This window comes from Hibiscus syriacus, unplaced genomic scaffold (genome assembly GCF_006381635.1).
Source record: "Hibiscus syriacus cultivar Baekdansim isolate YM2019G1 unplaced genomic scaffold, ASM638163v2 tig00117034_pilon, whole genome shotgun sequence".
Lineage (NCBI taxonomy): Eukaryota > Viridiplantae > Streptophyta > Magnoliopsida > Malvales > Malvaceae > Hibiscus > Hibiscus syriacus.
This window is the reverse complement of record NW_024063533.1, coordinates 6,467,512-6,539,600: the sequence shown is the minus strand read 5'-3', so window position 1 is coordinate 6,539,600 and position 72,089 is coordinate 6,467,512. Positions and strand designations below refer to the sequence as shown.

Here is a 72,089-nt window from a genome sequence, read left to right as displayed (position 1 = left end):
TGAATTCTAAAAAAAGAATTCATAAATTTATGGTTTATTTATGTAAATTAGCGAAAGATGAAGGGTTAAGGATGAAAAATAAATATTCATAGATTTGGAAGAGTATTTTGAGAAGTTGGAAATTTTAATGGAATTGTGATTTAGTTTGATATTGATTTAATCTCGATTTTTATTTTATATATTTTCAAATGTTAAAACCAGCTTATATTAATATGATATTAATATGTAGTTCGAACATTTTGTGTTATAATTTGGTATTGTCAGACTACGATAAATCTAACATTCCGAATGATCTGAAAGGAAGGGACGAAGCTCGTGAATAGGACTATTGTATACAAGTTCTGTAGTGAGGCAAAGGTGATTGCAATTTATTTATTTAATTATTTTGATCGAGGACAACTTGCGATAAGTCAACCTCACCTTGTTTATTTTAAAGATTTGAATTATGTTTTGATTATGGAATTATATCCGTAATATTTTAATAAGTTTTATGAATGATTTTGGGTATGAATTGCCTATGTCCTGTTTTACGAATGTGATTTAAATATATTTCTGATCCTTATATGATTTTTATCAAATGATTACAAAATGAACTGAAAGTCCACTGTATGTTATGTTGAGAGTCAAAGGTACAATTGGCGTGTCATGAGGTGGAGTGATTATATTATGATTCTTATATATTGTGGTGTACCGGAGTGTACACTAGTATATATATTCTGATGTGATTGCACTTTGTGAGAATATTGTGATTTACGATGTGATAGCATTGTGTGTGCTTATATGTTCCGATTATGATGATAGCAACGAGATTTGTATTGCGCACACGCGTCTGACTCACGTACATTATATTCTCTTAAATATACTTTGGGCTATAAAAATGAAATATGAAAGTTCTAAAAATGTCTGACTATAAAGGAATGTTGATTGATTATTTTGTCAGATTTGATATATTATGATTTTATGAAAATCATCAGATGATTCTTTTCAGGTTTTTTTATAAATAATCAACATGAGATATCCGGTTTGAATGTTCTGAAAGTTTTTTTTTGTTTTATTTTAAATGATTTTATATATTTTGATACTTTATTTATTTATTCTCACCTTCAGTATTACTGCCTCACTAAGTTATACTTAGCACGTGATGATTTTCATACGTAGGGTCTGATTGAGATACGGATGTTTTGTGAGGAGCCACCCAATCATTGTGTGCAGATCATCTATAATACCAGTATCAGTAAAACATCATTGATGTTCCTTTTGACTAGTAGTGGCATGTATATTTATGTAATCAATCTTCTTTATCAGTTATGACTAAATGGTATGTAATAGTAAATTAGGATTGTTGAATTTGACTAGTTTAGTTTAGCATATCAGTATTTAATATGTCTAAAATATATAGTGGATAAAATATTATGTTTTTAAAATGGTACGGAAGTTCAAGTATATATAAATAGTTTTAAAAATTAAAAATATGAATGTTTTAAAAGAAACAAAATTTTGAGCAAATATGAACAGTGAACATTAGTTAGTTTGATGTTACATCTATAGCTCGTATTCTTTGATGTTTATGGGCTATGGGTGTTACAAACCAAGGATGTTTCTTGTTGAATTAGACACTATTATACCTATTGATATTCATCAGGCTGTGTAGTCTAGTCACTGGCAGCTGCTATTCAAGATGAATTAACTTATCTACAACGAAACAGTACATGGTCATTAGTACCGTTGCCAACTGGGAGAACAGCAGCTGGTTGCAAATGGCTATTCAAGCTGAAGCAAAATCCCGATGGCACGGTTTATCGTTATAAAGCATGCCTTGTTGCCAAGGGTTTTTTACAAGTACCTGGACAAGATTTCAAAGAAACTTTTAGCCAGGTGGTTAAGTTTCTAACCTTGCATGTTGTTTTATCTCTTTCTATAACAAACAAATGGCCTTTGCGACATGTGGATGTTAACAACGCCTTCCTACATGGTGATTTGAATGAGGAAGTGTTCATGCAACAACCACCTGGGTTTGAACAGTTTGCTGAGGATGGCACCAAGCTCGTATATAAGCTTCACAAAGCTCTTTATGGGATGAGTCAAGTGCCTAGGAATTGGCATACGAAACTGAAGGATAGCCTCGTGCAAATAGGGTTTCGTGCATCGAAGGCTGATGCATCACTCTTTATTTCTCATGTTCATGGGAATTTACATACGCCCTTATCTATGTATATGACATTGTTGTTATTGGGCAATCAATTGTTGCAATTGAACGAGTGGTTCATTCACTTCGTTATATTTTTTCGTTGAAGGATCTCGGTGATTTGCACTATGTTTTGGGAATTGAGGTTCAACGATATGATGATGCTTTAGTCTTATCGCAGAAGAAGTTTGTTTTAGAGTTGTTAGAAAAGACTGACATGTCGAAGGCTACACCGATCATCACTTTTATGGTTAAACTGCTGGAAAATGCTCGAGAATTTCCAAGCATGGTTAGAGCTTTGTTGTATGTCTGTCACACGAGACCAAATATTGTTTATAGTGTGAACAAGGTAGCTCAATTTATGCATGAGCCACTTGAGTGTCACTTGTTCGTTGCAAAACGTATATTGCAATATATGGCTGGAACAATGGGGTATGGGTTGGTTTTTAAACCGTCTAAGGCAGCACTTCGTGTGGTGGCATTTGCCGATGCTGATTGGGGTGGCTGTGTTGATGATCAAAGATCGATGTCAGGACATTGTGTGTTAGTTGGTGATAATAAGCTGTCATGGAGCGCAAAGAAGCATAAGGTTGTTTCAAAGTCTACCATGGAAGCAGAATATCATAGCTTAGATGATGTTGTTGTATAAGTTGCTTGGGTTGATGCTCTGCTGACCGATCTTGGAGTGGTTCGACATGAGAAGCCCATCATCTGGTGTGATAATAACAATTCTGTCGTAACCGATTTTCGGGCGAAACAATCGTTTAATTGTTTTAAAAAAACAATTACGACTTTTAATTTTGGAAAATGAGTGATTTTGAATTAAATTGGATAGATTCTCCATCAACCTTTGGGTTAGGTAGGTCGAATACCTAAAAATGTCTTTTAAAAAATAATTTTAAGCAAAAATCATTTTTAAGACAAAAAATGGTATGCGTTTACCAAAGATTCGATTAAAACAGGTTCGTGAGTCGGTTACACGTTGCCGAAATTGGTCTGCGTTTACCAAAGATTCGATTAAAAAAGGTCTACCAAGGATTAGCACGCCCACTGCGCCCAAAATTGGTACTGTGACGCTTACACGTTGTCGAAATAGTGGAAATATTGAATTAAATATAAAGTTAAAATATGATCACTTTATTGAAGCTTAATTTGTTTTGAATAATTAATTAAAAGATAAAATTCTTTAATATGAAAAGAAATCTAGACATTAGTAATCCTTTGTAGGGAAAGTTATATCATCTATTTCTTATTCATAAAGAAAATTTCACCTTCATTGATTTTTTTTAAATAAAATCAAATATAAATTACCTAATAATTTATATAATTCATAATATGAAAATAATACAATTTTAAACTCTAAAATATAATGAAACTATATAATTAAGACTAAGATATAAATTATCTAAAATTATAGAATAAACTTGAAATAATTAAAAATATACCAATTATGTTGAGAAAATACGTATAATATAGTATAATATAATATGGTCGAATTAAAACAAATAATATTTTAATGAAGATTTTATAAATAAATAAACCTGAAACCAATAAAAAATAGCATGACTAAAATAGGATATTTAAAAATTTAGTGGTTAAATTGAACCTAACCGAAAATATTATTACAATATAAATCAGTGACTAAGATATAATAATTACAAACATTATAGCTAAAGTCAAATAATAATATAACATATAATAGTGTGACTAAAATATAAATATTAGAAATGAAATACTTAAAACAAAATAAACATAACTTCATTTTATGACTTGAAAATAAGGATACAAATGCAGAAGGACTAAATTTGTTAATATCCCTAACCAAAAAATACGAGAAGGGTTCCTGCTGAAACTATGTCGTTTCACAAGGGATATTAAGTCCAAAACATGGGCATTTGTTTCTTTCATTCTCATTTTTTTTGTTTTAACAGAAATGAAAGAGAGAGAGAGAGAGTTAAAACTCTCTCAACTCTCCCCTCGTCGGGAAAGGAACCGCAGCGAAGCTCGCGGTGGCACACGGCGGCGCTGGAGTCCAGAGGTAACAAAAGCCACTGATATGTTCCTCTCCTTACCCCTAACACGAATCTAGCCTCCCTTTAGTCTAAAACTCAACCCAAAGCCTTATATCTAAGTGATTACCTTCGAGAAAAAAATGAAGAACACATTGACGTTCAAGCTTCCACGACCGACTTTAAGGTTTCCTGATCTCCACTGTAAGTTTTCCCCTTTCGAAATGCTTCCTGTTTTTTTGTTTAATTTTCTCTTTGTTCAAATCTTTCCTCTGAAATTTCTCCCCCCTCTAAATAGTTGCATTCATCCATTTATAATGGATTTTGAGTTCGTTTTCTATTGATTTTTCCGAGTAGTGGTAGGGTAACACTGATTTTTTTTAGATTTGCTTGAGTTTAAAAATATTTAGTGGATGTTTGGTTTAGTGGATTTCATTTAATCTTGTCAAGACTTATTTTTTGTTGTTGATGTATGTAGTGATGATATTCAGTGGATCGGTGGAAGCTTGGAAGCTCGACAACCGGCTGGAGCATTTGGAAGTGGCTGGAACGTGCTCGGTGGTGTCTTGGATGTTGGCTGCGGTAGTAGATGGATGATAGTTTAGTTTAGGGTTTTGAAACCCTAATCTAAATTGTGCTAGTCATTAGACCAGTTTGGGTTTGGGTCTGTATCGGGTCGGATCCAGCTGGGTTAACAGTTTGGTGTTGGTCTTGTAAATATTGCATCTGGACTGCTTGTATTGGCTCTAAGTCTGGGCCTGCAAACACATGTAATATTTTTATTAATAATAATAAAATAATAATAATAATAATAATATAATATATATAATATATATTTTTAAAGTCCAAACAAAAAATGGGTGTCTACAGCTGCCTCTCTTTGCACATTCTTGTGTTAACAAGAATAGGGCAAAGATGAAAAAGACAACCAGTTTTTGTCCGGTTTTTTCGTTTGATTTGGATATCCTTGGATTGAAAATGTTCTTCTCATTATGAACTTCTCCTCCCTTATTGAAGGAGTTCTTCTCATTATGAACTCTTCACTAGAAATATTGATGCAAGGTTGAACAAGTTCTTCTCATTATGAACTTCTTCTCCCTCTTTGGATGAGTTCTTCCCATTATGAACTCTCCATTGAAAATGTTGATCCACCTCCTTCTGTGATGGACTTGAAAGGAACATGTTCTACTCATTATGAACTTTCTCCCTTAAGACGAGTTCTTCTCATTATGAACTCTTCTGAAAATGTTGGTTCACCTCCTTCTGTGGTGAATTTGAAAGGAACAAGTTCTTCTCATTATGAACTTTCTCCTTTAGGACGAGTTCTTCTCATTATGAACTCTCCATTAGAAATATCAATCCCTCAAGCGAGGCGTCAATGATTTGAAATTTCATGAATCGAGTGATAGGTCGAACAAGATCTTCTCATTATGAACTTCTTCTCCCTCTGTCGGATGAGTTCTTCTTATTATGAACTCTCCATTGGAAACAATGATGTGAGATTGAACAAGTTCTTCTCATTATGAACTTCTTCTCCCTTTTTGGATGAGTTCTCCTCATTACGAACTCTCCACTGGAAATGTTGATCCACCTTCTTTTGCGATGGACTCGAAAGGAACAAGTTCTTCTCATTATGAACTTTCTCCTTTAGGACGAGTTCTTCTCATTATGAACTCTTCTGGAAATATTGGTTCACCTCCTTCTATGGTGGATCATAATTTTTATTGACTCTCTCTGAATTTATGTCAAAACATTCAAAGCATTTCAATGAATATGAATGAATGAGCATGCTCCTATTTATAGATGCCTACTGATGTATGCATGATGTCATTTTAATATTATGAGCTATGTGGTTCTGCAAATCTTCATTTCAAATGTGTCATTTGTCCTTTCGTTTGCACTCCACACTTTGCTTGGGCTATTTTATGCAAATTCTCATTTCTCTTGTTCCCATAAAAATCCTCTTCTACTTTCTTTTGAACTGCTCATCTTTGTCAGCATATCAAAATATCAGTGTTTTCAATATGCTTTTTCATCTCACATACATTTTCTTTGGTCATGTCTTACCCTAATCTCTTCGAGTATTATGCTTATAATCTCTCCTATGGAATTATTAGTTTAGAGTAATACCAAAAATCTTTTATTTTTTAATGTCATGTCAATCTACTTATAAAAAATGAATAGAATTGGGATTTGAAATAAAACTTTGAATTCATTGACAATGAATTAAATTTATAAAGTTATGGAAATCACATAAATAGTGGAAATTTAAAAACACATGTCAGATGTCCCTATGGATCACTAACACGAGTGTTCCTGAATCAATCCACTTGATATAACTATTGAGTTGAGCTTCTGTCTGGAGAACTTCAATGGTTGCCAAAATGTTTTAAACGTGAAGTTTCTCTCAAAATATCAGACTCTCAAGAGGATTTAGTTGTCTGATGCCTAATCTCAAAATGCCTTTGAGTCACCTTTTCAGGTTTTCAACTCAAAGTCTTCATTTGGTTTCAAGATGTCCTTTGTGGATTTTCATCTCGAACCCACCTTTCTCTCTCTTCATTTTTCCTTTCTTTCTTTTTCCATCTTTTCATCTTTTATTTTTTTTTTTTCAAGAATAGTACTTCATGACAGAGTCTGAGTTTACTAAATTTCTCAGTTTTTCTCCATCCATCTCTGCCAAGATCAACGCTCCACCAGAGAAGGCCTTATTGATAACATATGGACCTTCCCAAATAAGCATCCATTTCCCTCGGAAATCTTTATGAATTGTCAGAATCTTTTTTAGCACTAGATCACCCTCTCGAAATTCTCTTGGATGAACCTTCTTATCATGAGCTCTCATCATCCGTTTCTGATACATCTGACCATGGAAAATAGCTTTTAATCTCTTTTCTTCAATGAGATTCAACTGGTCAAACCAAGCCTGAACCCATTCAGCTTCATCCAACTTCACCTCTTTTAAAATTCAAAGTGATGGGATTTCTACTTCCACTGGAAAGACTGCCTCTATCCCGTAGACCAAAGAGAAAGGCGTTGCCCCTGTCAAAGTTCGCATTGTAGTTCGATATGCGTACAAAGAAAAATGTAATTTGTTGTGCCAATCTCTGTAAGTATCAGTGGTCTTTGTGATTATGCTTTTAATATTTTTATTTGCTACTTCCACTGCTCCATTCATCTTTGGATGGTAGGTCACTGAATTAGAATGTTTTATCTTGAATTGAGTACAAAGTTCTACCATCATTTTGTTATTCAAATTGGTGGCATTATCTGTGATGATTCTTTCTGGCAGCCCATACCGGTAAATTATCTCTTTCTTTATGAATTTGCAAACTGTAGATCTTGTGATATTTACATATGAGGCAGCCTCAACCTATTTAGTGAAGTAATCAATTGCCACAAGTATAAAGCGATGTCCATTCGAAGACTTTAGTGTAATTACCCCCAATGACATCCATGCCCCACATAGAAAATGGCCATGGTGCAGTCATCACGTGCAAATGTGACGGATATATATGGATCTTATCTCTATAGATTTGACATTTGTGACATTTTTTTGCATAATCAACGCAGTCTGAATGCAAAGTGGTCCAATAGTATCCATATATCATGATCTTCCTAGCCATGGAAAGCCCATTTGCATGTGTTCCACATATCCCTTCATGCACCTCTTCAAGTATACTTCTTGCTTTTTGGGAATTGACTCATCTCATCAAAACTTGATCGCTACCCTTCTTGTATAGAACTTCCCCATCTAATACATATCCGATAGTCATTCTCCTTATTTTCTTTTTATCGATCTCAGACGCATATAGTGGGTAAGTTTGATCCTTGATGTATTGTAAAATGTCATAATACCATGGATGACCATATACATCTTCTTCGAAATTATAACAATGTGTCGGGGTATTATATATTTACATTTTAATTGGCATCATGTCAGCTCTTCTATTTGCTTGGAACATTGCAGCAAGTGTGGTCAAAGCATCTGCCATTTGATTATCTTCTCGAGGGAGATAATTGAAAGTGACATCTTCAAATTATTTTACCAATTTAAGCATCAATCTTCGGTATTCCACTAACTTTGGATCATTTGTCCCCTATTCTCCTCGCAATTGATACACCACTAGTGAGGAGTCTCCATATACTTGGAGCACTTTGATTTTTCTTTCTATAGCTGCTCTTAACCCCATAGCACAAGCCTCATACTCTGTCATATTATTGGTGCAAAAGAACTCCAATATACTTGTAAAAGGATAATAGACATTTTCTGGGGAAATCAATATTGCTCCAATTCCCTGTCCTAAAGCATTAGATGCCCCATTAAAATACAACCTCTAAGATTTATCATCTGAAATTGTTTCCTCCTTGGTTGTGATACACATCAAATCCTTGTCTAGAAAAATAAAGTTTAAGGACTCATAATCATCTGAAGCATGACTTGCAAGGAAATATGTTATGACACTCCCTTTGATTGCTTTTTGATTCACATATACATTGTCAAATTCTGATAACAACATCTGCCATATGGCTAATCTACCAGTTAAAGTCGATGATTCCATTAAATATTCCAAAGGATCAAGCTTAGACATCAACCAAGTAGTGTGGTATAGCATGTATTGCCTAAACCTTCGAGTAGTCCATACCAAAGCATAACATAGCTTTTGAATTGGTAGGTATCGGATCTCGCAATCGGTGAACTTTTTACTTAGATAATAGATGACTCTTTCTTTCTTTCTAGATTCGTCATGCTACCCAAATACATATCCCATCAAATTCTCAAAGACCGTTAGATAAAGGATCAATGGTCTACCAGGAACTGGTGACACCAGAATTGGAGTATTAGACAAGTATCCCTTGATTATCTCCAAAGCCTTTTGGCAATCGTCGTTCCAAACTTTGGGGTTATTTTTCCTTTGAAAACTGGGTCACATTTTTCAGTTAATTGTGAAATGAATCGATATATATAATTTAATCTTCCTAGGAAACCTCAAACTTCTTTCTAAGTACGAGGTGGTGGAAGATCTTGAATGACCTTTACTTTATCTGGATCGATCTCAATTCTTCGTTGACTAACCATGAAACCCAAGAGTTTCAATGACGTTGCCCCAAAGGTGTATTTAGTTGGATTGAGTTTTAATTAATATTTCCTCAATCTTTGGAAAAGCTTCCTCAAGTTTTGAATGTGTTCACCTTCAGTCCTGGACTTGGAAATCATGTCATCCATATATACTTCAATCTCTTTGTGCATCGTGTCATGGAAAAGAGTCACCATAGCTCATTGGAAAGTTGCCCCAGCATTTTTCAAACCAAATGGCATCACTTTATAGCAAAATATGCCCCACATAGTCACAAATATGGTTTTTTTCCATTTTTCAATGTTCATTTTTATTTGATTATACCCCGAGAAGCCATCCACAAAAGAAAACCACGAATGACCAGCAGTGTTATCCACTAAAGTATCTATATGAGGCAAAGGAAATTTATCTTTTGGTCTTGCTTTATTAAGATCCCTGTAATCCACACACATGCGAACTTTCCCATTTTTCTTTGGCACAAGGACTATATTGGCGACCCATTCTAGATACTTTGTCGCTTGAAGAAACCCTGTATCAATCTATTTCATCACTTCCTCTTTAATTTTTAACAGTATTTTTGGATTCGTTCTTCTGAGCTTTTGTTGAACTGGCTTACACTCAGGCTTTATCGGAAGCTTGTGCACTACTATGTATGTACTCAGCCCTGGGATATCTTGGTAAGACCATGCAAAGATGTCCTTGAATTCTCGGAGCAAATCTATCAAGTCTTGCCTTATCTCAACAGAAAGCATGCTGCCGATTTTCACTTCTCTCTTGTCATCATCAGTTCCCAAGTTTATAACCTCAGTTTCTTCCTAGTGAGGTAAGATCTGTTTGTCCTCATTTTCCACCAGTCTTAATAGTTCGTTAGGAACATCACATTCTACCTCATCCTGACACTCATCGATTTCTTCCATACATATGGGTTGCTTAAAGTTTATCTCAGTATTAAATTCAGAAACATTCATGCTATTGATATTGTGACACCTGCAAAGGGAAAAATTGAATCGAATATATATTTGGAAGGATACCAAAATTTATGAAATGAATGTAAAGAATAAAGAATGAAAATGTAAATAATGATGGCCATTTAAGAAACAAAAGATTGTCTTTATTAAAAGCAAGTAGAGTTAACATAGTTGCCCTTATGAAAATTCCTTAATACTTGCGGGCACAAGTATAAGATTAGTACTATATATTACTCTGAATTAATCTTAAAAATTACAGGGAGATCCTCTGCAATCCAATTTTTTAGCGTTTCCCCTGGGAAACAAGGACGTATTCCAGCCAAATATCCTCCTGCTTTGTCGTCCCCAGTTATCATGTTAATGACCAAACCCTTCATGGCTTCATTGAACAAGTCTCTATCTTTCATCTGATCTCCTTCATCAATTGCTCTGGCTAACTGTTGCTCTATATCATACACTCCTCCAAATTTGAAAGAGCTCTCCAGGGGAGGGAAAGACATATGCTCCCACGGAATGTACTCTCCTTTCAGTCTTGCTCTTCTTATTTCACCTCTCTTTTTCAATTCTTTATTTCTTTGCTGAAAATTATGCTTGAACCCCATCCCGAAGCAATCTCTCTTCATCATGAAAAATTTAGGATATAAAGTCCCTTGTAAGCATCTACTAAGACCCTTTTCTATCTTGGCTCCTTTTCCTATAGTCTCTCGCACAGTCATCTTAGTACAATTAGATAAATGAGGGCGATGAATCTTGTTTCCTTCAGCAGTGAAAGTAGCGTTTACAAATTCTAAGGCTTTGAAGGAACACTCTAAAGATTTCTCATTAGTCTCAATAAATGGGGCGTCAATCATCACAAAAACAATAATCTCTTCCTCTGCCCCAATACTAATCAACTGACCATCTGTCATAAATTTCAATTTTTGGTGCAAGGACGAAGGGACTGCCCCTGCAGAATGAATCCATGGCCTCCCAGGCAAGCAATTATATGAGGGGTTGATGTCCATCACCATAAAATCAATATTACAGACAGTTGGTCCAATCAACAATGGTACCTCTATCTTTCCAAGCACATCCCGCTGGGTTCATCAAAACCTCTAACAACGTTTTGGTAAGCCTTCATATATGAGCTGTCCACCGGTAACCTTCGTAATGTAGTCGTAGGCATAACATTGAGTGCTAACCCATTGTCAATCAAAACACCTTGTAAGACATGACCATGGCAGTGAGTTATGATTGAAGGAAAATGGAGACAGTTTGCAAGGCAGCTATGTGTCAGAACTGGTTAGTTACGTTTCTATCAGCTTTAAGAAGAACGAAGTTCAAGAACTACGTAGCATTTAGGACAGCTGGAAAGGTAACCAAAAATAGAAATTATGTCAGCGATATAGTGATATAGCGCTTCTACTCTATGTCAAGATAGATAAACCCCTAATCCGAGCCTTAGTACCGGGGTACAATTGTTTCACGTTTAACCAAGAGGACATGGTACCACCATTGAAGAATATACTACTTTGTTGCATTAAGAAGGAATCAGAATAGACTGGGTCTACACCAAGTACATCAAAAGTCAGCCTTTCAAGAATGGGTTGACAAAGGTTGCAAGGGTAGATGAAAACTGGGTAATTGACCGGATTCAGCACAAAGGTACATAAGAAGGAATTGTTTGGACCCACATCAAGCAATTAATGAAGAATCGTCCTGATGAATGGAAGGTGATTGATCTCTTCGCATTAGGTATCTACGGCTTAGTTATTTTCCCAAAAACCTTGGGCTACATTGAGACGGATGTGGTGAAACCATTTGAACAACTTTCGAAGCGACTGAACCCGGCACCGGTAATATTAGCTGAAACTTTACGTTCACTCAACCATTGCAGAAAAACTGGTGGAGGAAGATTTATAGGATGCACACAGCTTCTCCAGGTCTGGATCCATTGTCACTTTTGGAAGAATGACATGATTTTTTACCACCGATTCAGCACCACTTACTCTCATTTGGGGAAATTCCTTACATTAAAATAGCAAGAAGGCATCCCAAAAGAGAAATGGTTGAAAGTTTTCACGCATCTTCTGGATAAGGACATTGTCTGGAGATCCCCTTGGTTGACCCATAGTGACATACTTTATCAGTATAGAGACTTAAAAACCATAATGTTACTTGGATTATGGAGAAAAGTCGGATATTATCCACTTTTGGCACTTCGGCAGTATGAGGCACGCCAATTTGTCCCAACTACACATAGGATATTTGGATCAGAATTTGCATACTATGAGGATAACTACAAGAAAATGGTAAAAGATGTAGTTAAGTCATGGAAGAAGATGTTTCGTATGGATTTCGTAGTGTTAAAAACATGCTTACTCCAAATTATTTGGAATGGCGGAAGTTAAGAAAGAACAACATCATTCCTATGCCAAAGCATTAAGATACTCGGACCATAACCAGTTCCCTCCGAACTAGAAATAGCAAAGAAAGAGTTTGAAGCTGAAAATGAGGAATTAAAATGAAGGCTAAGGGAACTCGAGGTTGAAAGATTCAATTGGTAGTTAGATGCTGATACTCAGAAGGATCAGAAGACATATTAGAAACAGAATAAAAGAAAGTCTGCTTTGAACTAGAAGATTTGAGAAAGGGTATCTAGAGCAAGTCCAGAATAATTCCAGCCTGAAAAGGTCTTCTGAATACTGGAAGAGTGAAGCCAACAACATGAAAAGGAAGTTTGAAGGACAAGATGAAAGAGATACTCTGAAAGAACAGCTAAAGACTTCCAAAAAAACGTTTGTTAGACAGCCAACAACAGAACAAACGTCTAAAGACCAAGGTGGTTTATCTGGAGAAGTCTCTTTAAAGACATCAAGAATAGGATGGCAAAATCATAGCTGAGTTAGAGTTCATTGTGGATGGGTTCAAGAAACAAGCAAGTGAGCTTCAGATAGTTCCCTTTGATGGAGGATTTCAATGGCGTTTTCGTTGGGAGCAGGCTAAGCAAAGAGTAAAAGGCATAGACATGGTCATTCGAGACTTCTTAGAACAAGTACAGAAAGTGGAACATTACTTGCACGATTTGGAGAGATAAGTCGGAGTGGTCTGATAAGGTATTCAACCGGTAATAGATGAAGAAAGAATATTTGTCAACCTATTAGAAGATGTTCGGGGTCTAGAAAACTTAGTCAGAATGTACCTTTAAGATGTTTTTCTCTTAAGACATAACATTTTTGTCCCAATAAAGATTATTTATAATAACAGACACGTTTTTGGATCAATTCCTCGAATATTTCATGCATAATGCATTTCTACATACTTTGCATTTGTTATTTTTTCTTCATTTCTTTACATTCACATTAACTAACAGAAAATGTCTCATCAAAAAAGGAACAAACACTGGACATACCACCCCAAGCATTGGACACACCTCACCCTCATAATTCTCATTCAAAGAAGAATAAAATGGAAGAAAATATAGCTCAAATCGAAGAGAACATACTAAAGTTACAAAGGGAGTTAGAAGAGAAAATAAGTCAGAATAATCAAAGTACTCTGGAATTGATCACTAAAAGCCAAGAGTCTTTGGTCGATCAAATTGTTGCCAAGTTATCTGGCTTGAATCAAGCAAGCACTCCTGAGGCTGGGGCACCTGAAGGAGTAACTGTGTAACATCCTAAGGATAGGGTTAGTGACTAAAATGGAAATTTTTGAAATTTGGGGATCAATTTAGGGAAATTAAAAAGTTCAAGGACTTAAATAAGAATATTTTAGTACTGGATTAAATTGTAATTATGGAAGGATTGAAAGGGTATTATAATCTTTTTATTTTAAAGGATATTTTTCTCCCCTTAATAAGAGTTAAACACGTGGGTATGGGAGAGTTATCTGGAAAGCTTTCTTCTTCACGTTGGCTCCCATTTTAAAAGGTAAGTTTGATTTTAGTTGTTGATTTCTTGAATTTTTAAGTTGGTTTTGAGTCTTTGGGGGTTATATAAGCTTAAGTAAAGTTTATATAAGCTTAAAACATCAAGAAGAGAGAATTAAAAAGGAAATTCTATTAAGGGTTTAGAAATGAACTTTTGATATAAATAAGTTTTTGAAGTTCTAATGATGAATTTGACTTTTCTAGGGTTTAATTAAGAAGTTAGAGGTAATAGAAATGAATTTAGAACACATGGAAAGTTTGATGAAATTCTTTGATTCAAGAGTTATAGTGAGATATTGAAGATAATGAAGTGTTATAGTGTTTAAAGAGGGTTTAAATATGTATAGATAAGTTTTAATGCATAAGGAGAGGTTAACAAGTAGAATTTGGGGGCAAAGTATTAAATTTTCGGGAGTAAAAATGAAAATATGTGCAAGGGGTATCGGTACCTGTTGAGTGGGTACCAATACTACAAGGCCATTTATGAGGAACTGATATATGGGGTATCGATACATATATGAACAATATCGATACCATATGGAATAGGTATCGATACCTATGTGTAGGGTATCGATACCTGGGAAACTTCAAAGCTAATTTTCATATCGGTACCCTAGCATAGAGGTATCGGTACCTTGAGGGTGGTACCTATACCACTTAAGTTGGAAAGTTGAAATTGGAGTTTTAATTAGTTCATATTGATATGAATTGTATTAAGTGGTTTAAATCTCGTCATTCATTAAACTACATATTTTTGTAGACATCGATCGAAAGCAAAGTTCAAATAGGCTGTCAGAGTAAGATTCACGAGAAAGAACAAGAATTTGGTATTGGCAAGTAACCAATGTGAGTACATGATATGAAGTGAAGGTATGTTAAGGAATTATGACTTGCGAGGAGTCTAATTCTGATATTAGATTATATGAGTACCTAGATGTAAGCATGTAGTGATATGATAATTAGAGATATATAGGTCCATTCATATGTCTAGATGTAAGTGCATCTTTATGTTTATGATATATGTGAATACATGTATGTGTGTTAAATTATGTGAATATGTGACATAAGTTATGAGCTAAAGAGATAAATGATATGAGATAGGACACATGTGGTTACATGAGACATGATAGGAAAAAGAGTATAAGTATATGTGATAAGATATGTGAAAGTGAATTATATGAAAATGTGCTATGTGTAAGTGAACCACGTGATTATATGAATATGTGAAATGACATAATTAAAATGCCCATGTTATGTGTTATGAGAGCTAGGGGTATAGTTGGCATGCCAAGAGTCGAGGGTTCTACGTAGTCCTTCGGGACATATATATAATTATATGGAACATATATGTTGTACTTCGGTACACTTATTTGGTCCATTGTATTATGTATATGGTTCTTAAGGAGTGGTCCTTCGGGACATAGTGGTCATTCGAGACAAATTTTCAGTGCCCTTAGTGGGAATTATACGAGTAGTAGTGAAAGCATATGTGCACAACCTCTATGTACTCACATACCTTATGTTCTCAGAAGTATACATGGGCTTTAAAGTGATGATATAAATAAACTTGGCTTGATACTATGTGTTCTTTATTATGAAATGAGCTATTTGTGTTATGATGTGTGTAAAAATGATAAGTACATGTTTACATGATAAAAAGGAATTAATGACAATAATATAATTAATGTTTAGTATGTTAATGATAATGTATGTGTATATGTAAGTATTGTGTTGTCTGATATGTACATGCATTTGCTAAGTAGTTATAGTTCTGTTTTCATGTCTCACTAAGTCTATAACTTAGCGTGTGAGTGTTTCACACGGAGGATCCAAGAAGTGTTAAGAGAAGATAGGCAATGGATAATTTTGTATAAGCTTTGAATAATTTTGTAAATGTTTTAAATTGATATATGTAAATTATTTAGTATGTTTGAAATTTCTTAAATTTCCATCTATTTTATATAAGAAAATTATTTGAAAGTTGATGGGACATCTCAGATTCGTATTCGGGTCAAATACGGGTTGGGGTTGTTACATTTAATAGTATCAGAGCTAAGGTTTAGTCGATTATAGGCTTAAACCAGTGTCAAAAGTATTTTAAAATGTATAAATGCCAACAAAAAGTGAAAGTTTCTGATCTGATAGAGTCAAGAGTATGTTGTATTCTAATAGAGTTATATGGTTATATCTTAAATGTCTGATCGTGAGAGTTCTCGGAATAAAAGGAGAAGTGATATACCTGGAGGTAGTAGTAATTCACTTGTGCTTTAGTCTGGGCTACACAAAGACTCAGACAATACATGTTGTACCACACCACCTGGTAGATTTCCATGATAAATCCGTTAAAATACATTATTGGTGTGCCCACTCTTTTTGGAAGGTTAGGCCGATGGAAAATCCTACTATCTGAATTTGACATTGAATATGTGGGCCAAAAAGCTATAAAGGGAAGTGTCATATCTGATTTCTTGGCAAGCAGAACTGCTAAAAATTACGAGCCACTGGACTTTGACTTCTCAGACGAAGACTTGATGGCTATATCTCTAGAAGAAGCAAGTACTTCCACATGTGATTCCTAGAAAATGCATTTTGATAGTGCATCAAATGCATTAGGACACGATATTGGTGCAATATTGGTCTCCCTGAAGGAAATCATTACCCGTTCACCAGTAGATTGAATTTTGATTGCACCAACAACATGACAGAGTATGAAGCCTGGGTTTTGGGAATTCGATCTGCTATTGGATATAATGTAAAGACTCTACGAATATACGGAGATTTGGCCTTAGTGATCTATCAGCTCCGAGGAGAACGGGAGACGAAAGATGTAAAGCTAGTGGAATACCGAAAGCTCATATTGGATCTACTTGCAGAGTTTGATGAAGTCACTTTCCATTACGTGCCTAGATAGGAAAATAAAATGGCTGACGCCTTAGCTACATTGGCAGCAGCCTTCAAGGCTGGCAGGGGTTTGACATGATGCCAATTAACATGCAGTCGTATGAATACCCAACTCATTGCTACCAAATTGAAGAGATAAAAGATATCAAAAATTGGTACTACAACATCCTGCAATACATTAAGAATCAAAGCTATCCAGAAGAGGCCACCGAAACTGACAAAAGAACAATTAGAAGGATGGCAGCCGGATATGTTCTGGACGGAGAAATCTTATACAAGAAAAGTCATGATCAAGTCTTGTTAAGATGTGTAGATGCAAAAGAGGCAAAGATGATCATGGAAGAAGTACATGAAGGAGTTTGCGGAACTCATGCGAATGATTATATGATGTCAAGAAAAATTATGAGATGTGGAACTTTTGATCCATATTAGAAAACGACTGCATCAATTACGCAAGAAGATGTCATAAGTGCCAAACATATAGGGATAAAATAAATGTCTTGCCTCAACCTCTTTACGTGATGATGACATTGTGACCATTTTCTATGTGGGGCATGGTTGCCATTGGAAAAATCCATCCGAAAGCTTCAAATGGTCATCGGTTCATTCTTGTAGCCATTGACTATTTTACCAAGTGGGTGGAAGGTGCATCATACGTCAGTGTCACTCAGTCCACTATTTGTAAGTTCTTGAAAAAAGAGATCATATGTCAGTATGGTTTACCCAAAAGATCATTACCGATAATGCAACGAACCTGAACAATAAAATGATGGATGCTGCTTGTAAACAATTTAACATAAAGCATCACAACTCTACTGCTTATAGACCAAAGATGAATGGAGCGGTAGAAGCAACAAACAAAAATATCAAGAAAATAGTGGAGAAAACGACTGAGACATACAAGGATTGACACAAGAAATTGCCTTTTGCTTTGTTTGCTTACCGAACTTCAGTATGAACTTCGATCGGGGCAACCCCATTTTCATTAGCATATGGGATGGAAGTAGTATTGCCCATTGATGTGGATATTCCGTCACTTCGGGTTTTGTCAGAAGTTAAGCTAGATTATGCAGAATGGGTTCAATCTCGATATGATCAATTGGACTTAATAGAAGAAAAGAGGTTGAAAGTCATTCTTCATGGTCAGCTCTACCAAAAACGAATGATCCGAGCACACAACATGAAAGTGTACCCAAGAGTATTCCAAGAAGGAGATCTTGTACTAAAAAGGTCTAGCCAATCCAAAAGGACTACATAGGAAAAATGGATACCAAATTGGGAAGTACCTTATGTCGTAAAGAAAGCTTTCTCCAGAGGAGCACTGATCCTCACTGAAATGGACAGGTCGAAGCTACCTAATCCTATTAATTCTGATGCAGTTAAGAAATATTTCGCCTAGAGTGAAAACCCGAAAGGGTGCCTTGAGCTGAAAGGAAAAAAAAAAGAAAAAACTTTTAGAGTGAAAACCCGGAAGGGCGCTCTAAATAAAAAAAAAGTGGGTCCAAGATGAAAACCCGCAAAGGGCGTCTTGAAACCAAGGATGAATCCAGGTTGAAAACCTGAAAAGGCGACTTGGATAATGATACGTGCAAGGAAAAAATCCCGAATCAAAGCAGTAAAGTACTGTGGCGTCTGAGTTTTCTGTAAAATTAATAATTCGGAGGAACCTTACACTCTTCCGAATATTGTCACATTCTCGAAAGTCCCTTGGAAAAAGCTGCACTCAAAAGTCATCTAACAGTGGTCAGTTCAAAGGCATCCGCATTATCGAGATCTAGGGCATCTATTTGTATTTCTTTTATATATTGATTTCTCATAATGTTTACCATGTACTTTTTTCCCTCATAAATAAATATGGTTGTTTCTCTAGAAAATCAATTCTTTTTAAGCATCTTAGATTGAATTTAAGTGAGAATGATTTATTTACTTTTGAAAAGATAATTGTATATTACTGTATAAAGATTTTTCGAAAGGTACATGTGTTCGGAAGCCGATAAAGGTCTTTCGCATCATACTTAGGATAATGGGTTCTAGTTCATTGAAATGCATTGTTTAAATCAAGACCAGAAATAAACCTTCTTTTTTGCAAGTTCACATAATGTATGTCGGATTTAAGCGTACTAAAGAATCCAAGATCAAGAATCAGAAATTCAAGATTCCATAATCAAGAGTCGTCAAGACTGACAACAAGAGATTGAGATTTCTCTCTAAATCCTAAAATAACATATTTCGCATATGCATTTTAGGCACACATAAGAACATTACATCCAAATCATCACATATATGCATAGTTTTGCAGATTTTTTTCAGAGTCAATTTCAACTTCACAGCGAAAGATATTGAACTGGAAATGATACAACTTACACAAGATTGGATTTCAACTTCACAACGAAGGATATCCAACTCAAAACTAATTTGAACTCAACTTCACGACGAATGAGTCACCCACGATTTCAACTTCACGAAGAGATATATCATGCCCAATAAATCAACTTAACTACACTACAACGGAGTCATCCGCAACAACATGGAGCTATCTCTCATCCTAGTATAGCATAGCTCAAGGCGAGAAGGGTTATCTGTCAACGAAAACTTTCGAGTTCGATTCCATTCAGCTAAAGGGAGTATTAACAACATGGTAGCAGCAAGGAACTACTTTCTGGTTGAATTTTCAAACCAAGGTCTTCAAGCCAAGAATAAGGCCAAGGTTGACTACAATCTGGCAACAACAAGCCATTTTCCAGTTCAGATTTCGGGCTAGATTTCAATATCACAACGAAATATATCATGCTTGAAACATCTCAGACCGACTCAACTTCATGACGAAAGAGTCACCTGTAATTCAACAATAGCAGGAAGGCATGGTCTATTAAGAACTCTCGAGTCGGATTTCAACTTCGCCACGGAAGATATTTGATAAGAGAAGTCAATAGACATTGAGTCGGATTTCAATTACAGGAAAAGATATCATACTCACGTGAACAAATTCGCTTTTGGACACTCTTCTTACCAAATGAAAATCGGTGTTTTTGTATCTTTGCCCTATTTTTGTTACACGATAAATGGGCAAAGAGGGGTAGTTGTAGACACGAATTTTTTTTTGGGGTTTATTTAGTAGTTTTTAGAGAACGTTTTTTTCAAAGCATACAATATATGGTTTTTTAAACAAAATAGGTTTTTGAAAAATACATTATATGGTTTTGAAAATATGTTTTTTAAATAAAACATATATTATATAGTTTTGAGAAATTTTTTTGAAATATATATAATATAGTTTTAAAACGTTTTGAAAATATGTATAATATATAGTTTTAAAAACATTTTTGAAAATATATATAATATATAGTTTTGAAAATATTTTTTTGAAAAGATATATAATATATAGTTTTGAAAATATTTTTGAAAATATATATAATATATAGTTTTAAAACGGTTTTGAAAATATATAATATATAGTTTGGAAAACATTTTTGGAAAGGTATATAATATATAATTTTGAAAACATTTTTGAATACGTATATAATATATAATTTTAAAAAAATATTTTTTAAACATATAATATATATATTTTTTAAAAAGGGTTTTGAAAGGTATAATATATATATATATATTAAAAAATGATTTTTGAAAACATGTAATAAAATATTATATAGTTTTTATTTTTATTATTATTTATTTATCTTATTTATTTAGTTCATTTTTATTTTTATTATTTTTATTTTTGGTACAGGTTCAAGTCCAAGGGTCTGAAACAAGCCCAACAGAAGTAAGCCCGACCCAGCAAGCCCGGTAAGGCCCAAACTTGTCTGCCTGACCCAGTAGAGGGCTAGGGTTTCATATCAAGCCAAAGGCGTCGCATGGGGAGCGAGCGTGGAGTCACGCGCCCGAACAGTTCAAGAACCGACCAAATTTCTCGACCCTTGAAGTGAAATTGGAACAGCAACGACATGCCAACAACCGGATGAGATCGGGACTGAACCATCCCTAAAATCCTACCAAACGACATGCACAAGAAAGTCGGAGCGAGTAACCCACGAATCTTTTCGCGTTCGAGACTCAAAACGACCAAAATTGAGGCTATAAAAAGCCTCCGGCGACGCCAACCAAAAACAAACAGTGAGCAATCGATCAAGATGTAACCAAGCAACCAAAATCATAAGAGAAAAATAGCCAAACACCGAACCGAAAACAAAGTAAGAGCTACCCGAAGAAGAAAAAAACAACACAAAATAGCAAAATGATCAAACCAAATAACTCGTCCAAATACCATAAAAATATAGAAAAAGTATAGGCCTTTTCTCGTCAAAAGGAGCAAGGATCATTAAGGAGCGGCATTGGAGGGAAAGCGTCGGAAAACGAAATGTTTTCCATGAAAAGGTAAAAACCTGAAACTTGCTCGTTAGATCTACGTCGAGTAAGGTATATTTTGGGGATTTGGGGGTCAATTTTGGCTTCGGGGGTTAGAATGATTTGAATGAGGGTGTTTTTTTTTCGGCCACCGGTGGTGGTGGCCGGAGCGGTGGTCGGTGCGACGAGGCTTCGCCAGAGCGGTGGTCGACCATAAACCGATTGGGAAAAGGGAGATAATTTAAAGAGGGGAGAATTCAGTTTGAGGGGAAGGTGAGAAATGAGAGATTGTTATTTTTTTGTGTTTTGGGGTATTTATAGAGGGCATTGTGTAATTATGAAATAGTTAAATTATTTCTACAGTCCCTGATATTTTGATGTGTAATTCATTTTGATCACTTACCTCAATTTTACCTCTGAATTTTCAATTAATTTGATTCAGTCCCTATTTATAATTTTCTTTTTTATAATTTAACCCATCTAACTCTTATTTTTTTTCATTGCAGCGCGTCTTTAGTATTAATTAGGTCTCTCAACTTTAATTTGTTTAAATTTTATCCTTTCGTTTTTTTTTTTAACTTTTTTTGGATTATTTATATATTTTATTTCACTATCTAATAATTTTTTATTTTTTAAGGGTACTTCTAATCGATCAAAGGTAAATTATTTGAATCGAATTTTTAAATTCCAATTTAACTTTTAATTTTCGCAATTAATACAACCGAGAAATTAAATTAGTATCGAAAGGTCAATACAAGGGTGTTAATCCTTCCTTAACTGTAACCGACTCCCGAACCCGACATATTTCTGATAACACGCAAATCAGGTAAGATGGTCAATTGAGGTGTCCGGCCAACCTAATTATGTTTGAAAAATATATAAATGATCGGTGGCGACTCTTGCATATTTTATTTAAGTCGAAACTCAATTCTAATCGAACCCAAAAGACGATTACTACACTAAGGAGACAAAAAGAAATAATATTTCATTTATTTATAGTGGAGACAAAAGAAAAATATATTTCATATATATATATATATATATATATATTCGTATTCATTTTTACGTATTCAAACCATTATACACGATAAATGATGCTTTCCCCTTGATGCATCTCCAAGATTATTTCCTTAAATAATCTTCTCACAGTGAAGACGTCCGCAACAGTTGACGTCTTCATAAAGATGGAAAAAACCGATATCTTTTCCATGCTCCCATAGCATGTGTACACCCATGTCTTTCCTTCCCATACTCTTAGGGGTGTTTGATTTAAGGATTATAGGATTCCCATGGGATGGAAATCACACATTCCCATGTTTGGTTGACCGGAAATCTCATTCCCGATAATATTTTATTATCAATAGTAGATTTTTTTGGGTATATTACCGGGAATGTCATTACCTCCCTTCCCTTAGGTATTTTAACATTATAGACGTTTTAAACTAAAATACCCTTAAATTTTTATTTTTTTTCAAAAATATTCTTCTTCTGTCATTGAATAATAAAAATCCTACGATGGTTAAATTACAAATTTATCCTTAAATTATTTTAGATTTACAAAAAAAAATCTATAATTAAAATTTTATATGAAGTTCAGATGTTAAAAAAAATTACCCTTTCATTAAATATTTTTTATATTTTTAATTTTGTAAAAAAATTATATAAATATTATGAATTTAATTTTTTAAAGAAAATATATAAATATTTTACAATTTGTAATATTATACAAATATATAATACGGACAATTTGATTAAATATACATTCTAATAATGTTTTATTCCTTTAACCAAACACGATAATCTTACATTCCTACTAAACCAACCAAACACAAAATACAACATTCTCAGTAATCCTATTCCCTGATAATCTTTTATTTCCACTAGTAATATTGCATTCTGTAAACCAAACGCACCCTTAGCATCGAAAAGAAGATGCAAAAGACAGCAACTCTTCCTTGTGTTTTTTATGTACTACTACTCAAAACATCCTATTTCAAAAAATAATTTTTGGAGTGCATTATAAGAAAAAAAAATTCCACTACAATATCTGGGCAAAATTGCCCATTATACACATTCACAACCTATAACTAAAAAAAAATCCCCATACCAACTACAAACTTGTCTAGCCTAAAAATATAAGGAAAAAGTGAATGAGAGGGGAATAAAGAAAAAGAGATTCGACTGTTAGTTATAGAAAACTTTTCTGAACATTGTAGATACATTAATACAGAAAAAAAAAACTGATGACATTTAGTAATTGGTGAACACTGAATAGATGGGCAGCAAACAACTGAAAATTGATTAACAAAAGCCATGATTTTTTTACCTGGTAATTTCTCTGGCAAGTAAGGAGCAAACACTTTATCTCCCTTTCATTAACACAAGTATTGTTTTTTCCATCACATGTCTACTGTGTGAAAAATTCTTCGAAATTTTAGCTCAAACAGGATGCAGTTCAGCTGATCAGAGACGCCACATAAACATGACATAAAACATGAAAAATGCACACTCATCCACTACGAACCTAATCCGAATCAGATGATATTTCAGAACGAGGGTTGACTATCCCAACCATTTTAGACAATGTCTCACCAATATCTTCCACTTCATCCTTTCCAAAACCCCAACTTCTAAGCAACTCTGTCCCAGGAGATCCTCGCTCAATACCAAATTTACGAAGATTCCCCAATCTGTTCTCCAAAAATGGCAAGATAGCACAGCTGGATCGCATTCTAGCAGCCATGGGGATATAATGAACATCAAGTGATCCTCTTGATGTAGAACCCGTGATTGAACTTCCCAGCAGCTCACCATGCTCACCAACAAGATTACCAAAGATTGAAGGGAATGGCAAAGGAATTGGGAGAGGACAACGGGCCACTGATAGATGGTGGAACATTGGCCTTGTGGTTGCACATTCATATGCACCATGGATCGCATTCCTAACTTCAGAAACTGACGCATTACAACCTCCTGCAACAATAAAAATAATCTCAGTTACCATAATAATCTCAGTTACCATAGTTGCCAATGCCACTCTGATAGAGAAAATTACAGATAAAAGAATACTTTTTCATGCACTGACATAACCCTCACCGCCAATGCATGCACTCCATTTATTATCCATACCACGAAATGATTTGTCACTAGAAAACCTATCCTGCTAAGGTATTGAAAGCATATATACCTTCCAGCTTCTGCAAGGTTGCCTTACTGACTACAAAAGCCAATTCGAGTATGTAAAGCATTTAATGTGCAAGTGTTTCTAAAATGTGCCATAATGTGCCAAGTGCTTCTGAAGCTTATCCAGGAGACTAGACATTTATAAGAATGATATTACAATAAAAATATCTTTTATTTGTGCATATGCACTAATACTAAAAGTTACCTGACCCAATTGCTCCATGCACAATCATTGATTCCACAGCCTGCAAATCATCCACATTCTCTGCAACCTCTGGAGTCAATGGCTGCAGATGCGCAAGCAAGGATTGCTCATCCCGTCTCCCTGGATTTCAGAATTTGGAACAATCAACTACACAATCCAGTTTCCTCAAGTAATAACACATCTTTTTATTAAAAAAGAGAATGAATAAAAAAAAACATTCTCATCAGGGGTTGGGACGGAATGGCATTCACATGATACCTGCCAAACTGGGGCCTGGCATTGCAACATCCAGAATAGCCACCATATTCTGTCTAGATTGTCCTGCTGCTAGCATTTGTACAATGCCATTAATATCCACAGCACCACAGACATCAGACGAATCTGCAGTAGGACCAAGTGGCTCCATGCGGAATGGGAGACTTGTAGAGTGTAAAGCCGCAGCATACACAGCACTGCAGTGGTAAGGATTATCATCTTTAATGTTGAGGAAAGTTGAAGCTTTACCTTCAAAATTAGGTGAGCAGAATCTTTAGTCCATTTAATTAAGAAGATAGAGGTCAGGATAATTTCTTTTAAGAGTATCAGGCTATCAACATAAATAAAATAATTAACATGTAACAAGCATGTTTTGACAGGATATGACTCAGATGAAGGCAGAACATTACAAGATATGTTATATGATCAGGAAGGAAACTGTATGCACATATGTACCACGAGAATCCTTGTTATGAGACAAATACAATTTGAAATCATGTATAAGAACATATGAATCAAAAACAAAAATAATATAGAAGACAGACAATATCATAATTTGACTTACTCCTACTCAAGAAGGGTAAACCAACTGGCACAATCATTTTACAGAAAGCTGATAATCTTGAGAAAGATACTGCATCATGAAGATCTCTCGCAACCATCTGCTTCCTGGTACTCAGGTTCACAACAGAACTAGGACCCCTAACAGCATATAATAACACAGGAGTGTTTGTGTATTCATCAGAAACACTTTCTAAAAAATCGGCAGCCATTGGAGAGAAACCTCCTGAATCATCAACAATGAATTGAAAACCCTGTGGACACATCAATAATTGACAAACAAATCAAACTAGCAACATTAAATTTGAATCTAAATGATGTTTAAGAGGTGATCAAGCTTAAAACTAAAGGGGAAAGAAGGAAAGCTTCCCAAACCAAATTACCTAGGCATTGTTAAGTTAAAACCTCTAGAAAGGTTCATTAAGCAAAATCCTCAACATCCATACTGCCCAACCAAGTGTCTTTAATGCTGTCTACTTGCAAGTTTTGATATTGAAAAGAGATTTCAGCAAAGGATCATACAATAGGTCAAAGTTTTACCTGGACATAATCACACTCTTCCACAAAGAAACGAAGCCTGTCACATAATTCTTCTCCTCGTAAGTTCTCCCCGAATACATCTCGCCCAATTCCATAATTGTCAAACTCTTGAGCATCCATCCACAACCCATTTACTTCGTACAAACTTTGAGGATGATAATGGACTTTTGAGAAGTCTGTCCAAAACTGAACTTCTTCATCTAAAGAACTTACTATATCTGTATCCTGAATTTCATTTTGAGAACCCGTAGAATCACCATTGACACCATTCATCAAAGGAGCATCCTGCTCGTTTTGATACAAACTTTGCAAGAATAAATTCTTCTTCTGAGGTTCAGATGCAACAGTAGAAACATTTCCTGCCCTGTATATTCTTTTGAAGATGTTCAAGTTAGTGCACGTAGAAGTTTTATGCATTCAAAGCTCACACAAGGACAAACCACATGGCCCTGATATTTAGAAGACTTTATCTAATTCATTATAAACTTGTGATATAAAGGGCTACATAAAAAAGAGACCATTTTCACTTGGTAAAATATATTTTTAAGAGATCTAAGACTTAACAACAAGCATTCCTCAATGAGTAACGGAAATCATAAGCAGTGGTCTCATGTCTAAAACAGAATACTAGTTAAATTAGTAAATATGAGGCAGAAACAACATCATGTTTGTTACATTGCAAGGAAAGCATGCTTCATGGAGAAAAACCATAAATATTTATGAATTAGAACAAGAATCGTCAGTAAAAAAATCAGCTTGTGCCAGATATTGAATTCCGACACCCAACCATCTAAATATTGCTGAAAAAGGCAAAAGCAACTTAGTTATAGCTACTTCTGTACGCTAGTTATTTTTAAGGGGTAATGCTCAAAGACCAAGAGAAAATAAAAGAAAATTATACATAAAAACTACTAATTCAATTTGTTGAGATGGAAGCTCTCACCAAGTAACAACTTCGGATGGAGCGCTAGAACCCTCGCCATACAGCGTCCCCTTTGAACTCACTGATCCAAGGGATCCTACAATGTATTAAAGTTCCCATGAGTAGAATATGTTATAAACAAAAATAAACACTACTATATCATGTAACCTAGATGAGTGAAAAGGAAGCAATTCTGGCTAGATGTAAATGCATTACTAGAATTAATTTTAAAACTTAACAATGTGGATTGGATAGAGAAAACATCAACTTTCCAAGTAGAAAGTTAAGCACCTTGAAAGTCAATTGAGAGAAGACGAGGAGTATAAGTAATTGTCCCCTGCACATATATAGCATCGTAAACAAATTTATCTCCATTAAACGCGAGAACATATAAAATACACCTAAGTATTCTAAAACTAAACCCGTGAAAGTCTTGAAAAAATTAAACAAATTTTAAGACAATCATGGGAATGAATTTACGGTATGAATATAAACTTGTCTTGGGAAATAAAAACATAAGAAGCAACCGGTCAAAGTTGCATCGTACCTGATGCGTTTCACCTGTACGGTAGAGAACACCCATGTTTAGACTCCGAGTTCTGAAAACTGGATCGCCACAAGGATCGGAGGCTAAGCCAAGCATTTCATCCTTCATTTTTAGTAAAAGAAGAGAACAATTTAACAAGCTTAAAAAGAAATGTAATCAGACTAAAAACAAAGGAAATAAATAAAGATAAACTGAACCTGGAAGTTCCAGAAGTGAGAACCGATGAAGTTAGCGAAACCTCCAACTTGGACAGTAACGATTTCCCTCATGATTATCTACCAAAAAGAATGATAATTTAAGTCCAATAGCTACGTTAATTCCCCAGAAAACCCTGGCATATTTCAGAGGGAATTTTTTATGCTTACCAGAGAACTAGGGTTTGCAGGAATGGAGAGAAAGAACGAGCTCGGGAAACGCTTCGCGCCGTTTCAAAATATGTAGGGGCGCTTTTTGAGATGCCGGTGAATTCTTATTCTAGCAGCATATTTATTACGGTAAATTACATAAATGGTCGCCAATGTTTAGTATGGTATCAATTTAGTCACCACCGATAGCAAAAATCCTTTCAATTAAGTCACCCAACTTTTATAACATCGATTATAATATTAATTAATATATCTAGTTAAAACAATTGGATTGGGTCTACGTTAAAGGTGAGGTCGAATAACATTAATAAATATATTTTTCAAAATTATTTATGAAAACACTAACAAAATTTATAAAATAATGTAAAAGAGCATAAAACAAAATTATTTTGTTAAAATATAAGAAACCTAATTGAACCAAACCCAGTTGTTTTTATCAAAATATATAATATTTTGAGCTCATTGAGTGACATCGGTAGTTAATGGAAGTGTTATTATCTCTTCAGGTTCTGAGTTCGGTATCTACAAGGTGTATGTGTACGTTTTCAACTGCTTAAACTTAAATAAAATTTGATGTCTTTAATAATATAAAAGTGATTTGATAGTCTTAACATGTAAAAGGTGTGTTGGTCTCTTATATAGCCATTGAGTTTGTTGTGAATTTTCTTGGACAGGTGCTTTATTCAGGTTGGTGATGGAACCATAGGAGTTATATTTAGATGTGATATGATCAATTAGTTATGATCCTAAGCAAACTGAATGTCAATTTGTTTTCCCGTTTGAACTTGTAAAACTTGTACGTTCGTCAACCAAACATCATCCCTGTACCTTAAATCAAGAAAATACAAGGCCCCCAATTTAAATAAATAAAAATTTGACAGTCTCTCCTTGCTAAGCAAAACAATGAATGGAAATCCTTGTTTCTCGGACTAAACCCTCTTAACGAGAACAATATCGTTTGTCCAGTCATGTCAGCTCTTGAGGAAATGTGCAGCCAAGAGTTTTGTTACAGTGAAGCCATGGAAGGTTTCGACATCGAACAGCACTTTCAGCTTCTCGTCACATATTACTTTCCTTTTGTCAGATGGATCCTTCAAAAAGAAAAAACGAAAGTGTAGAAAATGAAATTTATTGTTATTTTATAAATCCAGTATATCCACCTCAAAATTTGCAGATTCGACAGATCGACAAAACGATATAGGGAAGTTGAATAAAGAACGGTATACGACTATAACGCAGTTATGAATGATGACTAAATGATGAAGTAAAAGGCTACACCAGATACCTGGAGATTATTTTCTTTTATGTAATCCCACATTCTCTTTATTACGGTAGCCCTTGTAAGCTCATTTTCTCCCGTACCAAGAAATTTTACTAGAGCATCTGAAAGTTGAAGAGGAGCAAGAAATCCCTTCTGTTTCTTTTCCTTTCCTTTTTCTTCATCTGGTTCTGAAATAGCCAAACAAAATACACAACGGAAACTGTAAGAACAAATCACTCTGAAAATGTTTACTACCACGCTAATGGTTATACGGAAAAGGCCTGATTAGTTAGCTGATACGACAACGCAAATGGCGAGACATGTGCAAAGAAAGGAGATCACTAGTATCACCACATTGCAGGGTTAAGGATTGGACAAAAATAAGTGATGATAACCATTGGAAACCTGATTCAAAACACGTTTAGGACAAAATAACTTAGAAAAAAATGAAGAAATAATGTGTCTTATTTCTTGAATGAGTACAAGGCTTCCATTTATACAGAGTGAAATTACAAAAAAAAAAAGGAAACTAATTAGAACCAATATTTGACAGCTTCTACTTTCCTACTTTCTCTTGATTTACAACTTTTACTTTCTTTATTTACATAGAAAACAGATCGTAGAATATCTCACGGATTATGACTAAAACAAGGCTTTCAATGACCAAATTTCCAACAATCCCCCTCAAGCTTGTTTAAAGATATCTTCCATATCCAGCTTGCTAGTCAGCTTACCGAATTGCTTCTTGTGTAGTCCCTTCGTTAGTACATCAACTAATTGTTCATCAGTTGGAAGATATGTCATGCATATTATTCCCGCATTGACTTTCTTCTTGATGAAATGTTTATCCACTTCTATATGTTTCGTGCGATCATGAAGAACTGGATTATGAGCGATAGCAATAGCAGTTTTGTTGTCACAATAGACCTTCATTGGAGTCGAGTAAGAAAACTTCAATTCTTCAAGAATCCTTTTTATCCACATCGCCTCGCAGATTCCATGGGTAATGGCTCTGAATTCTGCTTCAGCACTACTTCTAGCTACCACATTTTGTTTTTTACTCCGCCATGTAACTAGGTTTCCTCCAACAAAGGAACAGTATCCAGACGTTGATCTTCTGCCTGTAACACTTCCTGCCCAATCTACGTCTGTGTAGACTTCAACTTGAAGATGTCCATGTTTCTTGAATAGTAAGCCTCTTCCTGGAGTTCCTTTCAAATATCTTAAGATCCTATAGACGGCCTCAAAATGCTCTGTCCCTGGTGAGTGCATGAATTGACTTACCATGCTAGCTGCAAAAGCAATATCAGGCCGTGTCTGAGACAAGTAAATCAACTTCCCTACAAGTCTCTGATATTGTTCCCTGTCCTTTACTTCTTCAACCTTAGCAGCTTGTAACTTCAAGTTTGGATCAACCGGAGTTTCAACCATCTTACAACCAAGTAGACCTGTTTCTCCAAGGAGATCAAGAAAATATTTGCTCTTATTGACAAATATGCCTTCCTTAGATCTTGTAAATTCCATCCCAAGGAAATACTTAAGAGCTCCCAGGTCCTTGATTTGGAACTCCTTTGCTAGTCTTTTCTTCAGAATAGCTAATTTTGTTTCATCATCACCAGTGAGAATAATATCATCGACATAAACAATAAAAAATACAACTTTACCATCTTTTGAATGTTTATAAAATACTGTGCGATCAGCTTGACTCTGCAAGAAGCCATAATTGATAACTATCTTTCCAAAGCGGTCAAACCAAGCTCTTGGTGGCTGTTTGAGTCCATATAGTGACTTATGTAATCTGCATACTTTGTTACTACCAAGTTTCTTCTCAAATCCCGACGGTAGGCTCATATACACCTCCTCTTCCAGATCACCATTAAGAAATGCATTTTTAACGTCAAGTTGATGTAGAGGCCAATCGGAGTTCACTGCAAGAGATAACAACACTCTAATAGAATTTATTTTAGCAACAGGAGCAAAAGTCTTTTGGTAGTCAATCCCATATGTCTGAGTAAAGTCTTTAGCCACCAATCTCGTCTTGTATCTCTCAACGCTTCCATCAGCTTTACTTTTTATTGAAAACACCCATTTACACCCGACTATTTTCTTACCTTTGGGTAGATCAACAATCTCCCATGTACCACTTCTCCTTAGAGCATTCATCTCCTCCATATGCTAATTTCCAATTCGAATCATTCAATGCTTCGTGTATATTCCTTGGAACAAACAAATGTGAAATCCTAGATGTGAAAGCTTTATGATTTTTTTGATAGTCTGTGATAGGAAATATATTTTGCAATAGGATGTTGAGTGCAATTTCGGACACCTTTCTTAAGTGCTATAGGGGCATCAAGATCAGGAATACTAGGTGAATTGTTTGACAAAGTGGAGGAAATCAAAGGTGTAGTAGGGATAGGATTACCTGAAGTTTCGACACCAAAACTCAGATCTTCAGATTGGTTTCGTGCAGGGTTGATATTTGAGTCTTTATTTCTCAGATGAAATCTCTTCTTAGTATAAACCTGAAGCTCAGAATTCAAATCGTGTTGATTAGTTTGTAGTAATTCTCCCCCCTGAACGAGAATCTCCTTCACTAGGCGCCAACGAATCTGGTTCTTCTAGGCAATCATTATTAGAAACACTTGAATTTGGATTTTCAAAGCGACCATTCTCATAAATGCGTGGTTTTTGTGTAGGATAAATGACATTGGATAATGGGATAGAAATGTCCCAAAAATTGTCTTCTACATCACTTGTCTCCCCCTGAAGATATTTTTTTGTGAAATAAGGTTTTGTCTCCAAAAACAACACATCCATACTCGTATGAAATTTTTTGTTTGAGGATCAAAACACTTGTACCCCTTTTTATTTGAAGAGTACCCCAAAAACGCATTTAATAGCACGTAGGTCAAGTTTTGAACGAAATTGGTATGAAACATAAACGTAGACAATACATCCAAAAACTTTGACAAGTAAATCAGAAAACAACCTTGTTCTAGGAAAAATGATTTTAGGCAATCGAGTGGTGTTTTGTATGTCAACACCTTAGTAAGCATCCTATTTATCAAGTAAGTAGCTGTTAAAACTACTTCATCCCATAAATATTTGGGAACATGCATGTAAAACATTATGGCACATGCTACTTCAAGTAAATGTTTATTTTTTTGTTCTGTAATCCCATTTTGTTGAGGGGTATCACGACATGTAGAGTGATGAAAAATCCCTTTCTCTTTCAAAAAATCACCTAAGTGTTCATTAAAATATTTTGTTCCATTGTCAGAATGTAAAATACTAATCTTGGTTTGAAATTGGTTTTCAATCAGAGTGTAAAATTTTTTGAATAAATCTTTCACGTCAGACTTTTTATTCATTAGATAAATCCAACATAAACGTGTGTGGTCATCAATAAAAGTAACAAACCACCTTTTACCAAAAATAATAGTAACTTTAGAAGGGCCCCAAACATCACTATGAATCAGATAAAAAGGTTCAGAGGCCTGATAATCTTTTAATAAATAGGGGAACGACAGTTTTTTGAAATAATGCAATTTTCACAATGAAAAGAAGAACAATCAATCCCTTTAAATAATTATGGAAATAAGTGTTTCAAATAAAGAAAACTAGGATGTCCTAGTCTATAGTGCCACAACATTATTTTTTCTCGAACAGAAATTAAACTAGTACTATTAAAACTCTAAACTTTTTTATTACTGATAGATACTTCATTAAAGTAATAAAGACCTTCAATCATCCTAGCACGTCCAACCATCATCCCCGAGTTTCGGTCCTAAAATTCACAATGTGATTCAAAGAAGGTAATGAACAATTAGAATCTCTAGATAGTTTACTGACAAACAAAAGATTGCAAGCTAATTTAGGGACATGAAGAACATTATTGAGATTAAATTTCTCTGTCAGTTTAATGAGTCCTTTTCTTGCAATAGGTGAAAAACTATCATCGGCAATTCTGATTTTTTCATTTCCAGGGCAAGATGAATAGGTATTAAATAAATGAGAAAAACTAGTCATGTGATCTGAGGCTCCGGAATCTATTATCCACGGAGAGGAATTTGGACAAGAAAGGGCTTTAGGATTACTACCTGTTTGTGCCAAAGAAACACTAGGAATACCGGATGAGGAATTGGATTTTATCAGCTTCAAGAGTTTATCAATCTGCTCTTTGTTGAAGGGACCTGAGTCAGCTTCACTTGAAGTAGGAATTCCACAATTCTTCTCTCCTTGCTTGCTGGTTTTCCAGTTAGCAGGTTTTCCATAAATTTTCCAACATGTCTCACGTGTATGGCAGGGTTTGTTGCAAAAATCGCACTAGACCCGTGGTTTATCATCAGACCTGCGTTGGTAGTTTGCTGTCTTGTAAGCTGCAACATCACTCAATAAGGCAGAATTTTCAATTAACTCACCAGTACTCTTTTTGAGCATGGCATTCATTTGGCTTTCTTCTCTTCTAACTTAGGCAAATACTTCGCCAATGGATGGAAGAGGAGGTCTGCCAATAATCCTTCCTCGTATTTCATCAAACTCAACATTGAGGCCGGCAAGAAACTTGTAAATACGGTTGTCTTCTACAGTTTTCTTATGGTGATTACAGTCGTCAGTACTTTTCCATTCGTATGTGTTAAAGAGATCAAGATCCTACCACAGCCTTTTCAACAAATGGAAATATGTGGTGACAGAATTATCTCCTTGACGAATCTCCTCCAATTTTAAAATCAACTCAAAAACCTGACATTGGTTGCCCAGGTCAGAATACATCTGACTAACATTATCCCACAATTCTTTTTCAGTAGGATAGCACATGTAATTAGAGTTTATGTCCTCCATGGAATTGACCAGCCATGTCATAACCATGGAGTTTTCAGCATCCCAAATGGCGTACAGCGGATCATCAACAGAAGGAGTCTTCTTGTCACCAGTGATGTAATCGAGTTTCCCTTGCCCACGAATATACATCCGGACTGATTGTGACCATCGGAGGAAGTTTTCACCATTTAAGCGGATGGTGGTGATTTGGACGGAATGAGAATTGGAGTGGTGCTGTGGAGTGGTGTTGTGGAGTGGCCGCAGCAGGGGTTAAGGTGATTTCCGACGCGACTTCAGACATGGCTACGATGATTTTGGAGCTGTTATGTTTTAGGGTTAAGACACGATTATAGCTCTGATATGAAGAAATAATATGTCTTATTTCTTAAATGAGTACAAGACTTCCTTTTATACATAGGGAAATTACAACAACAAAAAAGGAAACTAATTAGAGCCAATATTTGACAGCTTCTACTTTCCTACTTTGTCTTGATTTACAGCTTTTACTTTCTATATTTACATAGAAAACAGATCTTTGAATATCTCACGGATTATGACTAAAACAAGGCTTTCAATGACCAAATTTCCAATAAAATATATAAAGAAAGAGAGCAAAATTGAATCTGTTTCTAAACATTAAGAACAAATAATACGTCTAGCAACAACAATTAAAGTGAGTATTCTTTCAATAAACAACAGTAAAAGACCTTTTTAGAATCATGTGATAGTGGGAAGCAAAATCTGAAGTGAAGGCATTGCTAATGGTGCATGGTAGACAAGATGTGAGCATTAGACATTCTAACTCCTCATATCAATTCCAAACAAGTTCTGGATAGGAGACCTTAATTTAGTAAGACATACCTTCTTCTCTCTCATGCTTTAATGGTTTTTCCTTTTCCATTGACTTGACTGGAATAATTATAGCATGGAAGTCAGTATAGTTAAAGTTAGTACATCGTATTAAATAATAGATAAGTTTGAATTATAAGACATTTGCAGCATTTTTCTCAAGAAAAAAAAAGTATTCTTCCTTAATTTAATGGTACAATCGTTGACAAGCTGTGAGAATAATTTAGCATTTACTAACTCCCCATATCGAATTATTAATGCAAAACAAATTCTTGAGAAGACCTTAATTCACTCATTTACTATCCATACCTCCTCTTGTCTCATGCTTTCGTGGTTTTTCCTTCTCCATTGACCTGACTGAAACAAATTGAGCACGTCATATTAGATAATACATTGGTTCAAGTTACAAGACATGTGCAGCATATTGCTCATGGAAAAATGTTTCTTCCTTGATTTAGTTATATAATGCCCCAATTTCTTGAGAAAAAGCAACACTGAGAATTTACAATTAAGAACTTTTCTGATTACATTTGCAGTTACTAGCCAAAAAACAAACATACCAAATGAAATTATCTAAAATAGTTTAAAAAACAGCAAAATGGTAGAAGGGACAGATTTATTACCTTCATCTGAATCCAAGGGCAAGATGTGCTTTGACAAGGCTTTGTTCATTAGAAACATGTCAATGGAATCAACACCAAAAAGTGCATGCAATGGCTCATCACAAATTATATTTTTCTTGTTAACTGGGTCTTGCAAATTTTTCTCTCTAATATAAACCCATATTTGCTTGACTACCTAGCACCATTATAGAACAGAAAATTTAGAACAAAATAGCTTCATGACTTACTTATGAAACTAACAAAGAAGAAACTGAAAACAATTCAAGATGTTTCAAAGTTACCTCAGTCCTTGCCAATTCAGGAACTCCTAAAAGTTCCTGAAGTTGTGGGGAAAGTCTGCTCACTTTGTTAAAACCACCTCCTCTTCTCTTACCTTCACCATCGACTCTTTTTGGCCTATATTATAAAATGAAACAACCATAATTCAAAAACTAGCAACTATAAGTTTGATAGCAATTGCAACCACTGATTCTGTATGCTACTAAACTTCAGAGCTTCCATGGCAATGTAAAACGGAAATTCTTAGTATAGGTATATTCTAGAAAATTAGTGAATTTGAGGGAGACTCTAAACTACTGATATAATATCAACAATTCACTCATAAACTCCCTTTAAAATAGGCTAACTGATCCACGTGAAATAACAAATTTTTAAACTTTACTAAAAGCCACACATTGAGTCCTGCCACTCTGGTGGTACTGCAGCAATTGTTGTTGACAAATATTACAAAACAACAGATTACTGGTTCAGAAGTGAATCAAGAAGTCCGTACAACATGCAAGTCTTAATGCGATACAGATAAGAAATCATTGTACGGTAACCTGGAACACATCTTCAAACAAAAGCTAATCTATCTTGTTAGAAAGGAGACTATGGAGTCTGCATTTATTACAAGTACAAGATCAACCCATTCCTTCTTCCCAGCCCTCAGAATATAAAAGAATGAGAACAACATTTAGATTATCGAGAATCATCAAGTCTAATTATATAGATAAGGTCAATGAGAATAAAAACAATACTGCAACATATGGGTGAATTTTATAAGATAACCAGAGCTTAAATACACAAAACTAAGGGGCAGAACAAGACCAATGTTTCCTGTTCCAGAGGCCAAATTTCAACTACAAAGAGAGAGCATGTGGTAGCTTTCACTTGTTTGAAAGCATTGCAGCCAAGAGAACACAACTTCCGTCTTTAAAATTTATGTACCGGCAGCATCACATGTTGAAAGGGATCATTAAAAAAATCTTAACAAAACTTCTAAGACAAATGGGAGAAGAGAAAATGTTTCCATAAAATCAAATGTGCCATAGGAAAATAAGAACACATGAATTTGGAAATCAAATTGCCTACTAAAATTAAAAGCATTTTTGAACAATTTAACTGTTAAACAGTTGACTAGAACTTGTCAAAGCTCTAAAAGAATGTTCAAGTTTTTCCAAATCAACATGGGTGAAAATTATAAGAAATATTTTCTATAATAAAGAAAAATACAATCCCAGAATAATGAATCCTTCACTTTTTTGAGACGTATAAAAGAAAAAGGAAAATCCCATTATTATTATCCATTTTCCTTTTGTTTCCAGAACTATGATTAATGAACCTTGTAGGGATGACTTTCACGGCAATCTCAGAGAGTGACTAACTAAGTTGGATTTAAATTAAACACCTGTTCAGATTAATACAAACAGGTTCTGTCAAATATCTTCATTCAAAACATTTATTCACTTAAACATGCATTTCTATAAGATTATAAACTTAAAAAAAAATGGCACACCAGTAAAGCTAAAACATAACCATAAGCCTAAGCAACGTAACCTCACAATTAACTTCTAAATAAAGCATCATCTCAACCATATCAAAAAGAAATAAATTAATAAAAATAAGACCGTGCATTTTCTTGAAATACTATACCGTAAAGTCTCGTATAATTACTAATTAATCAATTAATAACTGACAGTTTCTTTGAAGAGGCCCTCTTGTTCTTGGCTCTTTGAGTTTCCTTCTCTTGCTCGTCCGAATCAGAGCCATCGGTTTCCTCTGATTTATTCTCGTCCGCTAGATCATCCTCCTGTTGTTGTTGGTCGGCATTTTCGAACTGGCTTTGAAGATACAAATCGACCTGCTCCCTAATAAACTTCTTTCTGTCCGTCAAATCAATAGCGAAGTCCTGCTCCAATCTCCGGCGCACAATTGCGGTGGTGGTGGTGTTGAGGTCCGATTCATCCAAGAACTCCCAGAGGCGGGCGATTAGCTGCAAGTCCGACGCCATTTCGGGTACAGAATGGAGTCCCTTATTATTTGGTATCGGTTTTAACCTATGGAGTGAGTCGGAGTCAGGTGAACTATGATTTTGTATGCTAATTTAAGAGAAAGAAATGAATGAAAGAAGATTGGCCGAGGTTCACCCTCTACTCGTTTGGACTTTGGAGCGAACTTTGAGAAGCACTGAAAGTTGAGGAGGTTTTTACTTATAATAGGTGATGTTTGGTTCGGTGTAATATTTATGGGGATTCTGTGAAGTTATTAGAATTTGTTTCAATTTTATATTCTATTTGATCGACAGGAAATGAAATTAGAATCTAATTCTATATATGTTTGGTTCACAGACATATAAGATGAATTTGATTTTAGTAATGTAAAATGTTAAAATTATCCTTTTTGTTTTTTTTTACTTTATTTTAGTTTGTTTTACAACTTACGTGTAGTAATATATTATAAAAAATAAAAAAAATATTAAATTTTTATTTTATTGATTGATTATTCATTTCAATAAATTATAAAAATCATGCTAATAAATATCATAAGTTAAAATCATCGTAATCAAAATATGTTAATAAGTTACCAAAAGATAAAGTAATATTTCGATACATTCCAATCGGAGTATGTTAATTAGTTACTAAAAAATATACCAAAAAATATTTTTATTCAATATATAAATTAGAAACCTGACCCGACACGACACAAAATAATAAAAAAATATTTTTATTCAATAAAAACATTGACTTAATTGAAAAACATCATATATAGAGGGGTATTATTATAATTATTCATAAATATATAAGATAAAATTATTTTTTTTTTCGAGTTGGTCTGGTTTTTTTCACCCTAAACCCGAACCCGACCCGACCTGAATATCACACTTAAAAAAACCCGACCCAAATATCAAACTTAAAAAAACCCGACCCGACCCGAATAAATAAAGTTTCACCCGACCCAACCAGAATATATGAATTAGAAATCCGACCCGACCTGAAATAATAAAAAATTATTTTTATTCAATAAAAACAATGACTTAATTGAAAAAATATATAGAGAGAGGGGTATTATTATAATTATTCCTAAATATATAAGGTAAAATTATATATATTTTCGGGTCGGGTATTTTTCACCCTAAACCCGAACTCGACCCGACCCGAATATCACACTTAAAAAAATCGATCCGACCCGACCAAAATAAAGTTTCACCTGACCCAACCTGAATATATAAATTAGAAACCCGACCCGACCCGAAATAATAAAAAAATATTTTTTTTAATATATGAATAAGTTATCAAATAATTTGTGAGGGTAGTATGGTCAAATTTCAATTCTCTCCAACAAGGGAATTGAATTCCATCCATTCTTGGATGTAATTCACTTTCCCTCATTTGATGGAAAATTGAAGCCGTGAGAGATTCCAAATCCCTTAAAAAAATTGAACCAAATATGAAAAAATGGTAGAATTATATTCCACTTCACCCCAATTCTAAAGAATTTCATCTAACCAAACGTCACCTTAACTCATATCATTTGCTTTTGTTTTTTCTATAAATATAGTATTGCCGCATTGTACTTGTAGCGCCCATCACATGGGCTGGGCCTACAACGTCAACCGTGGCTAGGGATGTACAAGATTCAAATCCGACAATTTTTGATTTGATTTGAATTAATAGAGTTAGGCTTTTTCAAAAAAATTAAATTTAAGTCAGGTTTGGTCAAGTTTTTTAGATGATAAGTTTGAGTCAGATTAGGGGGTTTATGGTAAAACATATTCGAGCCAACCTGAAAAATAATATGATTATATCTTTTATATTTATGTATAATTATAATAATACCCATATTTATATTATCTTTTTTTCAATTAAGTCTCTATTTTATTGAATAAAATTAATAATTTTATATTATTTCGTGTTTGACTGGGTCATAGTCGATTTTTATCTCCAAAGTTAGGTTAAATAAAATTACCCTGAACTCGGACCGGGTCAAATTTCAGATGAAGTGTATACAATTTTCGGATTGACCGAAAACTCGACCAAACCTAACTCATGCTCATCCCTAACCGTAACTTTAAGATAACTATAAATTGAATCTAACTCTTCTGCTTTATTTTTTATGTTTAAAATCTGAATTCTGTCTCTAGGAAACATTTAATATTGTGGAAATAATCTCTTTTTAAAAAAATTAATATTTTTATTTTTAGTATTTTCAAAAGCATCAACTTTCGTATGAATATTAATTATTTTTATTAGTCTCGAAAAATTATAAGATAATATAGGTTTAGAATTTTTTTTTACAACTGACAGCATATAACATGTATAAGTAACTCCTCAAACGTAAACTCAGCTCCTCTAAAAGGAATTATATTCCCTTTTACTATTAAATCATTCTATAAATTCTAATTATTTCTTCTTCTTTTTTAATTTTAAATCCCTCTTCCTATAATATGAGAATGTGATTGATCTCTTTGAATACAAGTAAAAAAAAAATAGATTCAAATTTTCTCCTTAGCTCGAATAAATTATAGATTTAGATTTTATAATATGCATAAGTCATTGATTCAGTTCTTATATTTTGTGTGTTTTTGAATTTTTAAATTTTAATCTTAACCCACTAAATAATACGTGAGATAAGAGATTGATATTATAATTTGGGTTAATAAATTTAATTATTATTGTTAAATTTAAAGTTTGAAGAGTATATTATCTAAAAAAGATTAAATTAGAATACATAGACTATATTCAAATTTATTATTAGAGTTGTGATTAAATTTCTTCTTGGACCATTATGCACCTACGGTACAGAGTCTTTTGCCGTCTTTATATTGATCAAGAAAGAAAATTCAATTAGAGTTGGATTCTTCATATGCAAGTTTTCTTGTTTCTTATATTTTCCATCCCTATAAATAGAAAGTAGGAAATAAGATTGTTTTAGAATGGTAAGAGAGTTGCAACAATTATAATAGATCTTGTATTTTTTTCATAGTGAAATTTTCTTCTCCTCTCTGCCAATAATATTTTCAAGCATCTGCATGCCTACGCAATTAACACTTGAATAAATTTCTAAGCCTAAGGAACAACTGCGTTGAGACAGCTTTTCTTTCGTCATGATCGAGTATTACTAACCCACATAATTAAACATCACTATTTATCATCTCATACGCTTCCTTGGTTGTTCTATCTCTTGTCATTGTAGTATGTTTTTTTGTTTACTATAAACCCAAAGGTTCCAGGTACTTAGAATGTTCTGCCAGCTCTAACAATTCAACAGGGATAGTAGATTAGTAATTACCCCACATCTCCATTTTACATTTCCCCCTCTCCTCCTCTGCTTTGGCTGAAGTCCCCAACTTGAAAAGAAGGATGAACTTGAGCTTAAAATTAATCATAAAACGAACAAAATGGTTCATGAGTTTGAGCTTGCCTCAATATCTGTAAACGACATCCCGGTGTTTACGAAGCTCTTTACAGTTTCGTTCCAGGTTCCACTTAAGAATGTGCCTGCTGTATCTTAAAGCTTCATCAACAGAATCAGGCTCCCAGTCCATAACCATTGAAACGTACATCTTTCTACAACTTTGTCCATGCCGAATCACATACGAGTCATTAACTGCAACATCACATATTCCTCTGCCTTTTCAATGAAACCCGGAACATGCTTCAAGCTGCATGAAATTGAGAAAACAAAGACAATAATGGGAGTTAAGATCCCACTTGCAAATTTTTCTGTAATAAATGAAATATTTATATATAATTCTATACGTGGTTTATCTGCATCCGAAAGTGAAAGCGCCGAGAACCCCAACGAGAATGTCTTGTTTACCGACAGCAAGGGAGTGTAGGGACAACTTTTTTAATTTTTTAATTATCAACGTAACACTTCCGTTAAGAGTTAACGAGAATTAACGGCTGAGGAATTTAAACCGAACAGACGAATAATATAAGGGACCAAACGTACTTAATTTTTGAACCGGTTATCGAAGTCGATCAGACCGAAAACAAAGGGGACTATTCGTATAATTTACCCAAGAATTTAACCAAAAAATGAATACTTTTATTGATTAAATGAGAATTAGTATCAAACTATACTACTCCTTATGGTTGATACTATTTTGATTCATGATGCTTGTAATGATTTTTTCTTTTCTTTTTTTACATATAATTGGTTAATATTGAAATGCTTTAAATTTAAAGAACAAATTTGGAATACAATTAAAATATAATATCAAAATGTTATCCAGTTTAAAACAAACAGAATAAATTTGAAATATGAAAAGAATAGGAGATTATGAAAATGTCTGAAGCCATTTTAAGTTGATATCTTCTTTATCAACTCTTACCCTTAAATTAGTGAGAGAAGATTCAAAAGACTCCCATTGATAGGCTGTCTCCTCATCACATATAACATACTTCAAATGTAACAGCTTTGTGATTGTTGGAGGCAGGTTACAACCGGAGCACCCTCTCATATAGAGCTTCTTTAGACTCTGCAATTCACCGATCTGGGCCGGAATGTCTACGATGCTTAGACAGTCGGAAATGTCGAGAATAGTAAGCTTGGATAAGCTCCCAATGGTCTCAGGCAATGTCTTGAGTTCAGTACAGGATGTCAACCTTAGCACATCCAATTTTGCCAGTTTTCCAATGCCCTCAGGCAGTGTACTGAACTTGTGGCAATTGGTGATGCTAAGCTTCACCAGTTGAATAAGGTCACACAACCCTTCACCAAGTTCCACCAGATCATCACAATAGTCGATGTCGATTTCCGAAAGATTTGGAAAAACATCTAAAAAATTGTGTGTACCCTTTTTGAAAGCCTGATTGATATTACACATGACTAGGGATATTTTTCGCAAATTCTTTAGGCGTAAGGAGTTCGTATCGAGAGACGGAACCGAAACCTTCTCTAATCTGATTCTCTTTAGATTGGATAAAGAGTACAGAAGTGGAAAGTTACCTACTTCTGCAGGACAAATACCATCATTCATGACAATCAAAACCTTCAGTTTACGCATTTCCTCCATGAAGACAGGTAATGTGTACTTCTTTGTCCGAAAATTGAGAACTAAAACCTCAACTTCTGGTGCTTGAATGTAGCCCCAATTATATAAGAATGATTCATCTGTGAGAACAAATGACACGACAAGTTATTGGAAGGACATAAATATCTCAATTGCTTCTGAAAGTTGGAGAGGTAGAGATAAACAACCTGTGGAGATAGACAAGAGGTTAGCACCAAGTGGTTGCTGCTTTTCTTCAGACCACCAATTAGGAATATTGTTTCCGCTTAACTCTATGATTATCCGTTTTCTTTTCTCTACGGGATCCAATCCGCTCTGATAGATAGCAAGCTCTCTTAGAAGATCATGCTGCATGACAAAGTGATCGTTGTAGCAACCATCAGCTTCACTTTCATCGTCTTTCCTGTTGAATAAGCAATAATAGTTCAATAGAGATTCGAACACCAGTATCGTAAACGATAATTTGCGGCCTATCTGATAACAAGGTCGGGATGAATATGTCCTGTATGATAGATATAAAGCATGAACCAACTAGCATACCTCATGACTATTAGATTAACCAGATTTCTGTCAGAGAGTTCATGGAGGTTGCCAATAGCATCATTATCTTCATCGAGTTCGTATTGCTCCACCCACATATCAATAAGCGCAGTGGCTGGAATCCGATGATCTTCTGGGAATGAACCTAGGTCTAGGTAGCAGTCCTTTATTGCTGCCTGACTATCCAGGGTATCCAAACTGCTTTGAAGATGAGCAAGAAGATCAGCATTAGAATGCAAGATGGATAGTCCTTTAGCATGCTGTTTCACTCGTTTTCGCCACATTGCGATAGGCTGTCCACAAAGCGACCTACCAACCACTTCAAGGGCCAGTGGCAGTCCTTTACAGCTTTCTATCACCTAAAATTCAATACACAGCACGTCATTATTTACGGTTCAAGAGGTGAAAGTAAAATCAATAGTACTTCAGACTGATAAATTACTTGATTCTCGATTTCTTCTGGAATGCAAGGAGTTTCATTTTGCAGGAATGCACAATGACGGAAAAGGGTTCTCGCATCATCATCATTTAATGGTTTCAAACAATATGTAAAATCGAATCTTCTAAAGGCAAATCTTGATGTTACCAAGATTTTGTAATCTGGCAATTTAAACTTGAGCTTGTCAACAAGGGATTCAGAACCAGACCAAACATCATCGAGGATCAGTAATATGGGACTGACTGCAAGCTGCCTTAATTTACGTTCCAAGTGGTTCAGACCATCCTCCTCACTTTGAAATTCAGGTACTCCACTATGATCCATAACATGGAGTAGTCTCTGCAATATGAACTCCAGGTTTGGTGTCTTTGAAACAGTGACATAGAAGATGTTGTCTTTAAATTTTTCTGTTTAAACATCGCATTAGAAATCTGCCAAATATTCGAAGATGTTTTGTAGCATTTCATAACTCGAGACTTATTAGTCTAATTGGTTCATGCAACCACCAAGTTTTGGTTCAAATTCAGCAAAACTTATATCCTTATTTCCAAGATGCAACCTCCTTTTTAAAGGGAATTATAATTAAGTGATTATAGACAGAGGTTTAAAAGAAGTGTGCTATCAGAATAGAAGCCCTTATATAGCAGTAAAGGTGCCATCCAAAACTGTTACTGCATAACCACCATAAACGCAACGCAACCCAAAACATGATCGCAACCATAATTTAAATCCCGATTATAACCATGATGTCTACAAATTACATAAACAATAAACCAGTAAAGAACTAGAAACTAAAGTCAAGCGTAGAGAAGCTATAAGCTCGGGAATGATATACCTTTGATCTCTGCATCTTGACATAGCTGTTTAACCAATGTTGTTTTCCCAGATCCTCCAGGAGCAGATACAACAATGATTGAAACCCCATCTTTAAAAAGCTTCATCTTTAGCTCTTTCAAGGGTTCATCGAATCCAACAACTTCCCCTCGAGGCTCAGGAACTTTGAATGAGCCCACATCTCGAGGCTCGGGAACTTTGAATGAGCCCACATCTCGAGGCTCGGGAACTTTGAATGAATCCACATCCGAAACCTGACTAAACGTCCTATTCCCGCAGCTAGATCCCTCTTTCAAACTCAATCTTCTAATTCCCACACTAATCTCTTTAGTTTCAAACAGCACCTCTTTCACGTCCCTCACCAGCTGCGCCTGCATAATCTGGTACAACCTGTCGAGTGATCTGTTCAATTCATGAAGCTTTTTCACGTAATAAGTCTTCTTGATGAAGTCCAACCTGTGGATTTTGCAGCACCTGGTGACAAGTTTCTGCCCTTTATCGATAATCTCGAGGAGCTGTTTTGTTTCGTGCTCTTTATCAGAAACTTTGTTGAATGATTCTATTTCTTTTATTACTGGCTCAATGGATAATAGCGTGGACTGCAGTTCCTTCAAGGTATCACGAAACATGGCAGTTGTTCTACTCGCCTCTACAACGGTTCTAAGGAGCTCTCCAAAAACTGCCCCTAAAGCAGCCCCTCCGATTAAATTTGCTGCCATAACAATCTTGGTGGAAACACAGAAAGGGCCAAAAATTAATTCAAGAAATATGAAAGTTCGAATGAAGATGAAGAACTAACCCAGATAGTGTAATGCACTTTCCTTTTTATACCTCTAAGATCTGGACTTTTATGAATGCTCCTCGCAGTTTCCTTCAGAAGAAAGGAAGAATCGCAATTATTCAGGAGGTAAATTACGTTAGATTGCACCAAATTTTAGGTGTTGTATTATTTATATTATTTAATTTTTAATTTTTTAATTATAATATTAAATTTTAATTTTTATTTTAATTATATTATTAAACTATTAAATCGTTAATGGTATGATAACGTGATTAACAATTGTTGATATAGACACCTCACTAAATATCATCGTTTTGATACAAATGTTAATGATTTCATGGTCCGATGATATAACTGAAATAAAAATTAAAATTTAATACTATAATTAATAAAATTAAAAATTTAATGATATAAACGATATAATACCTAAAATTTGATGACATCTAATGTAGTTTACCCTTATTGAGTTCTAACGACTTTAGTTTATCCGCGTAAGATTTACACCGTTTGACTATTCAAATAGAAGAAAAATGAAATAATAGAAATTACATTTAGTAAAGAAATAATATAAAGGGCAAACTACATGTTAGTGTCACCAATTATTATGTATTTCTGGTTTGATCATTCAACTATTTTTAATTTCATAATCATACCTAAAATTAAGTTTCGTTTTTGACTGTTGACTTAATGGAATGGTGTTGTAACGTGGAATAATAATAATTTTAGTCCCTAAGATTTGTATATTATATTAATTTGATCTTAATTCAAAATAATTCAATAAATTCATTTTCAAATTTAAATGAATAAATCAAATCTACTTTGACAATTCACATATGGAAAAAGAAGCGGTATCCGTAAATCTAAACATTTCCTAAAATACTTTTGCCAAGATAATAATGATAATATAAAATTTTGTATAAAAAGTTTCTAAGATTTTAGAATCAAAATTTTATCGTTTAGATATGAGAGTAGATACGTATATATTAGCAACAAAAAATTTTATATATAGTATGAGCATAAATAAAATTACAGGATGGACACAATAAAAAATATTAGAAGAAAATTCGAAGTACATTCGTGTTCACCCTTGTATTTGGGAGACTTGAGTAAGGTTACCTATTAAACATAAAAATTGTCAATTTTTTTTACAAATTCTAAATTAAATCCTACCTAGAAGGAGGGGTAGGGAACACTACAGCAAAATTGTTCTACATTTTAGCGGCGTTTTGAGAGTGAACACCACTAACTTTAAACATATAGTGACGTTTACATTTCAAATGCCACAAAATGGTAACTTTAGCGGCATTTTTATAAAAACACCGCAATAGGGTTTATCTATAATGGTGTATTTTCACCAAACGATGAAAACGAATAGTACTTTAGCGTTATTTTTATACAAACATCGCAATAGGGTTAATATGTAGTACTTTAAAGATGTTTTTATACAAACGTTGCAATATGGTTTATATATAGTGGTGGTTTTTCAAAAGAAGGCCGTAAAAGGTTAGTACTTTAGCGGCGTTTCTATACAAACGCCGCAATATGATTCATCTATAGTGACGTTTTTTCATCAAACGCCGTAACAGAGTATTACTTTAGCGGCGTTACACAAACGCCGCAATATGATTCATATATAGTGGCGTTTGGGTTTAAAAACGCTTCAAATTTTAAAAGTTTTATCTCCCTCACCGCCGAGCTAATTTTAAAATTCCCAAATTTTAATGGCATTTGTGTTTTCAAGCTCCCAAGTATTTCTCAAATCTCCATTTCAGTCTCTCTCTCTCTCTCCGCATTGTGTAGTATATCAACTAACTTGATTTTGCTGAAATTTGTCTGTGCGTAGAAATGGGCTAGGGCTGATACTGGAGTCGCCGGAGACGAGCCTAGCAAGGCAAACGGTGACAACGGGGAGAATGAAGATATGAGCAGTGATGGAAGTGATAGGAGTCCCTCCCCAGCGGAGACAGAAGGCTCTCCATATGATTTTGAAGAAATTCGTCCCTAAACTAAGCGGTTTATTTGTTGTCGACATAGTTTCGTTCTTTATGGTTCTTTCTAGTGGGAGGGAGGTATTGACTGTGGAGGGAAATTTAGTGTGAAAATGTTCTTTTGTTAGATTTGAATTAGTCGAAGCCTTTTGGTGTGCTGGAGCAGTAAGGTCGTCGATTGATGTTGACTTTTTTTGCGACACGTTTCTCCTTATTTATTTATTTTTGTAGAAATTCTTGGAAGGAATCTGACTGTATTTGATTTTAGTAATTAGTAATTAGGCAAATCCAAAACTTTGCATTTCTTTCTTAAATTATTGCTATCTGTGTCGAATCAGTTGGAAGAATTTTCGCTCTCGAGCGGTTTATTTAATTTGTATTCTGGTTTTTTGTTTATTTTGAAACGCATAGAACATAAGCTTGACTTCGCGGGGTTTATTTAATTTGTCTTAATTATATTTTTATTACCGCAGTTTTAAGGCTAAGGATTTGATTGGGTTTTTTTTGTTGTTCTTGGTATTTCAGCCTTCGACCAAGTTTTGTTTTATGTCTCACATATATTTTGTTTCACAAACTTAGTATTTCTCATGCTTTCCCCTGTGGTTCCCTTTCTCAGATCACACTCAATTGACGGATTGAAGAACCTGTGGTTGGTTGTTGAATTGTAACTTTCATATTTGTTTAGAGAACTTGGAAACAAAAATAATTATATGAATATAAAGTTGTGGTGTTTGTACTAGATGAAGGAAGCTCAGGCGAGGCGACCAGGCAGCACGGGTTGTAGACACCCGTTTTTGTCCGGGTCTACAAAAATATTAATAAATATTATACTTATTATTATTATTATAGTTATTTTTATTAATATTATTTAATTACATTATGCAGGCCAACCCATTACACTAATTCAAGTCAATTACAAGTTGGCTCAGCATTCAAAACAGAACCCAGACATGACCCATCCAACCAGAGCCCACCCGGCTCCAGAAACCAACCCAGCAACCTGATCCAGTTGCAGGACCCGAACCGCCCCAACTAAACCCTAACCCTAGGGTATCTCAGAAGCCAATCGACGCTTCAACTCCCTCAGGCGTGTGTTCAGCTCCCTCAGGCGCGTGAGCTTCACGCGCCAACGTTCTAGCTTCCCAGCCGAGTTTCTCCTCGTTGCCGCCATCATTGGAGCCGATCAGAACGCATCCATTAAAAAATGACCACCTACAGTGCAAAATATCCTCTCCATCAGTAAAAATAATTCATCATCAGTAAAATGGAAGAAAGGAAATCAGAACGAATCCAAAGAAATCCCAAGGCAGATCTAATTCTGCCAGGGTCTTATCTCCTCGTTGGCAGCAAACAAATCAAAGGGATGAGCATGCAACCATATATTAGCAAAGAGATAGAAAGATGAAGGGGGGATTCGGAGCCCAGAGAAAAACGAAAGAAATCAAAGAAAAAAAAGAACAAAAAGAAAAAAAAACCATTCGAAAGGAGAACAAAAAAGGAAAAAAGAGAGCAAAGGGATGGTTCTTACCTCGGCTTGAACAGTTGGAAGCCCGAGGGTCGTTGGTTTTCAAGGTTTTCATAAGGTACACCTTAGATATGAGGTAGACGGGTGGGATTTAGGTTAAATAAGTTTGGGATATGTGTTGTGGGGGTTGAGAGGAGTGGTCTGGAGTTCCTTACTCCCTCCGGCCACCATGAGTTGACGTGGCTGTCGCCGATGGACTGCGACTTCCTTTCCCCAACGAGGAGAAAGTTGAGAGAGTTTCGAATTCTCTCTCTTCTCTCGTTTCTGAAACGAGGCAAATGAAGAAATGGGGGGAGTTAAGCCTGGGTTTGGGCTTAAATATCCCGAGTAAAACGACGTAGCTTCGTTGTCCCCCTTCCTCGTGTTTTCTGGTTAGGGGATAATCCCACTTTAGGTTCTTCTGGTTCTGTATTATATTATTTCAGTCCTTAATGAAACAATTATTTCTTGTTATTTTGAGTTCGTGTTTTTCTAATATTGCATTCTCGTCCTTATTATCCTTTAAGTACCTATATGTATATATTTAAGCTGGAGTCCTTGTACTTTAAATTATTTTGTACTTAAGCAGGATATGTTTTATTGATTCATTTTAGTCCCTTGTTTTCTGTTATTTAATCTGTGGTTAAATTTCTGTTGGAATCATGGCATTTTATTTTCTTCAATTACAGTCCTACTTATGTTATGGATTTATTATTATTTCAGTACCCTTGTATCATCATGTTTACATATTAATCACAGTGTGTTATTTAAATCTTGAGTGATGGTTCTTTTATTATGTAATTATATGTGGTATTATTTTATTCCAATGTATATATGTAATAATTTATTTATGTTGAATGTACCCAATGTATGTGGATAAATTATGTGTATTTTATTTTTGTCATAAATATTCATAACTTATTATTCATTTGGATTACTATTTCAAATATGCCTATTATTATTAAATCATACTCATTTATTTTGTATGTATGCAACAATAGATGTTATATCCATTTACATTCTTTTATATTCGCATTTATATATATATATATATATATTATAATCATCTTGTTATATACGATTTGTATATTTAGTATTTATATATTATTTGCCCTTTGGAATTTGTTTTGAATGATTGTACGAAATGTTAGTTCCATTCAATTTTAATGTTTTTCGTTCGAATTCTTTCAAGAACACATATGCGTAGAATGAGCATGGAAAACATCGCTTGGTCAAAGTACTGCGATCCGATACGACATTCGAACGAAATGTGAACTTGAAATAAATCGAAGTTGTTTTTTTAAGTGCTAATTAGTTAGTTTTTATTCAAATGATGCAATGTATTTTTTTAATATTTTATTTTACGCAAATGCTGATATTCAATATATATTCGATTCACGTTTTTTATCAAGGAAGTAATATTCTCTTTAGACAAGAAATAGAAGAGATAGTCATCCCATCGGAGGATGAGCAAATCTTGATATTTCTTTTCGAATTAAAGGATTTTCCTTACAAATAATTCGAAGTAAATTAATTAACTTTAATAAATGGATCATATTCTAACTTTATATTCGATTTATATTTTCCACCATTTACGACGATGTGTAAGAGATTAAGTACCAATTTTGGAAGCTGTGGGGGCACTAATCATTCCCCACGCATAATCGACTCCCGGACCCATAAAATTGAGTGTTTGGTAAACGCATACCAATTTTTATTTTAAAAACGATTTTTACTTAAAATTGTTTTAAAATACGTTTTTAGGTATTCGACCTACCTAACTCAAAGGTCGATGGTGACTCATATTTAATTTAATTCGAATCAATTCAAAACTGACCAAATTTTCAAATTAAAGTCATAATCATTTTTTAAAATAATATTTAATTATTTTTTTAAAAAATGGTTATGACAGCGTGGCGACTCCAATAGAGACTTTTTTTTAGTGAGTCAGGCTGTAAGTCGCTTACACATTGTCGTTGTGGTGGAAATTATGAATTCGAGTCTTTAGTTAACTTATGATTCATTTATTGAAATTTTTTAATTTCTGTATTTTTATCGTACTAACGTTTTAATTTATTTTTCAGTTATGTCAAGGTTTTTTGTCAAGTTTTTTCATTGTTTCGTTTTCCTTTTGAGTCAAAGGTTTGAATGTTCCTCCTCACACACATCACGGGCATTTGCAGGACATAAGCTCTAGACCCGAGCCTAAGGGGATTCCTCGTATGAGTATAAGGCAATGAATCCCCTTGAATTCAACTCGTTTCGTTCGAAACCTATAATGGGTGAGGATCGAGGGTTCGACAGCCTAAGGGGGCACCGAAATCAAGGAAAATTTGAGTACCCTTTCCTCATAGAGCCGAAACCATGCATATAGTGAACCGTAGAACAGTCATCCTAGGTATAGCCATATTGAACCTCTGTCCGTCAGTAGGTTCTCAAAGTAAGTGTACACAAAGGAAGAGCGTTTTTGAACCTTTATTTTTTGCTTTAAATTTTGTTGAATAACAGCATGCGAACTAAATACCATGTAGTTAGGATTAATCATTGTGGGTAGAAAGCATGTCTGGGTAGGATTATTATCTAATAAAAGCTTGCTCGGGTAGATATCATGATTGGGTAGGTGTTATATTTATCTGTAGATATCATCTTTTAACTTTGTTGATTATCTTGTTTGTACTAACTCATTTGTTTGTATTAACTCATTTCTTTCTTTTGCTGGTGTCATTTTTTTATCCTTCTTTGCATTACATTGCATCGGTATGACATAATGCAAAAGTGTTGATTCGCAATAGGATATTTGAGAGAAATTTTTCACAAGAAGAGGTGAAAGTTTTCAATATAGCGGTCGTGTACACAAACATACACCGAAGGCTAAAAGAAGTTCAGTGTACAAGAATGAGACTTGCTCGAAGATCGTGCAGCGTTTGAGACTGAAATGATGATACATTGTTCCAAGGAGCAATACAGAAGCAGAGCCTTATTTACGATCATTTTATCGCTAGTCATTAAGGAGCAGCACACTGACTTCAGTATCACTGGGGCAATAACGGAATTAGGTCATAGAACACTTGAGGAGCATCTTCAAGGTCAAAGATTCAAGACGAAGCAATGATCCACTTCAGACTCAACACCTAAATGGAAGTATGTATGTAAAATGAACTTTATTGTAATGGGAAAGCTTTTATTTCTGGTGAAAATTCTTTTATGATATTCATATTTGGGATCAACATTTTGCATCTGCATCTGCATCATTGCATTTTGTATAACATTCATTTAAGCATTTTTACATGCATTAATCATACCATGTGGGGGACTTTGAGGAAGTGCTTCTAACTGTGTAATTGCATTAACACAGTTTTGAGAATGGATGCAAAATTTAAGAAACTGAAGAAAGAGCTGGAAGAGAGTTTGCAAAAGATGCAAACAAAGTGGGAAGTTAAAATGGAGCAGACGCAAAAGACCACTGTAGATCGTATCTTGCTAAACCAAAAAGACCTAATTGACCAAATGGTAGCACAACTAACTGGGCTTAACCAAGAAAGAGACAAAGAGAAGATTTCCTCGACCAGAGGAATCTCCGAATGTGTGATGACCCATGCTAATCAACTGATACTCATTTTGCATGACAAGCTTCCAAGCCACCAAGAAGGTTTCTCCGCCACTAAAAATCGTACAAGTGTGATAAATCCTCGAGGTAATTATACTGATCATAACATATCCGCTCCTGAGGTGACGAGAAAAGCCCGACTTGGTACTTCCGCACAAATTCAAGATGCTCGAATTTGAAAAGTACAATGAAACCAGTTGTCCTAATGCCCATCTCACGATTTTTTTTAAGGATGATTGGATACACTAACTATGATCATATGCTGATCCACTGCTTTCAAGATAGTTTGATTGGACCAGCTTCTAAGTGGTATAATCAACTGAGTCGTATTCGAATCCGCTCTTGGAAAGATTTTTCTCGTGCCTTTCTGGGTCAATACAAACACATGACTGATATGGCCCCTGATCGAACAAAGCTACAAAATATGGAAATGAAGAGTGGTGAGAGCTGCTGACAATATGCTCAACAATGGAGGGATGTTGCATCCCAAGTGCATCCACCAATGACCGAAAGAGAATTCATCACTCTAATCATTGATACATTAAAGTCTCCATATATCAACCACATGATAGGGGCTTCCATTAAGAGTTTCTATGACATTGTCGTATGTGGAGAAATGATCGAAAGAGCAGTCAGGAATGGCCAAATAAGAAGTAGTAATAGTACTGACATTGAGAAAATAACTTAGATTAATATAGTGGGATATTATCTAGCTAATCTGGGGACCAAACCTCATAATGTGTTTCATGAAAAGACTCACGTTAATTCATTTCCAATTACATATGAGGAGTTGCTCCCAATGCTAGTTGAGAATAATCTTGTAACTCCAGTTCAATCCAAACGAAGAGAGGCCCCATATCCTGAAGGCCATGATAAAAACGCCATATGCAGCTATCACATTGGGAGCTCGGGGCACACCACTGAGAATTGTGGGGCATTGAAGCGCAAAGTCCAAGATCTGATCGATTCAAGGGCATTGACATTCAATGTGTGATAGGGAATTTTGACCGGGAGTCGGCTAGGGCATGCATCAGGAGTTTTGTTACATTCTCATGCATGTCATCTTATTTAAGCTTGTTTTTCTTTTTCTATGTTTAAACGTTTATAAGTCACTTGACATTCGAACATTTTAAATAAAATACTTCATTATGTAGAAATGAACAATGAGCAAATTTCAATCTTGAAATTCTTTGAATATCATTTTAATTAAAAGCTTTTTAATAATTGAGGTTGTAAATCTTTGACAAATGACAAGATTGAAATCCTGCAAAACAAGAACCCCTTGATCCTACTCCAGACAATACATCAGAATATATACCCTTCTCTTGCATGAACCTAACTAGTTTTCTCTTCACACGAAGAGACAATCAAAGGGTTTGACATCTAGGTATGTGTTAGGAGCGAACAAAATTGGGCAACTAGCACATGAAATTACAAAACTAATTGGTTTCTACTTCTGTTAATGACGTTCGATGATTATCATGATCTTCACAGATGAAATAGTCGAGTAGGTGAATCTAGTTTAGGTCAGTTGCATGGGAATTGAACTCTAACGATGAGATTTTCTGACCTTCAACACCTTGACTATAACAAATTATTCTTGACAAGCTTAAGAAGTAGAATCCGTATACTCAGATATATATATATATATATATATATATATATATATATATGTATGTATATATGTATACAATAAAGCTGAGCTATTCTGCTAAAGCAATTGGTTATAGAGGAAACTCGAAAGCCCTGTCTTTATAAATAGACTACATTCAAACCATGACATTGATCGGGTACTTGGCAATTCGGTGTTTGCTCCACTGTGATTGTCACTTCGAAGACTGTGACGACATGAATCCTTCAGCTATTCGAAAAAAGGCAATTATAAAATATATATGTACAATAAAGTTGAATTCAGCTAGCCAAACAATGGCAAATTAAATCAAATTTACTAAAAAGGAGTTTCAGTGAATATGAATTAAGGGAGTTGAGGAACACCTGTTATAGTCAACTTCACACGAGCACTCAGAAATCTCATTTTTAGATCGATATTTCTGCACTAACTTGACTAAAAGAGTCTACGAAGCTTGAACAAATGGAAGATTTCAGATAAATGAACAAAAGTATTCTGAAAAGTCTAGCAATTGACTATGCTAGTGGTGTCATTTTGTTCGCCTCCGATCAAAATGCCAAACCATTAAATAGGGGCATGCCATGATCTTCACGATTACCAAATCGATGAAATAAACCTCAAAGTATAGGTAGCCTACCTCAAAACCAACCCGTTAATCCTGACATTTGTCAAAGATTTGTAATTATCAAAGATTAAAAGAGTAGTTAATTCTTTTGATATTCAATGAACTCATGTTTTGTGATTTGATTCAATAGTGAAACCGAAAATGGGACATTATTTTAGTTCATTTGACAACAAAAAATCACAAATTATTTCTTCATTAAGTTCTTTCAAATGAATAAAAGCATTTTCAAACAAGATAATTCTCTGGACGTATCTTGGAATTGAACGAATATCTCTCAGAAGCTCAAGATCGAAGCTGGGGCAAGGGAAGCCAAATTTTTTGGGTAAATTTTGATGGGGCAAGAAAAACAAAGTGTCTTAGGTTGAGGTTTGCAAGAGTACACCCTGGTGGAAATGAAGACAAACTGAATCAAGGATAGAGTGAAGACTGCTCTCGTAACCATTCTCCTTCCAGATCGAGAAAACATACATCAATACAAACATACATCAACATATACATACATGATACATGAAATTTGCATATTTGCATCAAACATTCATCGTTATGTGTAATGAAGACATTTTTCTCCTCTCTTGAGGAAAAACTCAATAATTTATCAAATCAAACACATTAAATAAATTTAATCTTGGCATCCATCATAACATCCAAGATAATCACTCATAAATGAATAGTTTTGATCTTTCAGGAAATTAATGTTCGGAAATGACCAAATGTCTCTAACCTGGAGAAACAATGATTTGACTTCTTAAAGTCAACAATCAGATCTTCTAAAGACCTTTCCTACATATGTAGGAACAAGCAGACTGGTGTCACCCTTGAGACAATTTCTTTTAAAAACAATTTTTGTCTCGCTTGAGACAATTTTCTTAAAAACAAATTTTGTCTCGCTTGAGACAATTTCTCTCAAAACAAATTTTGTCTCACTTGAGACAGTTTCTCTCGGAATAAAAATTTCAAAATATTTTTACTTGAAACAAAGTTAATCTCACTTGACATTTTCAAAACTGATTCGTCTCGCTTAAGACAATTTCCCCTTAAAGAACACAAATTTTGAAGTTGTTTCATTGGAAACAAAATTTATAATCTTTGAGTTTGTTTCCCTTGAAACAATTTTTTTCTTTCTTGAGACAGTTTCTCATGAAACACCCATCTTTGAGATCGTTTCCCTTGAAATGAATTTTATCTCTCTTGAGACAGTTTTCCTTGAAACACCCATCTTTGAGTCGTTTCCCTTGAAACAAATTTTGTCTCTCTTGAGACAGTTTCTCTTGAAACTTCATCTTTGAGTCGGTTTCTCTTGAAACCATTATCCCTAAAGATGGCATGCCGTCTTCATCGCGTAAGAACCGTGTCATCCACCGACCAGTCCTCCTCATCACGTAGGAGCCGTGTCACCCCTAGATAACCAACCGTCCTCATCACGTAGAAACCGTGTTATCATCCCTAAAGATGGCTTATCATCCTCATCACGTAAGAACCATGTCATCCACCGACCAAACCTCCTTATCACGTAGGAGCTGTGTCACCCTAGATAATCACTCGTCATCATCACGTAGGAACCGTGTTATCATCTTCCCTAAAGATGGTTTGCCGTCCTCATTGCGTAGGAACCGTGTTATCCACTAACCAGATGTCCTCATCACGTATGAGCAGTGTCGTCCCTACTAACAAACATATCAATTTTCAAACCAAAAAAAGAGAACCGGACAAAAACTCATTGTCTTCTTCATCTTTGCCCTATTCTTGTTAACACAAGAATGTGGAAAGAAGGGCAGCTGTAGACACTAATTTTTGTCCGGGTCTACAAAAATATTAATATATTATTATTATTATTGTTGTTATTTTTATTAATATTATTTAATTACATTATGCAGGCCAACCCATTACACTAATTCAAGCCCATTACAAGTTGGCCCAACATTCAAAACAGAACCCATACATGACCCAACCAACCAGAGCCCACGCAGTTCCAGAAACCAACCCAGTAAACCATTTCAGTTGTAAGACCTGAATAGGCCCAACTAAACCCTAACCCTAGGGTATCTTAGAAGTTATCCGACGCTTCAGCTCCCTCAGGTGCATGAGCTTTACGCGCCTACGTTCCAGCTTCCCAACCAAGTTTCCCCTCGCCGCCATTGCCATTGGAGCCGATCAGAACGCGTCCATCGAACAGTGACCACCTACAGTGCAAAATATCCTCTCCATTAGTCAAAATAATTCATCAATAGTAAAATGGCAAAATGGTCTTCAAGGTTTTCGGAAGGTACATCTTAGATCTGAGGTAGACGAGTGGGATTTAGGTCAAATAAGTTTGAGATATGTGTTGCAGGGGTTGAGAGGAGTGGTCTAGGAGTTCCTTATTCGCTTCGGCCACCGTGGGCTCTACCGTGAGCCGCCGTGGCTATCACCGATGGACGGTGACTTTCTTTTCCGACGAGGGGAAAGTTGAGATAGTTTCGAATTCTCTCTCTTTTCTCTCATTTTTGAAACGAGGCAAATGAATGAATGAGGGGAGTTGAGCCTGTGTTTGGGCTTAAATATCCCGAGAAAAATGACGTAGCTTCATCGTCCCCCTTCTCCGTGTTTTCTGATTAGGGGATAATCCAACTTTAGGTCCTTCCGGTTCTGTATTATGTTATTTCAGTCCTTAATGAAACAATTATTTCTTGTTATTTTGAGTTCATGTTTTACTAATGTTGCATTCACGTCCTTATTAGTCTTTAAGTACATGTATGCATATATTTAAGCTGGAGTCCTTGTGCTTTAAATTATTTTGTACTTAAGCAGGATATGTTTTATTGATTCATTTTAGTCCCTTGTTTTCTGTTATTTAATCTGTGGTTAAATTTCTGTTGGAATCGTGGCATTTTATTTTCTTCAATTTCAGTCCTACTTTTGTTATAGATTTATTATTATTTCAGTACCCTTGTATCATCATGTTTACATATTGATCATAGTGTGTTATTTAAATGTTGAGTGATGGTTTTTTTATTATGTAGTTATATGTTATATTATTTTATTCCAATATATATATGTAATAATTTATTTATGTTGAATGTACCCAATGTATGTGGAGAAAATATGTGTATTTTATTTTGGTCATAAATATTCATAACTTATTATTTATTTGGATTACTATTTCAAATATGCCTATTTTTATTAAATCATGCTCATTTATTTTGTATGTATGCAACAATAGATGTTATATCCATTTACATTCTTTTATATTCGCATTTTTATATCTATTTTATAATCATCTTGTTATATTCGATTTGTATATTTAGTATTTATATATTATTTGCCCTTTCGAATTTGTTTTGAATGATTGTACGAAATGTTAGTTCCATTCAATTTTAATGTTTTTTGTTCGAATAATTTCAAGAACACGTATGCGTAGAATGAGCGTGAAAAGCACAGTTTGGTCAAAGTAGTGCGATCCGATACGATATTCGAACAAAATGTGAACTTGAAATAAATCGAAGTTATTTTTTAAGTGCTAATTAATTCGTTTTTATTCAAATGTCGCGATGCATTTTTTTAATATTTTATTTTATGCAAATGCCGATATTAAATTTATATTCGATTCGCGTTTTTTTATCGATGATGAAATATTCTTTTTAGACAAGAAATAGAAGAGATAGACATTCCGTCGGAGGATGGGCAAATCTCGATATTTTCTTTTCGAATTAAAGGATTTTCCCTACAAATAATTTGAAGCAAATTAATTAACTTTAATAAATAGATCATATTCTAACTTTATATTCTATTTATATTTTACACCATTGACGACGATGTGTAAGAGACTAAGTACCAATTTTGGGCGCTGTGGGGTGCTAATCCTTCCCCAGGCGTAATCGACTCATAGACCCATAAAATTGAGTGTTTGGTAAATACAAACCAATTTTTATTTTAAAAATGATTTTTTTTACTTAAAATTGTTTTAAAAGACGTTTTTGATATTCGATCTACTTAACTTAAAGGTTGATGATGACCACTATTTAATTTAATTCGAATCAATTTAAAACTGACTAATTTTTAAAATTAAAGTCATAATTATTTTTTAAAATAATATTTAATTATTTTTCGAAAAAATAGTTATGACATGGGTGATTTGCAAATATTGCCTAGATCTCGCCACCGCCTCCATTGCAGAGGCCAATATGGATTATTTTCTTCGTTTCTTTAGTTATCCTTTTTCTAGTTTGTGCTTACATCTATCCACCGCAAGGCAGTGCTGCTTGTTATGTATTTTCTTCTAGAGGTTGCAAGGTCCTTACTGATTGGCTTCCACCCTCACCCAGAATATTAAATAGCGTTCGTGGTCATATTTTCGGTTGCATCGTGTTTATTGCGGTTGTCCTTACGTTCACTGCAGGTGTCGCGGTCGTGAATTTTTTAAAATTTTGCACAACTTATCTTAAAACATAATAAAAATAATTATAATTATAAGAAATCATTTTTAATGATTTTTAAAATATTTTTTTAAGAAAAATTGGCATATATATATATATATAATATAATTTAACCAAATAAAAAACTTTAAAAATTCGATGAAACATTAAAAAATGATAAACCAAATACATGAGCTAACTGCTGGAAACTTGCAACGTCTGGACAGCTGGATCGTTTAGATATCTGTCTGCCGGACTAAACCAGCATTAAAGAATGATAAATACAAAATGGGTGTAGGAAAATTACAAGGCCCACACTACACTCACTTCCATCAGATGATTATTTTGCTGAAGCCCAAGCAAAAACACAACCTGCTGCCCACTCATTTTTGTTTAAATTCATTACATTAGTTTGATACTTTCTCAAACCCATTTCACTTTTTTCGGTTCTTCCCGTCCCCACTCCCCAATTTACTCTTCTTCACCCCCACGACCCATTTCACTCTTCTTCAAGCTTCACTCATATTTTTTGGTTGTATGATATTTCTTTTTTCTAAACAATTATTCTTAAGCTAAGCAGCAAAAAAAAACTTTTAGATTATTTGATTTTTTAGTTTTACCTTCTTAAATGGAAGCGGGAAGCTTGATGCCTTGATCTATTCTTTCACCAGAGATGAAGCTCGACGGACAGAAGACTTCCACCCAAGAGCTTTGTTTTTCCAGCTCTTCCCCTTACCGATTGATTTTTGGTAAGATATATGGGTATTTGATGTTCTACTGTCCACTAAATAACCTCTGTTTTGTAAGCTACTAAGCTTGTAAGTTGTAAGTCATTTTTTTTCTTTCTTTTCACTTTTCAGTATACTTTTGGCTTGAATTGAATAGAGATTGTTTATTTCTTTTGGCTTTTGCAGACCGTAACTTGCAGGGAATATATTCCCTTCATTTTCATTTTTGTTTTTTATACGGTTTATTGCAATTTTGTTTTTGTCTTGGAATCTCGGTTGAATAACGGTGGTTGCGTCTCGTTATCGAGGCAATCGTCTGTTCCTGTTAAATTGCGGGCGCAATCGACCGAGATTGACGTGAATCCGTGACCTACGCGAGATATTTTGAATATTCCTACTGTTCTATCGGAAAAGTCTAAAATTGCATTCATGTTCTTAACTCCAAGTTCACTTCCTTTGGAGAAGCTTTGGGATATGTTCTTCCGTGTAAGTTATTACATTTTCAGACTTCCTCTCTTATGCGATCATATTCTTCATGGATATTTTCTTATCCCTTTTAATATCATGATTATCATTCTTGATTTTGGCTTTCATGTACTTTATTGTGAAGAAATTTGTTCAAGGTTTGTTTCATGTCCAACAAGGTTGGTTGGTTCATATATGAACTGATATAGTTTATTGTCTGAACTGATATGTTTATACAAGTACCCTGCCTGTTTTGTGTTATAGTTTATTGTCTGAACTGATATGTTTTGTTTATTTTTTTAATGAATCTTTGTCGGTGTAGATTCAACAGTGCAGCGATTTATTGTTTGAGAAATACTTGAATGAGTGGCAAGGGACATACAGGAGAAATGTTTTATATAGCCATATCGTCTGCAATTATAGCAGGTGGGTAAACCTACAAGTTTGGGCTTGGATCATAGTGTTTATAGGGGAGAAGCAAGAACTACAGGTTTAAAGGGAATATTTTGTATCTGTACCATTTGGTAATAGATGGATAAGATGGTTTTTTCTTTTAGAGCACTCTAAGTGTGCAAATTTTCTGTAGTTCGATGGCCATGTGTCTGACTTGGCTTGGGTTGTCTAGAGTATTAGCTTTTAAAGCATTGGTTGTCTCCATCAACTAATGGGCTTAAAGATTGAAATTGATATTCATGGGAGGAGTTCTATGTTTGATACACCGGTCTCAACCCAAACTATTTCAGCTGAGAAGCATAATAAAGATGAAACCAATGAGAGCTTGAATTTTACTATGTGTAAAAAGCTTGTGCTGGTGAATATCTCAGTTCTACTTCTATCTTATATTCTCGATTCTATACATTGTTTTAGCTACTTCATTTTAATAACCATTCATTCGTTGGAATGAAATACAGTGGTTAGAAGTATATTGTTGTTTTCCCTGTGTGTATGATTATTTCGTTGCTGAATCTTTCAAGACATCTGAAAGATATTCAACTGTTTTATTGTATTTTTTTTTGTTTTCACCCCCTAGCTTTTAGTGGTTCATGATTTCTAGAAATGGCAATGTTTTTGGTCGAATACCCTTTTAGCTTTTTATAGGTTATTGTATGAATATCGTAGCTGCTTTTAAATCGACCGAAGCTATTTTGACTATATTGACACCATAGTGAAAGCTTTGAAATAATTCAATGTTCTAATTATAGTATGTAGAGATTTTGAAAGGGGTTTTTCTTTCACCGCTGTTTCCTTCTGTTGAAGTACGCTGCATTAACGTTCGTGTAATAATTGTATATAATTTTTCTGGTATTTGCAAATGATTCAAGAGAACGTCTGGATATCCACAAACTCTCTGGACTTTGCACAGAGCATGACACTTCTTCTCAGGTTTCAAATCCAATCGTATATCCAAAGAACCATGTACTCTCATGGAACCTCCGGTGAGCAATCAAATTACTACTCGAGGTCCAGGGGTCTACGAGTTTTACTAGTCGATGATGATGAGATAAACAGAATGGTGACCAAGAAGATGCTAGAAAAGTTGGGTTGTGAAGTGACAGCCGTTTCTACTGGATTCGAATGCCTTAGTGCATTCAGCCATGCTGAAAATTCTTTCAGAGTTGTTGTTTTGGATCTTCACATGCCTGAAATCTATGGGTTTGAAGTGGCGACGAGGATCCGTAAGTTTCGCAGCTGTAATTGGCCATTGATTATAGCCTTGACAGCTAGTACCGAGGATAATGTGCAGAAGAGATGCGTGCAAATAGGAATGAATGCAGTTCTTCAGAAACCTGTTTTATTGCAAGCAATGGCAGCCGAGCTTCAAAGAATTTTGCATCGGGCCAAACCTTTGTAGGCAGAACCTCTGTTCGATGCTTGGCTCGCAGGTATGGGGATCATTTACCCGTCAGCTCACAAAGATCTTTAACTTAGCATTTGCTTCTGTTATTCCATGGTATACCAACATGTAGGCAATGAATTTTGCTAACAGATTTGCTCATCGAACATCGTAGCCAGAACTCCATGGAACAACTCGAGGTAAAATTACATGTACACTTATTGAATACCAAAATGAAAGATAGTGTGATATTTATGACACTGAAAAATGTATGGGAAGTAATGCATACGATCAATTCCTTTTGTTTCTATGGTGAAATCAATTGATTATTGAAAACTTAATTTCAATAGGTTGATTTTTAGAGTCTAGAATACCTTTTGAGTTCATATGCTTTTATACTGCATTTGACAGTTTGTCATTGACAAACTTTAGCATCTGAGCATTCAAGCTGAAGCATCAAATTTTGGAGCACAGATTCTTGGAACAGGATGCTGAAACCCACCATTGATTTGCACGAGTTGTTTCACAAATGCTACACACCGTCATACATAGATGGACTTAAAAGTTTATGTGAAGGGAACTTTTAAAATTTTAGGAATGATCGAACTTATAAAATATTAGGGGCGAAAACAGAATTTTAATAGAAAACATAGGAAAAATATAGAATTAGCGCGTTTTTAGCAAAAAAAAGCTACTAAAGACAAGAGAATTTACGGTGCTTTTGGCAAAAAAATAAAAAGCCATTACAGATAAGAGAATTATATGCCACTAAATATAAGAGAATTAGCGGCGTTTGTGGTAAAAAAAAATCACTAAAATTAAAAGAATTAGCGACGTTTAAAAGAACAAACACAACTATATAACTTGACTTTTTGCTGCATTTTAGGTTCACAAACAACGCTATCTTTTGCGTCGTTCGTTTTAGCGACGCTCTTCCTAGTGACTATAGTATTTTTAGCGGCGCTTAAAAATAACACTATAGGACTAAAAAAATCCCACTAAAAATATGTTTTGTTGTAGTGAAAATTTAGGGAAAGGAAGAGATATACTCTTCTAGATCTAAAACTCGTGATCTAAAAAATATGAAGAAACAAAGATCAATAATTTGGTGATCGACCAAATATACTTACTCGAAAAATGGTCATTCATAATGTTTAATAATGATAATTTTATTATGAATAGGAGTGTAAAATAATTATTTTGAAGCGGTGAAAGTGTGACATCTATATGTTCATCAAGAACTGCAAGTTCCAACCTAAAGATATGTCAACCTCGAATTTTAATTCTGCACATCTATATGTTCATCAAGAACTGCAAGTAACACATTACTTTTCAATATATTTTTCTTTGTTACAAAGGGAATTACTTAGAAGAGCATTGTTTAAGACATTTTGAAATTTTTAGGGTTGGAAATTCTCCACGCATTAACATCCAAAAAGTAAAGAATTTCTACATGTGGTGAATCAAAAATTTGTCTAAGAAGTACAATACAAAAGAAAGAAAAAAATGATGTAATTGGAGGGCCATAATGGGTTATCAATATATTTTTTTTATAATCACCGATTTTTAATTTATTAATCGATTAATTTAGATCAAATACTGTAAAGATAAATGCAACTTTCCCAATTATTTTGCTCCATTCGCAACATCTGAATTTCAACTATTAACCTTACCTAAGATATCTAGTGTCTCATCTACTAAATCAACTTATTGTTGATTCATTAAAATATAATAAATAGAGATAATAAATACCCAACTATTAATGCTATAATATAATAAGTTTAGTGATTTATCAAAATACACAACTTTTGTTTTATTATTGAAGGGATAATAAACAGAGAAACATTTTGGTCTTAGATGTTAGGTGAAAAAATCTAACTTATTTTCAATCAATGATGTGTGGGTAGAAGAAGAAACCTATGCTGTGCCCTTCCCTCATCTCATCTCATCTCATCTCATCTCCGGTGGCTGGTGCCAGGCGGTGGGGTAGCGGTGGCGGTGCCGCTTATCAAATCCATTTGCCAACATCTCACGTGACAACTCTTCATTCATATTCAGTACAGTAGGCCCTCCGTGCTTGTATAAATTCAACAATCTTAATAATTACACAGAATAACCATTTTTATTTACTAATTCTCCATTTATTTACTTTATTTCTACCACTTCTATTTTTATTGAGGAGGGTGACATATTTAATGCTTAAAAGATAACCAAAATGGCTTTATGGGTTGCCCACTGTCAGTTCCAACCTAAAGCTAAAATATTTATGGAAGAAGTGGTGAGTGACAACGAACACTTATTTTTCTTTTCTAACCACTTGATTTCTGTATGCATGCTGCATGCATGTGAGGTTGTAAGAAAAATTAGAAATATAAAAAACAAATTTATACAATTTAGCTCTTCCCTTTTTTTTTCCTAATATAAAATACTGTGTTAATGGAAGGAAAGTTATGGGAAAAACAAAACATCCAAACCTCTTCTTTATCCAAATACTACCATTTTAAGGTCAAAAGAAAAAAAAATGCTCTAATCAATGGCGGGATTGCAGGAGCCGATAAATATATTATTTTACTATAAAGGAAAGAGTTAATGACTGGAAATAAACTTTAGCTGGAAGCAATTATCATAACGCGGTAACGCGTGAAAGACGCCGAATATAGTACTTAACTGCGACAGCCTTTACCTCTGCAACTAAAAGAAGGATACAGATTGGATAAATTTACGTTAAAAATTGTATCTGGTGTAGCTTTTTCCCGCTTTGTTTCCTATAAAAACTCTACTTGTTTAGATAGTGACCTCAGAAATCAAAATAGCTTATTTTCCAGGGAGTCTCAGATCAGGTAAGTTTCTTCTCAAGTCAAATATGGTCTGATAAACAGTTCTGTCAAGCTTTGTAGTTTGTTTACTAACTAAATGGTTTATTTATGTTTAGTGAGATTCACAGTAGAAAAAGGATATGGCGAATGCAGTGTTGAGTTTAATTATTGGACTTTTGTGTGTTTTGGGTGTTTCCCTGGTGAATGCTGAAGACCCCTACTTGTATTACACTTGGACCGTCACTTATGGCATTCGTTCAATTCTTGGAGTTCCTCAACAGGTTGGTAATTTGATTTTGGAATCTGGATTTGATTTAGGGTTATAAAAAGTTTTGACATTTCTTCACTTTGGGTTTGTTTTTTAAGGTTATCCTTATCAATAATCAGTTTCCTGGGCCAAAACTTGAAGTGGTGACTAATAACAACATTATATTGAATCTCATTAACAAGCTTGATCAGCCTTTCTTGCTTACATGGTACCTCTCTCATTCACTTACTCACATTCCCCTCCTCTCATCTGGTTACACTTCATTCTTTGCACTAAAATCTGGATTCTGCTTGCTCTTCTTGACAACAGGAATGGGGTAAAGCAAAGGAAGAACTCATGGCAGGATGGAGTTTTAGGAACCAATTGCCCCATCCCTCCGAACTCGAACTATACCAACAAGTTCCAAGCCAAGGATCAGATTGGGACATTCACATATTTCCCATCCACTCTAATGCATAGAGCTGCCGGTGGATTTGGAGCACTCAATATATACCATAGAAGTGTGATCCCAATTCCTTATAAGAACCCTGATGGAGATTTCACTTTACTTATTGGTGACTGGTACAAGGCCAGCCATAAGGTTAGTGTTTAACAGTTCTCATTTTTCCACCAAAAGGTTAAGATTCTATGAATATTTAGGCTCATGCCATGCACCAAGTGGTTTCCTACCATTTATACACCATTCTTAATATATTGTCTCGACATTTGCAGACATTGCAGAATTCATTGGACTCTGGAAAATCTCTTCGCTTTCCAGATGGAGTCCTTATTAATGGGCAGACAAAGAATACCTTTAGTGGAGAACAAGGTCATCCTTTAATTCATATTATCTTTCACGTTTCATTGCTTGTATAATTCATAGCATTTAGATTAATTTCTTCAACAACTCAATTCTATGAAGCTTTCTTGTTCTTTTTCAAAAAGAGAATGATGCCTTTACTGAATAAGTTTTATTTGTGATGTTTCAGGCAAAACTTACATGTTCAGGATCTCAAATGTTGGATTATCCACCTCACTTAACTTCAGGATTCAGGGTCATTCAATGAAGTTGGTTGAGGTTGAAGGATCTCACGTAGTTCAGAACATATATGACTCTCTTGATGTACATGTCGGCCAGTCCATATCGGTCTTAGTAACTTTGAATCAGCCACCAAAAGACTACTACATTGTTGCATCCACAAGATTTACTAGAACAGTCCTCACTGCAACTGCAGTCTTGCACTACGCAAACTCGCAAACCCCAGTTTTGGGACCGTTGCCAGCTGCTCCTGCGTACCAATTTCATTGGTCAATGCAGCAGGCAAGAACATATAGGTACTAGACAATGGATGATCGTATGACCTTTTGTGACTGATGCTGCAGTTTTTTTCTTGAATTCAACTTAAAAATGATCTGATTTAATTCTTTTTTCTTCATTTCCTTGAAGGTGGAATCTGACATCTAATGCAGCCAGGCCTAACCCTCAGGGTTCATATCACTATGGTAAGATAACACCAACGAAGACAATTGTCTTGGCCAACTCAGCATCTTTGATCAATGGAAAGCTGCGTTATTCAGTGAATGGCGTCTCCTATATTAATGCTGACACCCCTCTGAAGCTTGCTGATCATTTTAACATTCCAGGAGTTTTTAGCATGAATGCCATCCAAGACGTCCCTTCAGGCGGTGCCGCCTTCTTTGCAACCTCGGTTATGCCAGCTTCTCTCCATGATTTTCTTGAAATTGTCTTTCAGAACAACGAAAACACCATGCAATCTTGGCATCTTGATGGTTACGATTTTTGGGTCGTTGGGTGAGTCGCAATGTCTGGTTTGTTTAATTTCATACATCTTTTCTCTGGCAGAGCAGGTACTTATCATTTCTATCATGATATATACAGTTTCGGCTCTGGACAGTGGACACCAAAGAAAAGAATAACCTACAATCTGGTTGATGCTCTTACAAGACACACAACTCAGGTAAAAGCCGCATCAAGAACCAAAAGCATATCTTTTAACTGGGCATTACTCCGAGTTTACGCCACTGTATCAATCATCGTTCCTACTGAATTTCTGCATTATGTAACAATTTGAAGATAGTTTTTGCCTGTTTCAACTTCATCCTTTAGGCCATCTCCATAAACAATCTTTTCCTGCTACTGATGCTTTTCGTTTCGGCAGGTGTATCCGAATTCATGGACAGCCATATTAGTCTCCCTGGACAACCAAGGCATGTGGAACATGAGGTCTGCAGCATGGGAAAGACAATATCTGGGGCAACAGTTTTATCTGAGGGTCTGGAATTCTGTCCGAAGTCTTTCCAACGAATATGACATTCCTTCTAATGTCTTGCTCTGCGGCAAAGCTGTCGGGCGCCACCCGTAGCCAACTCATCTGTTACCAGTCATTTGTATATCTAGAAAGCATTACACATATTATCTAATCCCATTCTTACCTCTGTTCCCTGTGCTTGATTGCAAACATAATTATGAGGTTTTATAAATTTTATTCATTTTTTAACAAATTTGTTTTTGGAAGATGTTTAAAGATGCATGAAAGGCTTTATGTTCATCATTGAAACAGTATAATGCGAAGCAAGAAATAGAACATGAAGAGACATTTTTGTGTATACGATTGATACACTGAAAATAGATTATTGATATTTACATGTTATAACTTATAGATTATTTTTCCAGATAATGTAGTTTTAAATTGAAAATATATAAATATATTAACTTGTATGATTTTGGATGCTGAAAATTTATTCAAATAAATAAATTTAATAGTTTTAAAGATAAATAATTATATATATTTAGTATATGATGCATACATAGTAAACATGGGTGGATGTATTAAACTTTTTAGGAGTGCAAGTGCGAGAATGAGAAAAAATGAGTTAATTGCACCATATGTCCTTGGACTATGATACTTATTTTAAATTGGGCCCTAAACTTTTGAACATTCTATTTTTATCCTCAATCTATGCTTTCATTTTAAATTAGTCTCTGAACTTTTGAACATACCAAATTCATCCTCAAACTTTAACCCTCATTCTATATTGATCCCCAAACTTTTAGATATTCTAATTTCAACTTTGAAGTTTTGAATGATCTAGGGGGTATTATTGGAGTGTTCAAAAGTTTATGGACTAATTTAGAATGAGGGTCATAGTTTGAGAATGAATTTAGAATGTTCAAAATTTTGGGGATCACTTTAGAATGGGAGTCATCTTTAGGGATCAAATTAAAATGTTTAAAAGTTTAAGGATCAATTTAAAATAAGAGTCATAGTATAAGAATCTATATTATAATTAACTCGAAAAAATAAAAAAAATTGCATACTCAAGTTTAGGCAAAATTAGGTCAATAATGCAGTCGAACTAATTAATTACTAAAATAAGACACCTTCATATTTATTTTGGGATCTATGTCATTTGCTACAATGTTTGTGGAACTTGTCACACCTATGTGACTAGTTTCATAATATATATTAAAAATTAAAATTCGTCATATAATATGGAATAAAATTGTATGGAACTTGTCAAGCTTCTGTGATGAGTTAATTTTTTAATATATTTTATAAAACTCGTCACGCCCACATTCCGAGTTTAATGTACACTGTAACAAATGACTTAGTTCCAAAATAATTCTTAACCACCCTATTAAAAAAACCCGCATGCATAATTTCCCTCGTTTTGCCCGCTTTTTATTTAAGAAAAGTGTATTAAGATTTATACTTTCATTTTTTAATTTCTGAATCTATTATTAACTATAAATATTAATATGTTATAACAAATTAATAACATTTAAGTCAACTATTCACAATATAATTATAAATAATGTATATTACACAAGTAAAATTTATTATTAAAAATTAATCATAAATTATTGATAAGAGAAGATAATAATGACATCGTTATATGGAGGCTGTGAATATAATGTAACGTGTGCATATGAGAATATAACGTCGGCACTTTATATTATTATTCTCATCTTATTGACTTAGCACACCATGCGGTCTTTATTTTATTTATTTTTACTTTGTTTTGTTATTGACTCATCAGACAACGATATCTTTATTTCCCCTCTTTTCTATGTTTGTTTTGGCAGTACACATAGTTTTCCATTACATGTTTTCTTTATACTTATTTTATTTCATTTAAGAAGCACGAATCTCATCGTTTTGTTTGTGAAATAAATTTATGGATAAACTATTCGTATGACACTTACTTATCGTCTTTTTCTATTTTGCCCAACGATTTTAAAATGTTGACAATCATATTATCTAACTACTTAATTATGTCAATCAAACCATTAGTCATTAACATTTGATGGAGATATTAACATGACAGTTAACAAGATTAACATAATTATACATCTAATCCTTATTATTTACATATTCTATCAATTTAGTCTTAATTGAGTTTTTTAGAATAATGCAATTGAGTTTTTTATTTCGTAAAATAATGCACATTTGGTATTAATTCTTCAAATGGGGCGATTGTTACAGTCTACTGGGGAGTCGTATGGTGGTCCATGTGACCAAGGGGAGACGTCATGCCTACAATGCGTCTCCCACCTAAATTATTTTCCCCCTACTTGGTTGTGCTCCCCTATGCCAAGATTGTCCGACTTTCCATGCCACCCCTTGCATGCCCCATGCGCTCCTGCTACGTGGACCAAAAACCATGGGAGACGCATGGAAATCCAAGTGACTCCCCCACCCCCTGAAGACGCATGTAAATCCGTGCGACTCCCCCTGAATGCCCCATGCGATGTTGCCACGTTGAAGACCCAAAAACCCTCATAAGCTCGTGAACACTGCCGAACCACGTGAACGCTGCCATACATGCAAATCGCGTCTACATGGGGCAGCAATAATGCTGCAACTATTGTAGCAATAATGGTGGAAGGGAGGGAGGGACGATTGGGGGTTGGGTTTTAAATATATATATATATATATGGGGTGTAAGGAGGGAGGGTTACACCGGGAGTGAAAGAAAGAAGGGGAGAAGGAATAAGAGAAAAAATGAAGAAAGAAGAGAAAAGAGAAAGAAAGAAGAAGAATAAGAGAAGAAAGTTAGTCGGTATGTGCTAAATTATTCGACAAATTTAACCCGGTTAGTTTTCTTTTTTAAAATCTATATTATTTATAAAATAAGATGAATAATGTAGACAATAATTTTTAATTTGTTTGATTTATTAAAGTGATTATTTAATTAATTAATGTTGTTGAGTTCGAATAGAATTTAATTTTTTAAAAAAGTAAGAGAAGATGAGTAACAAGGTAATTTTTCATTGATATTGTTATTTTTTTACGAATTTTTACTTGTTTAAATTAAATTAGTTACTTAGTAGATTATTTTTAGATCAAATTAATGTTTATATTAAATGTAATCTTTAAATTGAATTCGTTATAATATTGCCATTATTCAACATTTAATCTACTAAACCAATTCGTTTAAATTAGATGCATGGATATATATTGTTTTTGTATGTAACTTGTATGTGTTTCTTATTTGTGTTGAATACTTAGATGTAGTTAATAGTATTTGCTTTTTTATGAAGCATTTCCCTCCAAGCAGCATCAACTTTATGTGTTATTAAATTATTAATGTTATTAATTTTTTTTCTAGAAATTCGTTCAAATGGTAGAACAAAATCAACTACTTCATCTTGACGCTCAACATATTTCTTGCCATTTGGGAGCGATGGTGTTATTATTATTTTAATAAAATATTATAATTGTTTATTAAATATCATAAATATTAATGTTTATTTTATGATTAATTGATTAATTGATTAATTTCATGAATATTATAATTGTAGCAAGACGAGCTGCGAGTCCTCCGTAATTGGATCAATATTCACACTAAGCCACACCCTTTGATTAAAGATAACATGAAAGAGGATGGGTTTTATTATGTTACATTTGTTTGAGAGTATAAGTTGGTCCCATGTTTGATAAGAGCATTGATTGAACGTTGGAGGCCAGAAACACATACATTTCATTTTCCGTGCGGAGAATGCACGATAACCCTAGAAGACGTGGTCTTCCAACTCGGGGTTCCAACAAATGGGATGCCAATGGTGATGAGAAATGATTACAATACCGTGCAAACACTTTGCAATGGGTTTTTTGGGCAGACGGTAGTAAGCCCAGATTTAAAAGGGTGGCGTTTGAGGTTGTCATGGTTGGAGAATCAATTTAAGCTCCAAGAAAATAATACCCAAGAATAAATTGTATATGCAACTCGAGCATATATCTTGCAATTGATTGGGGGAGTTTTGATGTCGTATAAATCCAGTAATGTGGTTCACACGTAGTATCTCCTATTTTTGAGAAATTTTGAGAATATACTTCAGTACAGTTGGGGATTCCGATATTGGCATTCTTGTACCGTGAGGTGTACAAGGTTTCAGTAATTGTCAATAACATTAATACAACAAAAATCGGTGGATGTCTGATGTTGCTACAATCTTGGGCTCGGCACAGACTTTCATTTTTAACATCAATTAGTCTAACAACAATTGATTTTCCTCTTGTTGGAAGGTAATTTTTCTTTTCTCTATTTTAATTTAAATTTTTAATTAGAATTTATTTATTGTGATTAAAAAGATGTAACAAATATTTTTTATTTACAAATGGAGGCATAAAATAGAAAGGATAGGGTCAGTGCATAATAATGTCAAAGAGTTTCACTTGAAGATCGACATTTATAGCAAAAAGAAGGTATATTTTATAATAATAATAATAATAATAATAATAATAATAATAATAATAATAATAATAATAATACTATATAATTAAATTAAATTTATTTACTTATTTATAATTTTATAAGTTTGCCTA

The 72,089-nt window shown here is 34.5% G+C and overlaps 5 protein-coding genes across 8 annotated transcripts; 2 read left to right on the top strand and 3 right to left on the bottom strand.

Moving 5' to 3' along the window:
* Nucleotides 1-23,544: 23,544 nt before the first annotated feature.
* LOC120196741 (protein misato homolog 1-like) lies at nt 23,545-28,055 on the bottom strand. Its single transcript, XM_039198471.1, has 10 exons — nt 27,977-28,055; nt 27,809-27,886; nt 27,612-27,713; nt 27,356-27,401; nt 27,086-27,161; nt 26,143-26,506; nt 25,607-25,856; nt 25,045-25,290; nt 24,787-24,906; nt 23,545-24,371 (listed from the first exon to the last, which is right to left on the bottom strand). The coding sequence occupies exons 2-10, from the start codon at nt 27,878-27,880 to the stop codon at nt 23,923-23,925; spliced, it is 1,725 nt and encodes a 574-aa protein (XP_039054402.1). The 5' UTR covers nt 27,881-27,886; nt 27,977-28,055; the 3' UTR covers nt 23,545-23,922.
* A 723-nt stretch (nt 28,056-28,778) lies between these two features.
* Nucleotides 28,779-37,944, bottom strand: LOC120196605 (upstream activation factor subunit UAF30-like). Of its 2 annotated transcripts, XM_039198372.1 has the most exons (6): nt 37,489-37,937; nt 35,812-35,926; nt 35,531-35,705; nt 34,920-34,967; nt 29,262-29,425; nt 28,779-29,067 (listed from the first exon to the last, which is right to left on the bottom strand). In XM_039198372.1, exons 1-6 carry the CDS (start codon nt 37,800-37,802, stop codon nt 28,948-28,950), a joined length of 936 nt encoding a protein of 311 aa, XP_039054303.1. In that variant the 5' UTR covers nt 37,803-37,937; the 3' UTR covers nt 28,779-28,947. The 2 variants fall into 2 exon arrangements, with proteins under 2 accessions (XP_039054303.1, XP_039054304.1); XM_039198373.1 differs by lacking the exon at nt 34,920-34,967 and having other exon boundaries at nt 37,489-37,944.
* Nucleotides 37,945-42,060: 4,116 nt separating this feature from the next.
* Nucleotides 42,061-45,433, bottom strand: LOC120196763 (probable disease resistance protein At5g66900). The gene is made up of 5 exons (XM_039198486.1): nt 44,624-45,433; nt 43,792-44,195; nt 43,350-43,708; nt 42,998-43,212; nt 42,061-42,910 (listed from the first exon to the last, which is right to left on the bottom strand). The coding sequence occupies exons 1-5, from the start codon at nt 45,339-45,341 to the stop codon at nt 42,075-42,077; spliced, it is 2,532 nt and encodes an 843-aa protein (XP_039054417.1). The 5' UTR covers nt 45,342-45,433; the 3' UTR covers nt 42,061-42,074.
* Nucleotides 45,434-59,576: 14,143 nt separating this feature from the next.
* Nucleotides 59,577-62,522, top strand: LOC120196937 (protein EIN4-like). Of its 3 annotated transcripts, XM_039198610.1 has the most exons (4): nt 59,577-60,362; nt 60,664-60,767; nt 61,664-62,224; nt 62,329-62,522. In XM_039198610.1, exons 2-3 carry the CDS (start codon nt 60,704-60,706, stop codon nt 62,191-62,193), a joined length of 594 nt encoding a protein of 197 aa, XP_039054541.1. In that variant the 5' UTR covers nt 59,577-60,362; nt 60,664-60,703; the 3' UTR covers nt 62,194-62,224; nt 62,329-62,522. The 3 variants fall into 3 exon arrangements, with proteins under 3 accessions (XP_039054541.1, XP_039054540.1, XP_039054542.1); XM_039198609.1 differs by having other exon boundaries at nt 61,664-62,522; XM_039198611.1 differs by lacking the exon at nt 59,577-60,362 and having other exon boundaries at nt 60,378-60,767; nt 61,664-62,522.
* Nucleotides 62,523-64,879: 2,357 nt separating this feature from the next.
* LOC120196935 (L-ascorbate oxidase homolog) lies at nt 64,880-67,702 on the top strand. The gene is made up of 9 exons (XM_039198607.1): nt 64,880-65,015; nt 65,108-65,272; nt 65,358-65,467; nt 65,569-65,839; nt 65,971-66,067; nt 66,228-66,573; nt 66,686-67,051; nt 67,139-67,217; nt 67,419-67,702. The coding sequence occupies exons 2-9, from the start codon at nt 65,132-65,134 to the stop codon at nt 67,620-67,622; spliced, it is 1,614 nt and encodes a 537-aa protein (XP_039054538.1). The 5' UTR covers nt 64,880-65,015; nt 65,108-65,131; the 3' UTR covers nt 67,623-67,702.
* Nucleotides 67,703-72,089: the final 4,387 nt, after the last annotated feature.

Coding starts and splice junctions, on each gene's coding strand:
- LOC120196741 (XM_039198471.1), bottom strand. CDS start 27,880: ATGAGGGAAATCGTTACTGTCCAAGTTGGAGGTTTCGCTAACTTCATC. Junction 24,907..25,044: donor GCCAGGCCCCAGTTTGGCAG/GTATCATGTGAA, acceptor TCTGAAATCCAG/GGAGACGGGATGAGCAATCC. Junction 24,372..24,786: donor GCATGGAGCAATTGGGTCAG/GTAACTTTTAGT, acceptor TTATTGTTGCAG/GAGGTTGTAATGCGTCAGTT.
- LOC120196605 (XM_039198372.1), bottom strand. CDS start 37,802: ATGGCGTCGGACTTGCAGCTAATCGCCCGCCTCTGGGAGTTCTTGGAT. Junction 35,706..35,811: donor CTGAATTGGCAAGGACTGAG/GTAACTTTGAAA, acceptor TAATGGTGCTAG/GTAGTCAAGCAAATATGGGT. Junction 34,968..35,530: donor GCCCTTGGATTCAGATGAAG/GTAATAAATCTG, acceptor TAATTATTCCAG/TCAAGTCAATGGAAAAGGAA.
- LOC120196763 (XM_039198486.1), bottom strand. CDS start 45,341: ATGGCAGCAAATTTAATCGGAGGGGCTGCTTTAGGGGCAGTTTTTGGA. Junction 44,196..44,623: donor TCAAGATGCAGAGATCAAAG/GTATATCATTCC, acceptor ATGTTTAAACAG/AAAAATTTAAAGACAACATC. Junction 43,213..43,349: donor GTTAATCTAATAGTCATGAG/GTATGCTAGTTG, acceptor CTTATTCAACAG/GAAAGACGATGAAAGTGAAG.
- LOC120196937 (XM_039198610.1), top strand. CDS start 60,704: ATGAGTGGCAAGGGACATACAGGAGAAATGTTTTATATAGCCATATCG. Junction 60,768..61,663: donor ATCGTCTGCAATTATAGCAG/GTGGGTAAACCT, acceptor AAATGATTCAAG/AGAACGTCTGGATATCCACA.
- LOC120196935 (XM_039198607.1), top strand. CDS start 65,132: ATGGCGAATGCAGTGTTGAGTTTAATTATTGGACTTTTGTGTGTTTTG. Junction 66,574..66,685: donor CAGCAGGCAAGAACATATAG/GTACTAGACAAT, acceptor ATTTCCTTGAAG/GTGGAATCTGACATCTAATG. Junction 67,052..67,138: donor TACGATTTTTGGGTCGTTGG/GTGAGTCGCAAT, acceptor TGATATATACAG/TTTCGGCTCTGGACAGTGGA.